This window comes from Eptatretus burgeri, chromosome 11 (genome assembly GCF_056783735.1).
Source record: "Eptatretus burgeri isolate ZD-2024b chromosome 11, Ebu_testis_v1, whole genome shotgun sequence".
Lineage (NCBI taxonomy): Eukaryota > Metazoa > Chordata > Myxini > Myxiniformes > Myxinidae > Eptatretus > Eptatretus burgeri.
Genome location: NC_140971.1, coordinates 63,569,294 through 63,630,381, shown reverse-complemented (window position 1 = coordinate 63,630,381; position 61,088 = coordinate 63,569,294). Strand labels below are relative to the sequence as shown.

Sequence of the window (61,088 nt, the reverse complement as noted above, 5' to 3'; positions counted from 1 at the left end):
AAATGTCTTGATTGGGCCCGATATGTTCTCGTAGATCATGCATTATGTGGCGGAGTTATGCGCTCCACTGAGTGCTTTTCTAGTTCTTGATCTAATGGGTAATTCTGTTCTTCCTGATGATACCTGTATCATGTCTTCAAGGTCATGAAACATTTTAGTTTTTCCAAGTTGAAATTTGAACTCAAGAGCTTTTCTTTTTGTTCTTCATCTTTTTCTTGAAATGACTGATCCTCATAACTTTATCATTTGAAAAACCCAGTTTTTATAATCAAGTTTCCAGTGATACCACTGCACCTCTTGTAACACCATCTATAACACTGCCTACATCTCATTGAATTCCTTCCAACTCTTTTCCCACACATTGAACATCATCTGCTTTCTTTCCTTTTTCCTTCTTCAGCACTCAACATTATCTTCGTTTCACTGATGTTGATGTGTAAACCTTTCTCTATTACACTTTTCCATTTCTGAAACATTTATTTTTTGTTTGCAACAGCCAGTACTGAATCATCAGCATACACTAACGCACATTTCTAACATTTCACATTTCTACCTAACGTATCACAACATTTCATTCTTTGACAACTCCTCCATCACTCTCACAAACAGAAAATGACTTCAAACTGATCCATGGTGTAATCCTACCTTGACTTCAAACATTTCAGTGCATCTCAAGAATGTCTTTACCATAGTTCTTGATTATTTTTGTAATACTTGACAGTTCCCTATCATGTATGAAACTCAGCTTATGATGCAATTTTCCCATAAAGCATGCATTCGGTGTTCACTTGATCTGATACACCAATTTAAGTGGTGTTAATGACAAAACAGAGTGAAGGCAGTGCTTTTTCTCTCATCCCTGTGATTCAGGCAAATGTACATTGATACCTCCGAGTGTCACATGCATGATGCATGTACAAGCTCCTCCATGAGCCTTAGATCACTGGAAAAGGTGGGTGCAGCCATATACTGGAGATTGATCATGAAACATCACAGGAAAACAGCAAAGAAATGTGATCGTTTTCTTGATGTGGAGACAGACAATAAACAGTAGTCAGAATTGGAATTGCAGATAATGTGCAAATTGTTGAAGCCATGCAAATTATATTGAGTTCAATATAAATTGTGGCAATATGTCTTGACAAACTTTGGAAGTTTTTTAAAGCCACCAATAATATAATCTGTATGCATCCAGCCCTTCTCAGGTGCCATGATCATGAGTAGCTCCAGGTAAGGAAAGAAAACGTATTCCTAAGCTTCTCAATTTTGGCTGGACATATCTCTCGGGGCAGCAATTGAGACCTTCTGAAAAGCAGTGCGAACTGGAATAAAGATCTACATTCTCAAGCGATATATTGGCAGGATCATGTTTGGCATGCAATTGACAAGTCACAGATCCCCAAGGCCCTGCTCCACCTGAAAACAATGAGAACCAAGCTTCCAACATTAAAGGAAAGAAAATCCTAAATATTCAAAAGCCCTCATTCAAAGAAAGTGTACCTTCTTCAAGTTGGCTGCATGCCCTGCATATTCTTTAGTTATCAAAATTGGCAGAAGGATATCATTTTGCTGACAAAGTTTCAGGAAAGCAATTTAAGACAGTGGAAACACACAATAGATTCACTTGGAAAGAGGTTGTCGACTCTGTAGCATCACAATGGATATTTTGTTTCTTTTCTTGTTTTCATTAAGCATTTCCTTTTCATCCAACAGATGTTCCTTCAAAAAGAAACAGCTCCCATTTTAATGCAATTTGTCATACATTGAGTCTCCCAGCTCAGCCTGTGGCTTTTGCAATTATATACAACTAACTAGCAGGGGTACCTGGTGTTGCACGGCACTGTTCTCATTGGTTGCGCCCAGTGTTGTTATTATCCTGTTGGCATTTTGAAGAAATCAAATTTTGTTTGTTTTCTCACTTTTGTGGGGGCCTAAAACACTTCCTTTCACATATTAACTAATGGGGTCAGGGATCATTTAATGTTACCTTTGACATAGCTACAAAGGCTTTGGAATCATAGAGTGATCAAAAAAACAATAATCCAAAATTATCCAACTTTTTTTTTTCAAAGTTTTCGATTTTTTTTTGCCTAAAACACTCCCCGGCACTCACTGATGAACTTCTGACAAATTGACAAAGATTTGTTTGGCCATCTCAAAGAAAAATGGTGACAGACAGACAAACATCTCTCTCATTGGAAAGATTAAAACAAACTTAGGGGAGTGGTTGTGCAAGGAAAAAGTGCAAGTTAAAACTCAACAATTCCAATCGTTGATTTTATCCTTTGGTGTGAAAACATTCCTTCTCGATTTACTTTAAAAAAAATTCTTTCAGTGAAGAAAGTTTCAGTATTTCATCAAGTTTTGATGTTTTCAATGGAAAGATTGCTTTTTGCTGGATTCTGGGAAGAGTGGGTTGAGGGCAATACAACACTAACATTGAGGCAATGCTCATCTGCAACAAGCAAAGGAATGGATGAACTGGAGGAGAGAGGAGAGGGAATAAAATATCATAACCTGCAAGAAGTAAACGAGGAGGGTTAGACGAGGGTTAATGAGAGTAGAAAAAAAAAATTAGAAGTAGGGATGGAGGATAACCAATGGGGGTACAGCTAATTTGAAGCACTGAAGGGAGTAGGATTGAACAAACGAGGAAAGGTGGTTGCACAAGCAGAAGATAAGAACCTCGAGTAGAAGTGAGCAGTAAGTCGATTTTCAGACTTTTACATGGATCTTCTTATTTCTTATGCAGTTCAAGGCTGTGGAATACAATCATTGGCTGAGGGTATGGGTGTGCTGCTGATGCAATGCCCTCTGTAGGTTAGGACAGGAATTTGTAATTTGTTCAGGGTGCCTGTGATAGCTCGCTGACTCTACATGAAGGGCACCAAGTAATCTTTAACGTCCACCAACTAATGCTGACAGAGAGGATGCCAAGTTTAACATCCATCCAAGGGATGGCACATATTGATGAACCACCCTGCCTGTGAAACACTGGGATGTTAGTTTATAGCTGGGTTGGGATTCAAATCGAAGCTAGAAAGTTTACAGGTGAGTGTGCATACCTTCCTCTTGGAAGGAGGAAAGAGCAAAGGAGCAAGAGATGGCATACAACAAAAAGGTCACAAATATGTCTGCAATGAAAGAGCAGCAAGTCCTGTCTCTGCTTCTTTGTGGGAGATGACAATGAAATTCCTTCAAACAATTTCTCATCCCGTAAACTCAGCACCCTGGGGTTAAATTCATTAATGGGAGTAGCTATTGTATATAACAGCCTCATTAATATAAATGTTGCATCATTACACTTCTTGCTACAAACAAATTCATTCGGTATTAATTATTATTATTTACCTCTAAGAGCCCAAACCAAAGTCATATTGATGGTTTTCCATGTTCTGGAAGGTGAGAATTTTATCACATGGAAGGCGAAATCAGTGGGTTCCAATTTTAATTGCATGTGAATGATGATTCTGATCTGCTTGAGGTGTTGCAGATGTCTCTCCAGGCCATCAGAAGTGCTGAAAAGCTTTCAACAAAAGAGGCTGTCAAGACCGCTTTCTAACAGCTATTCATTCATTCTGACTTTTGCTCTGTATCCTGCTCCTACTTACCATGCAGTACAATAGCTTTTGCCATATCAGCCATGCACAGCAATATTACATAATAACTGTCCTGGTGCATCCAAAGACAGTTGTCTATCATCTCACTATACCACGAAGAGGTCACCCTCAGCCAGTTCTATTCTAAGCCTTTGGTATTCTTACATGGACAAAGGAAGGACAATCACTTGTTAAATACAGATTTGAGGGAAGGAAGTGGAAGAGGGAGGATGGGAGGGTACAGAAGTTGGAGACATCTCCACAGGCATTTATACTATGGAGTATTACTACAAAAAGGCAGTGTGCAAAGGTCAAGTTTATTCAGACAAGTCAACAATAATTCAGACAATTTCCTCTAGTCGCAAGACCAAAATGGTTTGTGCAAAAACGTCCTTTTTTCCAGCCCTTACAGTGAATGATGTGAATTCAACAAAGAGTTGATACTCTACATTCCCCACCTTGTGGGTGGTATGAGGAATAGATCTGTGTAATATGAAAGCGAAATCTCGAACAGTTTTTGAAATATCGTGAACACAAGCCAAGTTACCAAGATGGTTGCCAATGGCAACATAATTCAGGCAATCACAGCCGTGATCGAATTAGGTTGAGACAAGGTCATGAGGAAGAGATATCTGCAATATGAAAGCTAAATTTTGAACGGTTTTTGAAATATTGCATACACAAAAGTACATGGATGGATGATCGGTCAGTCGGACAAAGCTCATTTTAATGTCCCCCATCTCCGATCTTGTAGGAGGGGTGGGGGACAAAAATATATGTACGAGATCAAATAACACTGAAAAACAAATTTCAAAAAAATTTTTTTACTGGAGATGTGTAAAGTGATTAAGACTAATTTGGGTACGCTGATTTCAAAAATCATAACCGTTTTGCTGTATCACGTCAGGATTTTCAGGAACAGAAATATTCCCATTGCCTAGAAGTCAGGATTTCAATGAAATTTACATATGTCTTTAACATGTCTATTTCGTACAATTGTTGTTAACTTGTGTTATATTTCTTTCTTTCAGATAAAGATGAGTAGGCGTTCCTGTACCAATCATCCTGACAACTTCTGTTATGTCTGTGGTCGGTATACCAAAAAAGATCAACAGCGAAGTATATCTACAGCAGTGAAAATGAAGGCCGCCTACTTTCACTACTTCGGGTGTAAGGTGGGGGACCAAGAACAGAGCTGGGCACCACACATCTGCTGCACAAGCTGTCACACAACCTTGACTCAGTGGTTGGTGGGCAAGCGCGCGAGCATGCCATTTGCGGTGCCCATGATATGGCGTGAGCCGCAGAATCATCATGATGATTGTTATTTCTGCTGCACAAGCATTGCCGGCTTCAACAAGAAGAATAAAGGTCACATCAAGTATGCTGACTGCGTCTCTGCTCGTAAACCTGTGCCTCATGATGACGAGAACCCCGTTCCAACACCTCCAGCTGATCAGAACATAGCTGTAAGCAGTGGTGAAGAGGATGGTGATGATGAACCTTTTGAACCCGACACTCAAGAATCACACCTTCTGAACCAGGGAGACTTAAATGATCTTGTAAGAGATCTCTCGCTGTCAAAGGCGAAGGCATAGCTGCTTGGATCAAGGCTGCAGCAGTGGAATCTACTTGAACCTAACACCAAGATATCCTTGTTCAGAGCACGTCACAGAGACATGGCTGAGTTCTTTGAGATGGAAGACACGATGACATTCTGCAGTGACATCAACGGTCTGTTGAAAGAACTTGGGTGTGATCACGATCCTGCAGACTGGCGCCTCTTCATCGACTCGGGGAAGAACAGCTTGAAGGCTGTTTTGCTCCACAATGGCAACGAGAAACCATCAGTCCCACTGGCTCACGCGTTCGGCATGACAGAGACCTATGAGACTATGCGGCAGCTGCTTGATTCCATCAAGTACAATGACTTCAACTGGCACATCTGCGGAGACTTGAAAGTGGTGGCGCTGTTGTTAGGGCTGCAGTCAGGCTACACGAAATACATGTGCTTCCTTTGTCTCTGGGATAGCAGAGACGACAAGAATCACTGGACGAAGAAAGATTGGGAAGAGCGAAAAGAGCATGTACCTGGTCGACACAACGTGAAGCATGTCGCCCTTGTCGACCCAGCCAAGGTTTTCCTTCCACCACTCCACATAAAGCTCGGCTTGATGAAAAGTTTTGTACGGGCAATGGATCTGAATGGGCGTGGGTTTTTATACCTCAAGGAAAAGTTTGGCAACACCTTGTCGGAGGCCAAGATCAAGGCTGGTGTCTTTGTTGGACCGCAAATCCGACAGATTATGAAGGACGAAACTTTTCCGACAACTCTAAACCCCAAAGAGCTGGCAGCGTGGAGGAGCTTCAAAGCTGTGACGGACAACTTCTTGGGGAACGAGCGCGCGGACAACTATGAAGAAATAGTGCAGCAGCTGCTGGAGTCCTTCAGGAAACTTGGCTCCAGGATGTCCCTGAAAATCCATTTCCTACACCAGCACCTGAACTTCTTCCCTGACAACTTGGGAGCAGTCTCGGACGAGCACGGCGAGCGATTCCACCAAGAGATTTCACTCATGGAGACGCGTTACCAAGGGCGGCACAACCCGAACATGATGGGCGATTTCTGCTGGTTCCTGCATCCTGAAACTGACACAGAGCAGCACAAACGCAAAGCCAAATGCCTAAAGCATTTTTAATTACATTCTAGTGGAGTTTTTCTGTAATTTCTATAATTTTGAAGCATTCATGATGAAATAAATGAATAAATGAATTTTTGTAAATTTCATTGAAATCCTGACTTCTAGGCAATGGGAATATTTCTGTTACTGAAAATCCTGACGTGATACAGCAAAACGGTTATGATTTTTGAAATCAGCGTACCCAAATTAGTCTAAATCACTTTACACATCTCCAGTAAAAAATCTTTGTTGTTCAGTGTAATTTACATTTAGTTGAAAGTTCACTTTTCTTCATGATAATGCTGGAAAATATTATCAAGTAAGGGCATTAAATTAAAAAGAAAAAAGAAAGTAGAATTTAAGCGAATACATCAATGGATATGCCTCTGCCCAGGTTATAAGGCAATGCACTATTGCGTTTGATCTCAATTAAAGGTCCAGAGAGAGAGATAGAGATAGAGATAGAGATAGAGATAGAGATAGAGATAGAGATAGAGATAGAGATAGAGATAGAGATAGAGATAGAGATAGAGAGAGAGAGAGAGAGAGAGAGAGAGAGAGAGAGAGAGAGAGAGAGAGAGAGAGAGAGAGAGAGAGAGAGAGAGAGAGAGAGAGAGAGAGAGAGAGAGAGAGAGAGAGAGAGAGAGAGAGAGAGAGAGAGATAGAGATAGAGATAGAGATAGAGATAGAGATAGAGATAGAGATAGAGATAGAGATAGAGATAGAGAGAGAGAGAGAGAGAGAGAGAGAGAGAGAGAGAGAGAGAGAGGACTAATAAGTAGAATAAAGACATCAGATGCTTCTAACTCAAGTTATGGTCTGCAAAATGATTTTCAAAGGGTGTGTATGTATATATATATATATATATATATATACATACACACACATGTCGAGATCAGGGTCTGCAATCAAGCAATGACTACACCAATCGTCGTAGAGAAGAGCTTTTAATACGCATCAAAAGTGTACACGAGAGTAGAAAGGCACAGAATACCTACAGTATACCAGCTCAGTCAAACTCTGGCCTGCAAGCAGTTTGGTTTACTTTATATATACTTTTCCTGCTCATCTGTTTTCATGATTTCCCCAACTTCCATCAGCTTTATATTTCCTTTCTAAGATATCGTTTTCTTTGAAAGTAACAACACCCCAGCAAATATTCTCTCCTGGCCTGACAAAGCATTTATCTTTTCACAAGCAAGAAGATCTGTTATTGATCAGGCAGATCTTTATCACAATATATATATTATCGTCTCATTCTACTACAAGATGTTCCCTTTTGAACTATACCAAAACAGTGCTGATTTATGATTGGGCTTCTCCGAGCCCAAGGCTCAAAGAATGTTGTTCCAAGGACCAACAAGAAAGCCAGATGTTCAGCTGCACGACAAAGAGACACAGACAGAGAGAGAGACACAGACAGAGAGACAGAGAGAGACAGAGAGAGACAGAGAGAGAGAGAGAGAGAGAGAGAGAGAGAGAGAGAGAGAGAGAGAGAGAGAGAGAGAGAGAGAGAGAGAGAGAGAGAGAGAGAGAGAGAGAGCCGACTTGCTTTGATTACCAACAGTCAAAAACGGTAGCTTACTGAGAGCATCTTAAATGCTTTGGCTTCCTCAATTAAATGCTACATTCAATTTTAAGAAAAGGTAATCCTATTAAAATGGCTGCTTTCAGCTTGGGAGCTGTTCAACAGCTCCACATTTGACCCTCTGTTACTTAGAAACATAGTGGAAAAGGAACACCACAATTATAATAATTTTTAGAGATGGAATCTTGATGGAGCGGTAAGGTGGTAGACGGGAGTCTTTTCCAGAAGTGGCACACTTTTATGAGTAGCTCCAAGTGGGCCATAACGTCACGAAAGCTCCGCCCGCACTTTCTAGCCTCATAGAAAAGCCCCCCCTCTACCATCCTGACCAGCCCACCCCTCTATAGAATAGTGGATGCATTTCAACAATTATAACTTGAATATAGGTTATGAGGAAGCAAAAATTACCTTTCAAAACCAACTCACACAAAAATTATTTCACACACACAAAAAGGTACATATATTTCCAACTAACTATGGTTCTTTATGAACAAGAATATAATTTTTATAAACAAGTCAGAATTAGCAAACAAGAATATAATTTTTATACACAACAAGTAAGAATCTATATATCGTGTTCTTTATGAACCAACAAAAAGAATATCAGCAAACAAGAATATAATTTTTTATAAACAACAAGTAAGAATATAATTTTATAAACTGCAAGCCAGAGTGAAAGAAAATTTTTAAAGAAAAGTCCCAACATTTTCCAACAAGGCAATGTTTAGATAACATTTCTTTCCATCTTCGTCATTGGTACAAGCAATTCGAGACACTCATCCAATGTGAGTGTAAGCAGAGTGTTTACTCCCGAAAGCAATTGTGTCTTTACTTTCATATTTCCCAAAAAAATAATACCACCATCACGGTGTCTCGACTAAATTTTAAACTAGGTTCTTCATTTTCTGGGTTTTCAGAGATGGTTGGTCCAGGGGAACTTCATGCACCACCATTGTGTCACTGTGGTAAATTTTCTCACACACACACACACACACACACACACACACACACACACACACACACACACACACACACACACACACACACACACACACACACACACACACACACACACACCATTACTTTTATGCCATGATGACAATAACACTGAATATCATAAGGCCAACGATCAATATGTGGAATATCCATGTTCCCCCTTCACCAAACACTTCCATTACCCATACCATGATCTGAACCCTTCTTCTTTAAAATAGTCATGGTACTCTGCAGTAACCTTCCTTAGGTGTTCCGCTAGGTCACAGAAATATACCATTTAATGATTTCTGGGATTCTGCAAGATTATTTATTCGTATTCTTATCTCTATCCTTGTCCCAGTTATCCCTTCATATAACAATATGCCTTGTTCCAGGCGTACAATGCCTTTGTCCCCTTCATCCCGTGGCACACGAGATGCATAATTGTATAAAAGGGCCCTATAAGTGTTTTCCCATATACGCCTTCCTAATGCAATTGATCCCAATGTTTACCTTTTTTTTTTTTTCTTCCCTGTGCACCCTGTCACAACCTATTCCTTGTTTCCCCTACCATACATTCTGATCTCTATGACATTCCCAAAATATCCTCACTATCTGTTATTGTCCATATTATCACAATTATACACATGCGAATCAAACACTGCCACATCTGTCATAAACCTCCAGAAACATTCTTTCTCTTTACAATTTCCTGTATCCTTTTGCAATGAGATGCGTGAATCCATGATTGGCTTACCTTTTCTTGACAGCTCCTTGGGTAACCAATAATACCTGAAAAAGTCCAGTCCACTGCATCTTTAGGACGTTCCTCCATTCGAACACCCTGTTGTCAAACTCTTTCACAATATTTATTCGCATCACAAGAGTTAATATTCATTTATACATGTCCATATATTTTACAGACATTCTACCAATAATTATATGTACTGTTTGGCCATGCCCTTAAATTGGTGACCAGGATCCCAGAGCCCTGAGCTCAACTTTCATTTACCACGAAACGAACCCCAGAGGGCTAACTCAGCCTGTCACTCCTTTAAGACTGGCAAAAAAAATGAACATCAGTACATTGGTAATAGGGACACCGCATCAGCAGCACAGTCATGCTCCAACCAGTGATGCAACCAACAGCCCAAAGGCAGTGCACACCACAAACATTTGATAATACATAGCTGCTTCCAAAACTTTCGATTTTACAAATTTTCGATTTTCTCCCACCACTGCAAGTTCTTGAGTGTACCATATTCTCAGCACCTCCTTCTACATCATGTCCTTTTTGTTCGTGCAGCTCAGTTTTATGAGCCAAAACGAGCAAAACACCTTTTGGGTAACCACTTTGTTGTGGGGGCTGGGTATCAGCAGCAAGCACGACCGCTAGAGGGAGCAGTAGAGTTAGTTCCACCGACCGCACCTTTCTTTCCCATTCATAAGTTGGTCGTCATCAGAGAGCGTACATAGCCCCACGGTCTACCATTATGAAAATACAATGCACAGAGAACCTTCCCAGGTACGGTGGCTGCTATGATATGAAAAACGCGTTTTTAAAATACCAACCGATGCTGACGTCAGAAGACAACAAATTCAGATCTCAACGTAAACAAAGATGTGAATTCTGCCTGTCTGAACCGACCCATGGGTTCACACCACTACCTTCACCACAGATGCATGTGCTCACCTGCACCCACCATTTGCTCACCCGCTGACCCAGATGATCCTGATGGTGCAATTATCCCAATCGCCCCTTGGCGTCCTGGTGTTGCAGACTCCTGTCTCCAGCATTGCCATGAGGGCCAATCATGCCATCATGACCACTTGGGCCTGGAGGTCCGATAGGACCTGAACCACCAACAGTTCCACTGCCTCCCGCTTCTCCAGGCGGTCCAGACAACCCAGTGGCTCCCTGGGCACCATCATGAAGCCCATAAGAAGCACATAAGGGCAGAGTCAATAGAATATAAAATAAATGGAAATTTATACACAAGCACCCATACAGGTGCTGCTTAAGGACTGGCCCCCACCAGACACACCCCCCCCCAAAAAAGGGACCCCGTTGGGTCGTTATTGATACTCCCCCCTCGGAGGGAAGGTGAGCTGGAGATGAGAAGCTTCCTTGGACCTTCCTGCCTCGTGCAATCCTTGACAATCCGGCTCGATGGTACTCGCACCTGCAACTCGATACCGCTGCAAGCACCAGGTAGTTAGGTAGCGTTGATTGCCAAATAACTCCCCCACAGGCGCTCGGCACGTATGCTCATCGGAAAGGCCAATGGTGGAAGGTAGCCAGGGAGGATGTCGTTGTTGTAGTTTTTCTTTTCTTCATATGTGCTCAATATATTACTATCGATTTAACTATTCTTGACTAGCACACTTTGCGACATTAAATATCCTCTTATTTCCACAGTTCCCCTACATTGTGCCATCTGTACAGTATACACATATCAGGAATATGCTTTCACCCTCGGCTAGATTGCATACCGCAATTAGCACAGAATCACTTTCCAAGATGTTATTCTCAGTGTACACTACATACCCTGACAGTTATGTCCAGTATCGGACATCTTTCGATGACCACATTTTACTCCAGCAGTGAGTCAACCAACACTGCCTAATCAGATATCATCCATTCATCCATTTGGACCACACTTCTGCAAAGCATTTGGTGCTGCCCAAAATAAAATAAAATAAAGTATTTTCCTCTGTTCCCGGCTGAGTTACGTATGTAATTATGTCCACAGCCACAGTTGCGATTTTAACTCATTCTTCATTCAAACATGTCATGGTAATTGTTTTTAAAATCTGCCAAATTCTCAATTATCTTTTACATGAGCCTAAAGTAAATCCCAACACACACTTCGCACCTCACTTGCATGATTCGCATTTACTCTTTCAAACCGTCAGGGCACACTGTCTATTGTTTGTGGCTCTTGGCGACTCCTGACTCTCAGTATCCCTGGTTCCTGAGGTTGACTCAGCCTGTCATTCCACCCAGGTCAGTGAGATTATTTATTCCAATGTGTGTATCGGTGGAGGGACACTGCATCATTTGCACTGACACGTCCTTGTGACAATTGATACTAATCTGTCGCCACGTACTGCACACAACTGACGACTCGAGTCCCGACCCATGCCAATCCTGACAGCAGCTGTGCCCCTGCACGTTCGAGCAGCAGTTTTGTAGCTTAATGTTCAGGGTGCCTGCAATAACTTGCCAACTCTTCACAAAAAGCATCGTGGGATCTTTAATGTTCACGAACCGATGTTAGCAAACTTTGCAGTGCATGTGAAACACCAGGGTGGCAGTTTTAGAGCTGCGTTGAGATTTGAACCGAGGCTGCACAGCTCAAAGGGCAGCCATACCTCCAGACTCTTCGGAGGTGCAGGGGGCTGTAGGGGGTTGGCACATTGTGGAATTTACTCAGGGTCCAGCACACAATGGTCTTGTCCATTTGCACATGTGTACTTGCAAACTTACAAGGCCAGGATGAACTGCTTTTAAAATTTACACAGCACCCTCGGCACGGCCGATTTCAATGCGGCCCAGATGTTGACCACACTCGTGCTTCACGCTCCATCTCGCACACCGTATAGCCCTCCCTCCTTCGAGGGCTCCACACACGGCTTACTTCGTACATTCAACCACAGATGCCAACCACAATTGATTGTAAAACCGAGATCCTCACAATAATGATGCAACCAACCGTGTTGATAATTTTCCGTGCCTCACTCGGTTAAAAAAAAATATATTTCTTTTCCAAAGCCTCTCCCCGTATTCAGGCAAACTTCACGCAGCCCGACTCTCCCAAGCAAAACTCGCGCACAGCCCGCACTTCACATCAGGGCACCAACACATTCAGCACGATAACCGCTTTTATGGTCAATTTTAATCCAAATAATTTATCCTGACAGATAGAGGCTCATATAAGGACAAGACATGCTCCTCTGTCCGCTTTCATACAAAAAAACTTGATCGCGCCAGGCAGAGGATTAATGCTCCGTGACAAGGCCCGCAATGGCCGCGTGTTCAAAGACCACTAGTCATCTCCCCCAAAAAGCATTTCTGCAGCTTGCCTAATGTCTTTGTCCTGGTTCTTGGATGTCATTGTTTCATTCACCGACGAGTGAAGACACAGCACGCCTCTGGGCACAGCATGTGCACTTCGACACAGCTCGCCCCCACCTTTTATCATACTCCTCCTTCCTTCGCACCTTGGTCCCGCGTCTCTCCCCATCTCCACATCCACAACAAACTGCGTACACACGTTCGACCCACACATTAAAACGTATACAAATTAATTTAAACACATTTCAGAACTATTTGACTCTATATTAAATTACCTTTAATTTCTTTCCAACCGTGATTAAATAATTCCCAATTTAATTGGTGTTGTATGGACTCCTGGACTTGGAGATCACAATCAAGGCTTTATTCGGCACATCTGCCACAAATTCTCCCGTTGACTCGTTTTGGAGTCGTTAAAAAAAAATATCTCAAAGAGGAACACGACCCCCACCTTTACCCTTCAGGCAAGGCGCACACATTCCTCCACTTCACCATGGGGCATCCTTCCCTCTGTGGGTTATCATTCTCACAATGGGGGCATCCTTCCCTCTGTGGGTTATCATTCTCACAATGGGGCATCCTTCCCTCTGTGGGTTATCATTCTCACAATGGGGCATCCTTCCCTCTGTGGGTTATCATTCCCTCCCACCTTCCATTTCCACACATCGTTTTCACGAGCAGCCGAGCTTCGTCCGCTGTTCTTTCAGAACTTCGCTTTAAATTTCCAATTATTATCACATCAGAACTAATCTCAATTCCTGTTCTTTTAATGGATATTTTACCGATTTTGAGTTGGCTGCACTGTAACCTTCCCTTCCGCCTGCGTTTTTCCTCCACCTCCTCACCGGGAAGGCAAAAGTCGTGGTCAGCGACCTCGTACCTTCCAGGTTTGGACACAACCTCGACGGATAAAGGTAACCCTCAGATGGGTTACCTGGTATTCTCTCTTGATTTCCCTGCTGTGTGTACTGCAGTTGCCCGGGTGGGGTAAGGTGTTTTCTCAACTTATTCCTTTAATCTTAACACTTACAAGTTTTCTTTTTTGTTTTTCCAACATTATTTATTTGTCATGCTTCTTCCCTACACATCTTACACGCTTCAAGTTTGGTTCGGGCTTATTCACAAATGCATATCTTAACGAATCTTATTCGAGGAATGCATATGGGTACTTTTATATTCATTCATAGCATGATTCCAATTGATCACATTACCTTGGTCCATAATTTCCGTGACAGCTTTATTTTCCCACTTTCCCTGAATCATTTCTAGAGTATTCTTGGACTGGTCAGTGTTTTGCCTGGGGTGGTCTCGGGTTGGGTTGAGTGTCTTTCACACCTTTCCACGAACCCTCACACTCCCTTGCACACCTTCCACGTCCTCAATCTCCCACAGAAATACCTTGTCTCTTGGAGATTTCTCAGATTACCCTCCCAGGGTTTGAACCTTGCAATCTCCCCTTTAGACACTGTTCTCCAGGGATTTCTTAGATGAGCCTGTAAGCATCACCTGCAACCCCCCTTGCGAACACTTAACCCCCGGGGGTACCCTTCTTTTTGATGCGCACAAAGCTCCCTCTTTTCTCGTTCTTTTAAGATAAGTACAGATCACAAAGAGCAGCGAACCTTTATGTCCCGGTGCGAGAAAAAGAGGCAGTTCTTACCTTATCTTTAAGCCGGCCGGCTGCTGTCCTCTTTTTGTCTCACCAAGCAAGAACTTCCCCTCTTTTGCTCTGTTTTTACCCCTTGCCAACTACGCCAAAATGTCGAGATCAGGGTCTGCAATCAAACAATGACTACACCAATCGTCGTAGAGAAGAGCTTTTAATACGCTTCAAAAGTGTACACGAGAGTAGAAAGGCACACAATACCTACAGTATACCAGCTCAGTCAAACTCTGGCCCGCAAGCAGTTTGGTTTACTTTATATATACTTTTCCTGCTCATCTGTTTTCATGATTTCCCCAACTTCCATCAGCTTTATATTTCCTTTCTAAGATATCGTTTTCTTTGAAAGTAACAACACCCCAGCAAATATTCTCTCCTGGCCTGACAAAGCATTTATCTTTTCACAAGCAAGAAGATCTGTTATTGATCAGGCAGATCTTTATCACAATATATATATTATCGTCTCATTCTACTACAAGATGTTCCCTTTTGAACTATACCAAAACAGTGCTGATTTATGATTGGGCTTCTCCGAGCCCAAGGCTCAAAGAATGTTGTTACAAGGGCCAACAAGAAAGCCAGATGTTCAGCTGCACGACAAAGAGACAGAGACAGAGACAGAGACAGAGACAGAGACAGAGACAGAGACAGAGACAGAGACAGAGACAGAGACAGAGACAGAGACAGAGACAGAGACAGAGACAGAGACAGAGACAGAGAGAGAGAGAGAGAGATATAGCCGACTTGCTTTGATTACCAACAGTCAAAAACGGTAGCTTACTGAGAGCATCTTAAATGCTTTGGCTTCCTCAATTAAATGCTACATTCAATTTTAAGAAAAGGTAATCCTATTAAAATGGCTGCTTTCATCTTGGGAGCTGTTCAACAGCTCCACACACATATATACATATATATATATATTTATATATAGATACATATATATATATATATATATATATATATATATATATATATATATATGGTCATATATATATATATATATATATATATGGTCATATATATATATATATATATATATATGGTCATATATATATATATATATATATGGTCATATATATATATATATATATATGGTCATATATATATATATATATATATATGGTCATATATATATATATATATGGTCATATATATATATATATGGTCATATATATATATATATATATATATATATATATATATATATATATATATATATATATATATATATATATATATATATATGACCTTTCATGACAGAAGGGTAGCTGCAAGAGTGAAGGGGAAAGTATATAAGACGGTAGTGAGACCAGCTATGTTGTATGGTTTGGAGGCGGTGGCGCTGACAAAAAGACAGGAAGCGGAGCTGGAGGTGGCAGAGTTAAAGATGCTGCGATTCTCGTTGGGAGTGACGAGGATGGACAGGATAAGGAATGAGTATATTAGAGGGACAGCGCAGGTAGGACGGTTTGGAGACAAAGCGAGAGAGGTGAGATCGAAATGGTTTGGACATGTGCACAGGAGGGAAGCGGAGTATATCGGGAGAAGGATGCTGAGGATGGAGCCGCCAGGTAGGAGAAGAGGAAGGCCAAATAAGAGGTTCATGGATGCGGTGAGGGCGGTCATGTGGGTGGTTGGAGTGTCGATGGAAGATGTGGAGAATAGAGCGAAATGGAGATGGATGATCCGCTGTGGCGACCCTAACGGGAGCAGCCAAAAGAAGAAGAAGAAGGTATATATGACCTTCATCATTGACTTGCTCAGCCTAAAATGGAATCAGTTCATCTGCACACAACAGTCCCTACATGTGTCAATATGGTTGAAGTCTCTTGAGTGGTTTGTAAGTTATTGCAGTGACACAGATTTCAATGAAAGGGCACTTGACCAAAGGCTTTTATCCTTTCACGGTTCAAAAATTATCGTGCCAACGAAAATCTAATACTTTCAGATAAAGGTCACATGACATTTTGACCCCCAGAATCGAATCTGTTCATCTTTGCGTTATAATACACCTTTGTACCAAGTTTGGTAATATATATATATATATATATATATATATATATATATATATATATATATATATATATATATATATATATATATATATATATATATATATATATATATATATATATATATCTTCAGTGGTTCACAAGTTATTGCGGAAACAAAATCATCACAGCATGGACGGACGGACAGACGGCCAGGCCCAAAACATAATGCTTTCAGCAGCGATATATATATATATATATATATATATATATATATATATATATATATATATATATATATATATATATATATATATATATATATATATATATATATATATATATATATATATATATATATATATATATATATATATATAGGCAAGGACAGAGAGAAACATAAAAGAAACGAGTTAGAAAAGAAGTAAACACAAAAGAGTGAATGGAAAAAAATAATCATAAAGAAGAAAAAGATGAAGATACTGGAATTTTTTTTAAGATTGGGCTGTTTGGTGCTCTCATGTGAACCCACAGCTACCTAAATATACAAGGATTGCAGGTTCAAATCCTAGATTGTATGTTAATTTATCGATTGAATTTGTTTATCGATTATCCTTCTAATGCACGGAAGAAAAGGTAGTTCCCCCAAGTTCTCCCTCTGAATTGCAGATCCACCTTTACTTCTAGCTAATCAGCCAACAACACATTTGGATTTCATGCATGAGTCAACCTTGAAAAACCTTCCCTAACCTTTCTTTGAATCTCAACAATAGACATGTGGAGCAGATGAATTAGTGAAAGCAAATGTCTTCTATTCACTGTATAAGGAACTGAGACAGCTTTCCTCATGCTTTTATGTCATCAGCACTGATTTCCAAAGCAACTCAAAGAGGAGCACTGTTGGACCAATACAAATCCCATACACATGACTTATCTATCATTGAGGCAATCAAGTGGACAGCAACACTGCATATGAAAATAGAAATCAGTCCAGAAAATGTGACTTTTATACTTTGCCGACATTGACGGATGATCACCAACACGAAGTTCATATATAATATGTTTTCTCTGGTGGTATAAAGAGGGTTTTCAGTCTATTTTCAAGATGTGATAGAACACCAACCCTTTAAACTTTGATGATATCCACATGCTGCTTCCTCCAGCATGAATATGTGAAACGCAGACTATGCAGCAGCAGTGCAAATATCATTTTATCCATTTCCAAAAGTTTCTTAACACCACTAACCTTCGAAAGAGTTCCTGTAAAAGCCAGGGAATAGTTTCTAACCTATTAAAAAGTGGATATTTTGTTATCTGAACAATAAAATTTGTACTTTTCTCAAAATATATTGAGACGTTCAAATGTTTTTGTAAAGAGGCCTGAGCAGGAGAAAGGAAAGTGGTGATATACCAAGTTAGTTGATTTTAATTATTACTTACGAAATCTAAAGATTTCGGAAGTATATTGATGACTTCCGTCCTGTGTTTGTGTGTGTGTGTGTGTGTGTGTGTGTGTGTGTGTGTGTGTGTGTGTGTGTGTGTGTGTGTGTGTGTGTGTGTGTGTGTGTGTGTGTGTGTGTGTGTGTGTGTGTGTGTGTGTGTGTGTGTGTGTGTGTGTGTGTGTGCACGATAACTCGATAACGGAAGAAGCCACCAATGTCAAATTACACCAAGTGATTCAGGAGGGTGATGGCTAGCGCTGATTAGATTTTGGTCAAAATCGGTCAAAGGTCAAGGTCACAGTGAGGACAAACATAATTCCGTAAATTCATGTGGAGAAATGGAGTATTTTTGCTTCGGTCGATGTTACGAGTTCGTTTTAACTTCGATTTTAATTTTGTCTTCGGTTTTTGCAATCGCTTTGGACGCTTAAAACTCGGTTGTCGAAATTCTGGTAAAAATCGGATGTTTTGGAGACGTTTTAAGATTGTATAAAAAATATTTCACTCGCCGCGTCACGGCTCGTCACCTGGTGCAGCGCGCTCGAGCAGAAGCGTCGTTGATCACCTAAAGGTTTTCCGTGTGCGCGCTGACGGTGTTTTCGATAAAGATGGTGTTTAAAAGTCATTTTTTTATCCCAATAAAGGTTATCATCGCATGCCTGACTCGCTAAGCCATCGGATTATGTTAAGATTGTTGGTGGATGGCCGAATATTACGGTTTTGTGACTTTAATAAAATAATATTAAATAATTGCGTGGAGAAATGGAGATTTTTGCTTCGGTCGACATTATGATTTTTGATGGTTTGGTACAGAATCATCGTAGAAACTTCTGGTTTGCATCGCTACCTTCTCTAGAGACAGCTTTTATTAGACAAGGTCAGAGGTCAAGTTGACGATTTCGTAAGTACCAGTCTATGACTGCTTGTTACTTACGAAATCTAAATATTTCGTAAGTATATTGATGACTTCCTGTGTGTGTGTGTGTGTGTGTGTGTGTGTGTGTGTGTGTGTGTGTGTGTGTGTGTGTGTGTGTGTGTGTGTGTGTGTGTGTGTGTGTGTGTGTGTGTGTGTGTGTGTGTGTGTGTGTGTGTGTGTGTGTGTGTGTGTGTGTGTGTGTGTGTGTGTAGGCATGATAACTCGAGAACAGAAGAAGCTACCAATGTCAAATTACACCACGTGATTCAGGAGGGTGATGGCTTGTGCTGATTAGATTTTGGTCAAAATCGGTCAAAGGTCAAGGTCACAGTGAGGTCAAACATTCGATTTTTTATGGTTTGGTACAGAATCATCGTAGAAACTTCTGGTTTGCTTCGCTACCTTCTCTAGACACAGCTTTTATTAGACAAGGTCAGAGGTCAAGTTGACGATTTTGAAGTACCAGTCTATGACTGCTTGTTTGTTCATTGATTTCCCCACAGCACTATATCAGACAAAGTAAGTCATCATCAAAGTCAGTTCATGCATGAAAGACTGGCCAAAAATATACCCGGCTGACCCCACAAGATGGGAATAATTGAGATCATTACCACCATAGTTGTTAAAGGGCTGTTAGGATGGCCGAGAGGTACGCACACTCACCTCAAACGTGACGAGCCTGGGTTTGATTCCTGACTCAGTGAGAAACTGTCAGCCCAGTGTTTCACAGTCAGGGCGATTCATCTATGTGTGTGCTGTCCCACGGAAGAACGTTAAATGGAAATCCTGTCTTCCAGCATTCGTTGGTGGATGTTAAAGATCCCATTGTGTCCTTCACGAAGAGTGGGTGAGCTATTGCCGGCACCATGGACAAATTCCTGCCCTAACTTCAGGGTGCCCCACAGAAAACCAGGAAATTTGAGATTTTAAGATTTATTTTGCCATATTTTACCATATCAATAAACTCACATATAATAAAGTGGATCTTTGTTTTACACTACATCTAAGTTTGCTTTTGTTTTGTTTGAAAATAAAGTGTATCTTTGTTTTACACTACATCTAAGTTTGCTTTTGTTTTGTTTTAAATAAACTGTACCAAATTTCCTGGTTTTTTTTGTGGGGCACCCTGTAGTTGAACATCAGGCCTGGCCAGTTCATGAAGACTTGAACCAAGCTTCTCATGGCTGACCCCACAAGAAAAGGTGGGTTACTAGTAGTGGTAGTGGTGGCAGTGGTAGTGGTAGTGGTAGTGGTAGTGATAGTGGTCGTGTTTGTAGTGGTCGTGATAGTGGTAGTGTTTGTAGTGGTCATGTTCATAGTGGTTGTAGTAGTGATTTTAAAAGTGCAGATCGGTCATTTCATTGATTGTATAAAGACTTGTTTTGTTGCTCCACTGGTGCACAGTTCGATTCCTAAGGTTGTTCATGTTATTCACAAGTGTAGAAATAGAGTAATTATCATCTACATTGATTACTGACCAAAACCCAGAAATTAGACACAAAACTCAGATGTGTTTGTTTGATTAATCGTTTGATCTTGGGAAGTTATCAAACTCTTATGTGGGACGTTCAAAAGTTTTTTCAACTGACAAACTCACAATTCTCCAAGAAATACCAACCTTGATATTTTCCAATATGAAACTATATTTTCTCACTGATTATATATTGAAAAATATAAATACCCTGGTGTGTCTTAGACTATTGTATCTCATCCTGAGAACATTTTGAACGATCCTCTTAGAGGCAGAGGACAGAGTCGTTGAAAACTTAAATAAGTATAAATATATAGAAACTCTCAGACAATAAATTTTTGATTCGATGTGTACAATAACAATCATAACCGAGTGCCCAACTGTGTCTGTGGATGTCATCCTGCATTTGGGTTACCGTTTCTAGAATGTTGGGGGCAGGATTTTTTAGGAGGTTGGTGGCAGGATCCGACTCCATAGACGTACCTCCTGTGTTGCTGCCCTTTGCAGGGCAGCTCAACGGATGACAGGAATGGGGCAAAGCCTTCGGGACCCCAACTTCTTGATGATAGGAGAAAAAGCATGGGGTAAACTTCCTGGGCCAGGTTGCGCTAGTGTGTGTCGAGGTGGTGCTGAGGTGTCATTCAACAGACGGAGGTATCCTTGGGTTATCCTGAGGTGGTCCCTTTGGGTGGGTGCCTGGAATTTCCTATCCCTATGAGAGGACAATCACTTGTCTCTATTATCATCAAGGCTCAAGCATTTGAGCATCGTTATTGCAACACTGAGTTTCGGAGACCAGATAGTGGCAAGTTCATGGCGGGTGGTTACACCTACTATTGGTCTGGTTGCCCTGATGGTTACCATGCCCAAGGAGTTGCTGCAGCTGTGTCCAATAAGCTGACTCCAATGATAACTGTGGTAACACCGGTCAACGAACAGATTATGAGAATAAGGATTCATCACTCCTTGGGTGTCGTTTCCCTGGTGATCCCTGGTATATGAAGCGAGTGATCTTACCATGAAGGACACATTCTATGCCACGCTCGAGTCTGTGGTTGATCAGTGCCCCAGGTGAGATACTCTGATAGTCTCTTCGGGATTTCAATGCATCGACTGGAACTCATTGGGATGGTTATGAGACATGTGTTGGTCCCCATGGGTCTGGAACTGTGAACCAGAATAGCACTGAGTTCCTTGGCTTTGCAAGAAGTCATGGACTTAGTGTGACTGGTTCATAGTTTCAGCACCACCAGGCTCATCGCTTGACTTGGTATTCCAACACTGGTGGTGTGGCAAAGGAGATTGACCATGTGCTCATTGATGGTCACTGGAGGATGATCTTGAACTTCAAGGTCGACAGTGTGCTTGGTTCCTCAATACCCACCACAGGCTTGTTATAGCAACTCTGAAGTTGCAGCTTAAATGCGGAAGAATGATAACATCCCAGCCTAGGCTGGATATTGGCAAGTTCAAGGATGAAAGGGTCGCTGAGGAATTTGTGAACAGGCTGAGTGGGGACTTAGGGGAGTCTGGGTGCTTTGTCTTGGGGAATCCTGAAGAGTTCTGGAATGCCTTCAAGACTATCATCCTTGAAGTTGCCAGTAGATGTCTCAGAACTCACCGTAGGGTGAAGAATAATTTTGTCTCTCAAGGGACACTGGATAGCTTTGACCAGACTCACAGGGCCAGGATTAATGGCAGAGCTGAACTATTCTGGGAGTTGAGGCATAAGACTGCAAGTGTGCTAAGGGTGGACAAGGAGGCCTATGTGTAAGGAATCTGTGAAAGGGTTGAAGCATCACCTGTGGTCAAGTGATTCTCATCCTGCTTAGAGAGGAATTTGTGCATTGCATTCCTCCAAGCCCATCCAACGGTTTACTGCAGTTAGATTGGAGGGTGGTGAGGGAGTAAATATATCTATACGAATGAAAGGTAATGTGTGTGTATGTGTATGTGTATGTGTATGTGTATGTGTGTGTATGTGTGTATGTGTGTATGTGTGTATGTGTGTATGTGTGTATGTGTGCATGTGTGTATGTGTGTATGTGTGTATGTGTGTATGTGTGTGTGTGTCTCATCCATAACACCAAACCCATAAAACCTAGCAGCCTGAAACTTTGCATGCATACTAAGAAAACTCCAAGGAAGTGCAAGAGTGAAAATTGGGTGTTTGGGTTTATTAAAACACCCGATTTGAAGATAATTATCGGCCTTATTTAATTATATCCTTCATCAGGAGATCCTCGGCCACCTCACTCTCTGGGTCTTAAGGCATTTCCTTGGTAACCTCACTGGGATCTGAAGCCCCCATGCTTTTTGGCCTACTCAACCATGCCTTGACTTGGAACAGGCCGCAACGATTTCTTCATGACCTGTTTATCATAAGGACAAAACTTGGACAAATTTGACATTTCAGGCATCTCCGGGAGTTGAATGTTTAATATGACGGTTTAGTGATTGCCACTGGCTCGCTGAAAATGTGAAATTATATTTTCCACTAAGTTTCCCCTTTTTGTACGTTCTTCCATTATATGACCCATCAGATCAACATCGATATTGTTGCGGTTCTCGGAACCACATGCTTCCAAGGCAATGGTATCCAACACATCGAGGTCCCAAGACAGTTATTCCATTAATATGTTTAGATAGTCCCTTCCCTCTTGTCTAGTGGGTCAAAGGGAACATGCGTTGCGGGGATCTCATAGCTAGGTTTGCTTACACCACTAAACTTCATTTCTACTCTTCTTTTCTGTTTATCCCTGAGGTAAATCTGAATTTGCGTCCTCGCAGAAGCCAACACGTGCAGCACGTGCCGCGGCCGGGGGAGGTGGGATAGAAAGCCACAACGACACCACACGAGCATCGATAGTGCAGCTGTGAGGAAACTGCGATATCCCCCAACGAACCTCTGCCTCAAGCACGAGATGATCATCTGACGTTTCCAATGATCTGGGATGGGATTGCCGGTTGCATTGAAAAGGCATACGCACGAATATCTCTGAAAGAGGCTGCACGGATGTGGTTTTTCACAACACAGAAGCAAATGACCCAATATCGGCAAGAGCGTGGCTCGAAGCTTGGTGCCAATAACTACATCGTCAAAAGTCAAAAATAGTCAAATGACAACCACAGCACGTTGTGCACGATTCGGCCGGCGCGTACTTTACAACCCATTTCTGCAATGATTATATCGGCATCCTCTTTTCCCTCCATTTCTCCATCTGACACATATCTACATCCTTTTTCATTCCCAAACATCCATATTATTATTATATCAGATCGTTCCCCTCAAATTCTGACACAGATCGGTGTTGGCCCCACGCACGCAATAGCAGAATCGGGCGAACGTGAGCGCTGACCACGTGGGCCATGGTGGATCCGTGCGTGCTGCATGAAGCATGTGTGGATTTATCCTCACACTTTACCGTCGGTCCTCGCTGGCGGCTGCGGGTGTTCCCCACAGACGGCGGACGTTCCCTCTCCTCTCCAGCCAGCGAAGCCGCGATCAGGCAGAAGCATGCTGCGCAGTCCGGATCGCTCGGGCCTCGTGATGCATCACGGAGCAGGCATTGATCAGCGCTAACCGGAGGCACCCGGGAAGGCATGAGGGACCGACGCCACCTTCAGCCGGTCGTCAGGGCACCACCCGGGGTTCTTACAAGGCAATTCATGACGTGGATTTTGGTGTGGGCGATTCATATCATGTCGTGAGGTCGGAACGAGACATTTTCACGGCTTGGGGCCATCTTGCTGGAAGTGGACTGTTGCCGCTTCCGGCCATTGAGGCCGGGCCGCGCGGGGGGCTGGGGCCAATCAGAACGTCCGATTCGGGTGATGACGCATCGCTTTTGGGTGGCCCCACGCCCTGCATCGCTGGTTCTACAAAAAGTGGACCGTGGGGCCGTTCGTTCTCTCTCTCTTCCCTTCATTGTCTCCCACACGTGCTGGACTTCGTCATCGGCTGGACTCCGCCCTCCGGTCGTCATCGCCTGGACTCCGCCCTCCGGTCGTCATCGCCTGGACTCCGCCCTCCTGTCGTCATCGCCTGGACTCCGCCCTCCTGTCGTCATCGCCTGGACTCCGCCCTCCTGTCGTCATCGCCTGGACTCCGCCCTCCTGTCGTCATCGCCTGGACTCCGCCCTCCTGTCGTCATCGCCTGGACTCCGCCCTCCTGTCGTCATCGCCTGGACTCCGCCCTCCTGTCGTCATCGCCTGGACTCCGCCCTCCGGTCGTCATCGCCTGGACTCCGCCCTCCGGTCGTCATCGGCTGGACTCCGCCCTCCTGTCGTCATCGGCTGGACTCCGCCCTCCTGTCGTCATCGCCTGGACTCCGCCCTCCTGTCGTCATCGCCTGGACTCCGCCCTCCTGTCGTCATTGCCTGGACTCCGCCCTCCTGTCGTCATCGCCTGGACTCCGCCCTCCGGTCGTCATCGGCTGGACTCCGCCCTCCTGACGTCATCGCCTGGACTCCGCCCTCCGGTCGTCATCGCCTGGACTCCGCCCTCCTGTCGTCATCGCCTGGACTCCGCCCTCCTGTCGTCATCGCCTGGACTCCGCCCTCCGGTCGTCATCGCCTGGACTCCGCCCTCCTGTCGTCATCGGCTGGACTCCGCCCTCCGGTCGTCATCGGCTGGACTCCGCCCTCCGGTCGTCATCGGCTGGACTCCGCCCTCCTGACGTCATCGCCTGGACTCCGCCCTCCGGTCGTCATCGCCTGGACTCCGCCCTCCTGTCGTCATCGCCTGGACTCCGCCCTCCTGTCGTCATCGCCTGGACTCCGCCTTCCTGTCGTCATCGCCTGGACTCCGCCCTCCTGTCGTCATCGCCTGGACTCCGCCCTCCGGTCGTCATCGGCTGGAGTCCAACCTCCCAACTGCATGAATTGTGACGAAGCAAGAAACGGAAACGACGCGCCAGCTGTCGGGAGGTATCACATCATGGAGCAGCCCCACAAACGTATTGGTGGCACGTTCAGGCAATCAATTGTACAAGGTACCGAGAGGCCGCAGCCTCAACTCCTCTCCTTTCTTGCTTCAATAACTTCTCTTCATTGGGGTGTGTGTGTGTGTGTGTGTGTGTGTGTGTGTGTGTGTGTGTGTGTGTGTGTGTGTGTGTGTGTGTGTGTGTGTGTGTGTGTGTGTGTGTGTGTGTGTGTGTGTGTGTGTGTGTGTGTGTGTGTGTGTGTGTGTGTGTGTGTGTGTGTGTGTGTGTGTGTTGTCCTAGCGCCTGTCCACATAAGTTAAGAGTGCAGAAGATTATAATTATTATTTCGCATTAAGTCTGCTCTGTGTCCTTTGTAGGTTGCTTCTAATATTGCCGCACCTCTCACCGTTCTTTCTATCCCTGCATTGCACACCACAATAAAACTATTAAATGTGCCACATACCATTCCTCACATGATTGTGAATAGATTATTATTAGAAATGTTCCCAGCTCGTTTTTGTCTGTTCCATCAATGATCCAGCATGGTCAGAATCCGAGCTTAGCCAGGACTTTATTCCCAACAACCCATTCCTTTTAGCCGGTACGTCCTTGGCAGTGTCGCTCGGCTGCATCCGTCCCGGTAAAGTGATCCGGTTCGGACAAGGCGTACCGAGGGCGATCCCCGGTAAATAAATCACGTGACTAATTAGGTAACCCGGTTAACCCATAGACGAGAGGACCCTAGGTCACGAGGTTCAGTTATTGGCGTTCACGGTCGGTTAGCGACCTGCGGAATTATCCGTGTGCGACGGCCTACAATTCCGGGGGGTCTGGTGGAAGCCGAGTTAGCCCCCCCCCTCCCCAGTGGTCTTCTCACCCAAACGCCAGCCCGCAACAATATATATATATATATATATATATATATATATATATATATATATATATATATATATGTATATATAATATATGTCCTCCATGTCACATCGACCGAGGTGTGTGATGGAGGGTGGTCTCTCGGGTGGTGCCTCGACCACTGAAAATGTGCAATTTCATTTTTAGACAACATTGCTGTATTTAACTTTCTGTGTGATGTGTTTTCACTTCGACATTCATACATATAAAAAAACTCCACGATACATATATATATATATATATATATATATATATATATATATATATATATATATATATATATATATATATATATATATATATATACTCGTATATATCCTCTCTCTGCAACCTCCCACTCTTGCATCTCCACCCTCTAGGGGTGTGTTCTGACGTTTGGTAAGGCGTCGCTCTAATCCCCCCTTCCTCGCTTTCCCCTTCTCCCTGTCTCCCTCCTTTATTTTGCAGGAAAGTGGCTCCTACCTAAAGAAGGAAATGTACAAGAAGCGAACTTGACAAAAAAACTACTTGCGAAAGCTGCATCCAGAGCAGCCTTCACTCCTCAACAGCAAGAAGCAAGATGAGAAGCAAACGTGGCAGCAATGGCTGCATCCAGAGCAGTTGAAGCTCCTCAACAGCAAGCAGCAAGACGAGAAGCAAATGCAGAAGCAATGGCTGCATTCAGACTGGCTGAAACTCCTCAACAGCAGGAAAGAAGATGAAAGGGAAATCCCGCAACAAAAGCTGCATCTCGAGCATCCATAACTCCTGAAGAGCAAAAAAGAAGACAAGGGGCAAATGCAACTGGAATGGCTGCATCAGGAGCAGCTGAAATGCATCAAGAGAAAGAAAGAAGATGAGAGGCAAATGCAACAAGAATGACTACATCCAAGAAAAAGCCCTGGAGGGGGACAAGAAAAGTCTGCATTCTCCTACAAACCAGCCTTGGATGATGCTTCTGATTCAGTAGTTGCTTTTGGCGCAATGTCGATTATTTGCAGGCACTGTGATGTGATGAAATGGAGAGGAGAAGCGACAGGGATATGCTACAATAGCGGCAAGGTTCGGCTGACCCAAATGAATGCTCCTTTTGAACCTCTTCGTACATTGTTGACAGTCAACACTCCAAATGCAAGTCATTTCCAAAGCAACATCAGAAAATACAACTCATGCTTCAACATGACATATTTCGGCACCAGAAAAGAGATCAGAGAATCTGGCTACATGCCCACATTTAAAGTGCAGGGACATGTTTATCATCAGATTGGCAGTCTCCAGCCACAACGGAATAAAGAGCCAAAATTCCTGCAGATCGACTTCATTGGTGCCAATACAAAGCAGGCTGAACAGTGTTGCAACAATGTCATTCAAACCAAGTTGGAAGTGGTGTTGCAGTTGCAAGATATGCTCCACAAGGAAAACCATTGTGTTCAGAGTCTCAAATGTGCCGTGGAGAAGATGACACCTGAGTACAAAATTGTCATTCATTCAGACAAAACTCCAGCTGGGGAGCATGAGCAATGCTTCAATGCACCCTCCATATCAGAAGTGGCTGTCGTCCTAGCTGATGAACAACTTGGCGATTGAGACATTGTGAGGCAACTCAGAAACGACTCCCTCCAGAGAATTGCTGAGTTTCACCCATCATATGATGCACTTCAGTATCCACTACTTTTCTGGCAGGGTGATGATGGATATGATATTAAACTGCAACAAATAGACCCAGCAACAGGACTGCCAAGTGAAAAGAACATTTCTGCCATGGACTTTTATGCCTACAGGATTATGCTGAGAGCTGGTAATTTCAATCACATCTTGTGTTGCAAAGATCTCTTCCACCAATTTGTTGTGGATATGTATGCCAAAATTTAGGCAGAAAGGCTGAGATTCATTTGAAAGAACCAAAATAGACTCTGAGTCGAAAACTATGTTCACCTCAGGGATGCCATGAACAATGATGGAAATGACGCCAATGTTGGCCAATTGGTCATCTTGCCTTCCAGTTTCACAGGTTGTCCCTGCTACTTGCATGAGCGCACTCAAGGTGCCATGACATATGTGAGAAATGATGGCCATCCTGATCTCTTCATCACCTTCACCTGCAATCCAGCTTGGGAGGAAGTGGTTAATGAACTGATGTCAGGCCAAAAACCACAGCATCGCCATGCTTTGCTGGTAAGAGTATTCCGGCAAAAAAGTGAAGGCATTGATGAATGTCATCACCAATGGAAAGACTTTTGGAGCCATTGGGTGCGACATGTACACAATTGAGTGGCAAAAGCGTGGCCTGCCACATGCCCACATTCTGACTTGGCTCCAAGATGAACTTTATATGCACAGAGTGGATGACTTCATCAGTGCTGAATTTTCAGACCCAGTAATTGATACACTTCTGTTCAGCACTGTCAAAACAGAGATGGTGCATGGTCCTTGTGGAAGCATCAATCCAAACTCACCATGGATGAAAGATAACAAATGCATAAAAAGGTTCCCACGATATCTTCTGAAAGAGACACAGACTGGACAAAATGGATACCCACTATATCGTCGGAGAAAACCAGAAGATGGTGGATTCACAACAACCATCAGGATTCGTGGTTGTGAGATAGAAGTTGCCAATAGGTGGAGTGTTCCATTCTGTCCACTCCTCACATGGCTATTCAATGCACACATCAATGATGAGTACTGCCACTCTGTGAAACCCATCAAACATGTGTGCACGTATGCCAACAAAGGATCTGACATGGCTGTATTTGGCCTGACAATGGATGGGACTGTGCACGATGAGATTCGGCAATACGAAATGGGAAGATACGTCAGCAGCAATGAAGCCATCTGGAGGATCCTGAACTTCTCAATTCATGAGCGACATCCCACTGTGGTTCATCTCGGTGTGCACCTTGAGAATGGCCAGAGAGTGTACCTCACTGAGGAGAATGTATGTGAGCACGCCCAAGTCCCACAAGATACAACTCTCACTGCTTTCTTCAATCTCTGCCAAGATGATGAATTCGCTAAGACACTGTTGTATCATCAAATACCCAAGTACTACACATGGAATGTTGGCAGCAAGAAGAAGTTTGCTTTCTGCAGAGCAGGACAAACTGTACCAGACATCAAAGCCAGTGATGCACCTGGCCCTGTGTACACTGTCCATCCTAATAGTTTTGAATGCTTTTACGTGAGACTGCTTCTGCATGAGGTCAAAGGTCCAACATCTTTTGAGGACTTGTGAACAGTGGATGCCACAATCTGTGAAACTTACAAACAGGCTTGCCAGCTCAGAGGACTCCTGGAGGATGGCACACACACTGGAACAGCACATTGGAGGAGGCAGCTGCAACTCGAACACCATGGATGCTGTGAAATCTATTTGCCATCATGTTGCAGACATGTGCTATGTCAAATCTTAATAAGCCTCCCTCTCAACCAACGGTAAGCTGCCGTTGCGACAACTCTCCTCCCCTGCATGTTCTGCAAGTGGTTTAAACATTGGCTCTGCCAAATCGGCTCAAGCCTGTTCAGCAACATTCCCAATGTCAAAATGCTGCAAGTCCAACTCAATTTCGTAAGAGTCAGTCAGCCCAAGCATGGTCTCGACAGGACCATTAACATCACCATTGAGGCGAACAGAAACCTTTGGTTCTATCTTCTCTCCCTTTATGGCTTGTCCCAAATATTCAGCTGCTCCTGTAACGTTCCATCCATCATTTCCCCAGTCAGTTGTGGCTCCCATAAGCCTTTATCAGCTAACACCAGCTCTTGTTTTGTTACACGAGTTTCCAACTTTTGCTCCAAACTGCCATCCTGATGCTGACAAAATCCCAATTACTCCACCTGCTGTTGCTTTATGGAATCCACCCAGATGGGATAGCCCTCCAGGTCAAATCCTGCTATTTCATTTCTTTGTTCATCAATTTTGTCCATTCATTTCCTTGATTTCATTCCTTTGTATGCCTGGTGTTGGCTTAATGGTGAGGGTGGTGGGCTTGGGATCCAAGGATCCTGAGTTCAAATCCCCCTTTGCTGTTGTATTAATACCAGGTGGGGTTGACTCGGCCTGTCATCCTTCCGAGGTTGGCAAAATGAGTGCCAGCATGCTGGTATACTGTGTCGGAGTGGCGACCTGTCCAGGATTGTGCCCAATAGCCAAGGAGACTGCTGAGGCAGCACCAACACTGCACAGAGTTTGGTCCCAATGGATGGATGGATTCCTTTGTTATTTCATTCATTTGTTCATTCATTCATCTTTCATTCGTTCAATCATTTCCCTCACTCCATAATTCCGTGCCCCCAGTTCCTGTGTTATTTCCTTCTTAATTTTGTTCACTTGTTCATTCATCCCCTTCATGTCATTCTCTATTCCATTAATTTTTCCCTTCGATTCTTTCCCTTGTTCCTTCATTTTTTTTTCATCAATCTGTCCTTATAATGCCTTTGACTGAGCTTTCACCTCCTCGACCAGCCCGGTCTCTTCCTCAGCCTTTACCCCACTGCACATTGCTTGTACATCGGCCCTGGACCCAAGGTGTATTGCTTTCATGTCCTGAACCAGTTTTTGCATCTTTCCAATCATTCGTTGCATATCACTCTTCTGTTGGTTTTGTGCTACCTTTACATCACCTCTCAATAGGACCATCATCTGATTGAACCTTGTCATAAACTGCTGCATTGTCATTTGCTTTAGTGAGGCCAATCCGCTACTATTCGATGTGAATTCTTAGAGACTCCCAACGTCCTCCATGAGAGGAACCCGGTGGTGGGGCCCCAGCTCGAGACGTGAGAAACCTTAACCCTATGTCTATCAAACAGCTCCACCTTCGGCATACTTTATTCATCCTTACTACGTAACATGAACATCACCATCTCGTACCAATCTGCCATTTCGTGCCTATCCGCCATTTTGCGCTCACGTTTAATCTCCCCAAACAAAATTTATTTATTACACTTTGTACCTCGATTCTTACAACCACCTCTCTCTCTCTCTCAATGGTGGAGGCGATCGTTTAACAATTTAGATTCCCAATTCTTTTTCTTTTTTTTAAGCCTAGTTCGCTCTGGGAGCAAATGTCATGGTCCCATACTCCTGACACTCCTGACTTGTCAGAGCCATGGTTCGAATCCCACGACCTGACAGTTGTCGTGTCCCGATGGATTCAAGAATCCCTTCCCAATGCCAAATGGTGTGGTTGGGAGGGGTTGGCTCGAAAAATCCTGCTCCGGACACCAGTTGTCACGTTCAGGGTCCGAGTTAAAACCCTATCTGGACGAAAGTTCTCCATGTTTGTCACACACACAGTGGCTAGTCTTTGCCATAAAGACATGTCACTCTTTCAAAGTTTCCATTGGCCTCTTGGTGGCCTCTCTGATCAATCTCCTCCTTGCTTGGTTATCCAGTTTGGAAGGACAGTCTGATCTAGACATGGTCCTGATAGTACCATACGCCTTCCACTTCTTAATGATTAACTTCACTGTGCTCCACGGGTTAACACAGAAGTAGATGATAAATGGGGTTTCTGGGACTTTCATTCAAATGAATGGGGGAAAGGGAAAAACTTTCTAATTCAAGCCCCAAAATCCCAAAATAGGAGACTGATTTTCTCCCCCCCCCCCCTATCCCCTTCCCTCCCATAAAAGCAAATGTAAAATTGAGACAATGAAAGATTGAAACTTACTGATTAAAGCACTTCTTCCCTTTCATATTTTCATTCCACTCAAAGAGCGAACCAACAAATATTTGTCCATGTTCTACTTCAGGGAATAACTTAATTTTTTTTATAACATTCAGTTCCATCGAGTATATTCACTTTAACTCTTCAAGCACGAAAGAAAGGGAAGTTCATGATCCCTCCTTTGGTTCTTTAAAATGGGGAAGTGCCTTTAAGAGCACAGTCATGCTGTGAAAATGAGGAAGTATTCCAATGACCCACCACCCCCCTCATCCCTCTCCCCTCCCCGTCTGTATGTGGGGAAGGGTGGTGGGTGGGATGAGAGGGGTGTTGGGTCAAGAGTGGGGGTGCACAGGGGGGTGGGGCTTGGGTGGGTGGGGCTTGTGTGGGTGGAGCTTGTGTGGGTGGGTGGGTGGGGCTTGGGTGGGTGGAGCTTGTGTGGGTGGGTGGGGCTTGTGTGGGTGGAGCAATTTTTTTAATTCAATAAACATGTGTATTGGAACTAATAAACTAATCACTAATTATGTGGATATGATGGATGTGGATGTGGATTATGTGGGCGGAGTCAAAAAGGGGCAGAGTTAAAAAGGGGTGGAATCAAAAAAAATTCAATTTATCTGTCTTTTGTAATTCCTGTGAATAAAATGAACCTAAAATCTCTTCCCCCTTTAAATTACATAATTTGTAAGTCCAAGGAACTGTACCGATGACATCAACAATTTTATAAAGTTCATTTGTCCATCACTTGGTGTAACCTTTTTCAAAATGAGATTTCCACCTGTATATTCTTACTATATCACCAACTTTGAACTTAGGCTTTCTGACATTAATCTCTTTCATATTTTAATTTTGTAAATGTTTCTGATGGCTTCGTTTTCGTTGTGGTATGAATCATGTCGGTGTACTATCTACAATATCCTGAGTTAAAGATAACTATTGTTGAGAACCGAGTTGAGTGAATTTTTTATATAGTCTCTCTTTTAAAGTGTGATTGAATCGCTCAATAACAACTGCTTTTCTTTCATTAAAGGTGCTGTATAATGTAATGCTGTTATTTTAAAGAAAATTCATAAATGTTTTGTTGTAGAACTCTGTACCCTCATCAGTCAACAATTTTTTAGGTTTTCTCTTGCTTTTATTGAATATCTGTTGGAAAGCTAACATAAGAGTATTACCTGTTTTGTTTTTCAAAGGGACAACCCACGCATATCTACTCATCAAATCAATCACAGTTAAAGCATACTTGTACCCCTTATCATTATTGAGTTCAATTAAATCAGCAGACCAGATATAATCAACTTCCTTGGAATAAACCTTCCTTCTATGAAACTGTGTGATGATTGGTTTCGGTAATTCATCAGCTAATTGCTCTTCAATCTTAATGACATCATTAGAGCCTATAAGTTTTTTGAATTTCCAAGTCCAAGTTTCAATTTAGCACTGATCATCTTCTTCACGATGAACCAATCAACTTTTTCTCTCAAGGTTGGATTTTGTATCAGAGACAAATTGTACAAAATTTCTCAATCGCCTTCATGTTTTTCTTCCAACGTTGTGCTATTTCCATAATCAATATCGTGCCTCATGCATACTTAATCAACCCTATTGAGAGTTTTTCTCCACGGTTTAGGATTGTCAGCCTCATCTAATATTTTATTCAAGTCCTCTTAATGATGACGTCATTAAAAGGAATATGACGTCATTGTGATGTCTCAGGTTTGCGATAAATTTTCTGTACTAATGCCCGGCTTGATTCCCGCAAACAAAATTCAAACAGCTTGCCTAGTTTCCGAGATAATGGTATAGGCGATTTCCATTAGCGGCGATATTATGACGTCAACGTTTTTCTTGGAAGAATTCCAAAAATCGAAGATGGCTACTGCCTGCGTGTGGGCTTTCTGCATATACATGGCAAGTTTCACGAAGATCCGATGAAAACTCTGGGTTGTGAAACAAAAAAATAGGAATGACGTCATAAAAATTGATATGACGTCATAGTGATGTATCATGTGCGGAAATTAATCTCTGCTCATGCCCTCTTCAATTCCCGCAAACAGAATTCAAAAAGCTTGCCTAGTTTCGGAGATAATTTTTAGGCGATTTCCATTAGCGGAGATATTTTGACGTCATAACTTTTTCAACCTCTCCTTCATTCCTTGCCTAAAAAATCCAACTATTACAGCGCTTCTTCTCTCCATTCTCTGAATTTGCCTTCATTGCATCCATCAAGAATTGTGTTAAATCGCATCTCTGACCTAAAACTTTTAAAAACCACAGTTTGCCATGGATGTTCGCTTTCCATCAACCATTCTTGTTTTCCAACTTCAGTGCCAACTCACCCCCCTCACCCCTCACTCTCACTCTCAAAGCAACCATCCCACTCTTCTCCCTCCAAGCGTCGCTCTCACCTCTTTCGAAAATTCCCCTCTCACCTTTCTCCCACCTTTCATTCCTCTCACTCATCCGTCTCAAAGTTGCTCCCCCTCTCATCCACCAAGCTGCCTCCCTCCACTGCTCTCTCATCGCCATCTCTTCACACCACCTCCTCAAATCCTCAACTGCCTTCTTCCTTGTCTCTTGTCCCCCCTCTCCCCCAGCACCACAGAGCCTTTTCTCCTCCTCATTCGGCCCCCTCCCCTCGCTATTCTGCAATACCCCACACTCTTTCAACAACCCTTCTTACCTCCCCCCCTCATCCCTTGTCCTACCCTCCCCCTCCCCTCCACCTCCTGCACCCAAAGCCTTCTCCCCTACCTCTTAATTAAAAGTGTGGACCTCAAATATCCGGGGCCTTCGCTCAAACCTTTCAGATCTTTCCATACAGGTTGCCACTGACAAACCAGACATTATCTGCCTAACAGAAACTTTCCTCTCCAAAGACGTGTCTGACTCCCAAGTATCTCTCCCTGGTTACTCCCTCTTACGGTATGACAGACCTGAGCCTCGTCCTGGTGGAGGTGTTGCTCTCTTCATCAAAGACTCTATTCCTCACTCTCCATGCACTGCTCTCACTCCCCTACACCCCCAGGAATACCTCTGGCTTAGGCTTCCCCTCCACTCCCACCTCATGTTTATATGTGTACTGTACCGTCCACCGAACAGTGATGACTCCATCTACACCTCACTATCCGAAAACATGGACCATCTTCTATCTTCTCATCCAAACTCTCTCTTCCTCTTATGTGGTGACTTCAATTGTCATCACGCCAGTTGGCTAGGTGTGGGTACCTCTCTCACCTGTCATGGTACCTCAGCAAAAGCTTTCTGCGACTCATTGGGACTGACTCAATCGGTCAACTTCCCGACCCGGATCTCAACCAATGGTACTCCATCTCTTCTGGATCTGATTTTGACAAATTTCCCTGACAATATCTGCTGCTCTTCCTTCGCTCCAATTGGTTCTTCTGACCACGTCCTTGTTAAAGTGGACATCTCTCTGGCTGTTATCAGAGAACCACCTCACCGCCGTCGAGTCTGGCATTTCACTCAAGCCGACTGGCAGGGTCTCCGAGCAGCCATCAAACTTACTGACTGGTCTCCTACCACGACTTTCTCAAACATCAACTCATCCTGGGAATTCTTTCAAAGAAACTTGCTCTCCCTCATGCACAGATTTATCCCCTCTCATGTTCAGTTGTCCTACCCTTCCTCCCGCCCTTGGTTTACTGAAGCTTGTGGCAAGGCAGTTGTCCTGAAACAACTTGGCTTTGCCTCATGGAAAGCAAACCCAACTGAGGGCAATCTCAGTTCTTTCCACAAAGCTCGGAACAAGTGTGTATCTACCCTCAGGAGAGCCAGAAAACAACATCTTTCTCATCTCAAGTCTGAACTCTCAAACCTCTCTCCCTCCTCAAAATCCTGGTGGCATTTAATCAAATCTGTTTCTGGTGTATGTTCCCCCTCCATCCCCTCCCTCACCTCAAATGGCCGCACTGCTGAGTCCACACGTGATAAAGCTGAATCTCTAAACTCGGTGTTTGCAGCTAAATCTTGTGTCCTAAACCCATCACTATCTCTACCCACTTTACCCAGTCGCACCCAACTGTCCTTGGACTCTGTATCTTTTTCTTCTGACAAGGTGGAGAGCTTGCTTTCAAACCTCGAGTCAGATTCTGCAACCGGTCCAGATGGCATCAGCCCACGTGTCCTCAAAGCCTGCTCTTCTGCTCTTGCTCACCCTCTCTCTGTTCTATTCACCCTCTCATTTGCCCAAGGTCATCTGCCATCTGCTTGGAAATCTGCTAACATCACTGCCCTGCATAAAAAACGGTGCAAAAACAGATCCCTGTAACTACAGACCAATCAGCCTTCTCCCAATCATCAGCAAGGTTATGGAATCCATCATCGCTTCAGACATGAAATCCTTCCTCTTCTCCAATGGCTTGATTTCCAATCATCAATTTGGTTTCAGACAAGGTCACTCTACCCTGGATATGCTGCTTCTGCTCTCCCATCAATGGATCGAGGTCCTCAATGCCAGACAGGAAATCCGAGCCGTATCCCTGGACATATCATGTGCTTTTGACACAGTCTGGCACCCTGCACTACTCACCAAACTCTCTTCCCATGGTATTCAAGGCCATCTCCACTCATGCCTCGCAGACTTCCTCTCCTGTCGCAGTCAACGTGTGGCCCTAAATGGAGTTCTTTCATCCCCTCTTCCTGTGCAGGCTGGAGTTCCTCAAGGTAGCGTTCTGGGCCCTGTTCTTTTTCTGGTTTTCATCAATGATCTCTCGGACTCTCTGGAAAATCCTCTATTTCTCTTTGCCGTACCATCTGTCATCCCTCAGACCGGAAAACAGCAGCTTCTTCGCTCACTGCAGATCTGGATAAAATCACAAACTGGTCCAACACGTGGAACATGTCTTTCAATCCAGACAAATCTCACACTCTCACTATGTCTCTTCGAAAGGACTGTTTAGAAAACCCCCCCATCCACTTTCTCAACAATCCTCTGGAAGAAGTCTTTTCGTTCAAGCTTCTGGGTCTCACTATCTGCCATGACCTTTCCTGGGAAAGTCACATTTCCAACCTCGCCTCAAAAGCCAGTCGCCGACTGGGAATCCTCCGTCGTGCAAAGTCCTTCTTCAGCCCTCTTGAGCTCCTGACCACTTACAAATCATTTGTCCGTAGCCTGATGGAGTACTGCTCTCCCCTCTGGGCTGGTGCTCCTGCCTCCCACCTTTCTCGGCTTCACGCTGTCGAAACCAGGGCATTTAAGATCATCGGCATCTCCCGCAATGAAGCTGAGTCTTTGGGCCTCTCACTCAATCACCGCAGGTTGGTCGGTGGTCTTTCTGTCTTCTACCGACTCCTCTCCAGCCTTGCCCCCCCCCTGCTCTCTCTGTGATTTGTCCCCACCACATTTCCACAGGGCACTCAAGGTCCGGCAACAACCCCCTTCTGGTAAAACTACCAAAATCACGAATCACTGCTCATCTTCACTCTTTCATTCCTCTTTTTTCCCACCTTTGGAATAAACTCCCTTACTCTATTCTTTCCCATTCTTCCCTCCAGGCTTTCAAAACAGCTGTTCACCACCACCTCTTATCTTCCCCCATCCAAATCCTCGATCTTTTCTACCCCCGATAATCCACCCAAGCCCACTTCCTTCAATTCCCCTGCTTTCCTTCCTGAAAGTCCCTGAAATGTCCATCTTCTCTTCGCCATGTTCCCCGTCCCATGCCCACATAACCACTTAATTCCACATCCGGAGTTCAACACGTATACAGGATCATTGATCTGGAAGTTGCAGTACACAGATGTTTGGTCGTGATTACGTTTCTGTTGATACTTGTTATTCTTGACATGGACCATTACGTCCGGATTCACTGAAAACCGTGTTGTCAATTCACGACCCATCAGAAGCTTGGCAAGTGAGCAACAGGTGGTTTGATGTGGTCTGGTGCGGTAGTTGAACAACATACAAGCTAGACAAGATTGAATGGAACCCGTCTTGACATGGCTAAGACCATTATTGATTATCTGAACAGTACGTTCAGATCAAATCAGGAATGGGAGTATGCGCCGGAGCAGTGCATCGCTGCGTCCACTTTCCGCCGGTACTCCAGGGACCTCCATCAGGCCATCCCCCAGGAATATGCCTGGACTATCGTAATCTCCTTGAGATGCTGATCAACCTGCTGCAACCACAAGGCACGTGGTCAACCCATTGGCCTCCTCCACTCATGAGGCTACTTCGCTGAGAGAATCTGGTGAGCAGGATCAGCGTCAGAAAAATGAGCCACATGTCCATACAGCCGCAGTTGACGCTCACGGACTATGCAGGTAACAAATCTCATCTGAGTCTCTCTCAGCAACCGCTCGTTGGACACAAAGTCAGACCAGCGATAGCCAATGATTCTCCGAAGAGACCTGGTACCAAAGGAATTAAGTCTCCGTCTCAGATCCCTGGTCAGAATCCAATTCTCACATCCATAGAGCAAGGCTGGAAGGACTAAGGACCTGAAGACTCAGACTTTCAAACAGGTACCGACAGCGCCACACCTCATGATCCAGTGAATCCATGACTGCCAAGCCAAAACCAGACATCTGTTGACCTCTGGCTCACAGCCAGCAAAGATATGAATATCACTGCCAAGGTAATTGGATCTCTCCGCGACCTCAACATCCTCACCAAAAACAGGTACAGACAGGATCGCAGCATCCAATATGTCATTGAAAACCTGGATCTTACTTTTGACCCAGGAAACCCAAAATCGCAGCAGCTCCAACTCCTCATTCAGCAGCTCGAGGGCCCCCAAAAGGATATCTAGAGTCTCCGCAAAGATTACTGCATCATCCGCGAAATCAAGGTCATAGATCTTGACATTCCAAAATGATGCACCGCAGCTTGATCTCTCTGACATCCTCCACAGAATCCAGTCCACACAAGTGCTGAAAAGGGTAGGGGCCAGTACATACCCCTGATGAACTCCAGTAACAACTGGAAATAAGTCAGAGATGGTACCACCACATCTCAATGCACTCAGTACCAGAGTATAGTTCAGACATCAGATCGATCAGTTTTGGTGGCACCCCACGAAGACCAAGAATCCTCCAGAGGGCATCCCGATTCACTGAATCAAACTCTTCACTGAGGTCAATATAGGCTGCAAGCAGCCCCTGCCGAAACTCTCGGCTGCGTTTGGTGAGAACCCAAAGAGAGAGGATACGGTCAATCATTGACCTCTTTGGTGTAAAGTCTGACTGCTCTGGATGCTGGTGCGAAAGCAAATGGTGGCGAACCCTATTGAAAATTACCTGAGCAAAGACCTTGCCTGGCACTGAGAGGAGCGTCACGCCGCAGTAGTTGTTGCAGTCTTGGCGATCACCATTCTCTTTCCAGAGAGGGACAACAAGCCCCCTCTTCCAGTCAGTTGGGATGATGCCTGTGTTCCAGGCAGAGCACAGAAATGCATGCAACGACACAAGTGCAGCATTTCCACCAGCCTTGAGTAGTTCAGCATGGATGCCACAGATCCCTGGAGCTTTACCCATTTCAACCGGTTCACCGTAGCCTGTGTTTCCACAAACGAAGGTGAACCACAGTTGATTGGAGGGTCAGCAATAGGGATTGTAACACCCCTGACGTCCAACTCATCAGCAGGTGGATCAGCCTGGTAAAGCTGCTCAAGGTAACTAGCCTAGCAGGCTTTCACTTCGGACTCCTCTGTCAAGAGCCCACCACCCTCCACTCAAACTGAATTATACCAAGGGATGGGCTTGGAGGAACGCAATGCATGAATTTCCCCTGAAAGCAGGATGAGAAACACTTGACCACAGGTGATGCTCTACCCCCTCACAGATTCCTCGCACAGAGGTCTCCTCATCCACCCTGATTGCACTACAGTTTTCCACCTCAGCTCCCTGAACAGCTCAGCTCTGCCATTCAGCCTGACCTTGCGACTCGGGGAAATGGTATCCAGTGTCCATTGAGACAAAATTCTTCTTCGCCCTTCGGTAAGTTCCAAGACATCTACCGGCAACATCAAGGACGGTGGTCTTGAAGGCACTCCACAACTCTTCAGGATCCCACAAAGCACCCAGGTCACCCAAATCACACAGTCTGTTTGCAAACTCCTCAGTTACCCTCTCAACCTTGAGCTTGCCAACGTCCAGCCAAGGCTGAGATGGTACCATTATCCTGGATTTAAGGTGCAACTTAGGAGTTGCTACAACAAGCTGGTGGTTAGTATTGAGGAACTGAGCAAACCGGTGGACCCTGCAGTTATGGATCATCCTTCAGCGATCATCAATGAGGACATGGTCAATCTCCTTTGCCACACCGCCAGCATTGGAATACCAAGTCCAGCGATGAGCTTGTGGGCGCTGAAACCATGAACCAGCCACCCTAAGTCCATGACTTTTGCAAAGTCAAGGAAATTAGTGATATTCTGGTTCACAGTTCCAGACCCATGGGAATCAATACACGTCTCATAGCCATCCCTGTCAGTTCCAGTCAATGCATCGAAATCCCCCAAGACTAGAAGTGTATCTCACCTGGGGCACTGATCAACCTCAGACTCGAGCAATGCATAGAATGCGTCCTTCAGGGTGAGATCACTCGCCTCAGTCGAACCAGAGACAGAGACCAGGGAAACGGCACCCAAGGAGTGACGAATCCTTAGTCTCATAATACGCTCGTTGACCGGTGTTACCTCAATTATCATTTGGGTCAGCTTATTGGACACAGCTACTGCAACTACTTGGGCATGTTAACTATCAGAGCGACCAGACCAATAGTAGGTGTAACCACCCGCCATGATCTCGCCGCAATCTGGTCTCCGAACTTCAGAGATTGCTGCAGTACCGATATCCAAACGCTTGAGCTCAGATGATAACAGAGACAGGTGATCATCCTCTCTTAGGGACAGGAAATTTCAGGCACCCACCCAAAGGGACCACCTCAGGTTGACCCAAGGAGACCGCCGTATGGTGGACGACACCTCAGCACCACACCAATACACTCTTCCACATTCTGACCCAGGAATGTTACTCCGTTGTTTCCCTACTAGCATCAAAGAGTGGGGGTCCCAAAGTCTTTGCCCCAATCCCGTCATCTGATGAGCTGCCCTGTGAAGGGAAGCTGCACAGGAGGTACTCCCACATAGTGGGTTTTCAGATGTTTTTATAATTCTGGAATGTTTTGCGGAATGAAGGGTGTTACGGTGGCCGGAGTGCAAATCCTGCCACCAACCTCCTAATAAGAAGTAACCCAACTGCAGGTGTACGTCCGCAGACACAGTCGTGCACTAGATATGTATGGCGCTTGGCTCACAAGGAGCTCCTCCGCCCTTTGACTGCTTTTGTTTTTCATCCTGCTGGGTGTCTATATCATAAACCCTCCTCACCAAGAAACTTGGTGGGGGACACGGTTTAGTCGCCAACAACCCGGCCATTGAACAGTTTAGTACAGGTTTACATGGTACCTGTAGCAAGTCACAGATCTAGTCTGACCTGACAATCACAGATTTAGCACATTCAGCTTGATCATTACTGGCAGGTTTGTTGAGAGCAGATGTGTCGTGCTTAATTCCATTCATTTTAGAAATGTTCCGAAACTCTGATTTGGTAAATGACGATCCATTATCTGATACAATGGAGTTTGGAATACCATGTTGCATGAACATGGTACCCAGAGTTTCAATTTTTACACCAGAGGATGGGGATGGCACCACGAGAGCTTCAATCCATTTGAAGTGGGCATCAACTACGATAAGGAAAAGCTTCCCTTGAAATGGACCAGCATGGTTGATGTGTCGTCTGGACCATGGCTTTGATGGTCACGACAACATGGCCAATGGACACTGTGGCGGTGTCTTGGCAAGGGCTTGACAAGTGTATCAATGGCGTACTCTGGACTCAAAGTCACTGTCCAAACCAGACCACTAAACATGGGCTCGGGCAACATCCTTCATGGTGACTATGCCTGGATGAGCATTATGGAGTTCACTGATAATTTTCCCGTGGATTTTCGGCGGAATTGTCACTCAGCTACCCCAAAGCAGGCAGTCTGCATCAATAGAGAGCCATCCTTCCAGATGAAGTACAGTTTCTCCCCTTCTGGTAGTGATGCACAATCACCTGACATAACACAGTGTTTACTTTTTGACAAATCTGGATTGCTATTGGTAGCACAAGCAATCTGCTGTGTGGTTTCAGGTGCCTCATTATGAATGATGTTGGCCACGAGATGAATAATATCACCAGACTGTGGAGGTTCTGGAGGTTCTGGAGGAGCCTGGTGTTGGCGCAGTGGTTAGGGCAGTGGCTTGGGATCCAAGAGGTCCTGAGTTCAAGCCCCGTTGAGCCACTGAATTAATACACCAGGGGGTTGACTCAGCCTGTCATCCTTCCGAGGTCGGCGAAATGAGTACCAGTATACTGGGCCGGTGTATACCCCGGTTAAAAGAGGTGTACCATATCCCTGTGTCGTAAGACGTGACCAGGGTTGCGTCAGGAAGGGCATCCGGCGTAAAACATGTGCCAAATCACTATGCGGATCATAATGGATGATCCGCTGTGGCGACCCCTATCGGGAGCAGCCGAAAGAAGAAGAAGAAGAAGACTGGAGGTTCTGGAATGGTTATGGGAAGTGGCAAGCGACTGAGAGCGTCAGCACAGTAGTCAGTACATTTCCTTATCCGGGTGATAAACCAATGAATAGTCCTAACCAGCAAGGATCAATGCCCAATGTTGTACCACAACCTGATGATGTGGGGAGAATGACTTGGTTTCTCCCAGGAGACCTAACAAGGGTTTGTGATCAGTCTCAATGGTAATATGTCTTCCAAAGAAACATTGGTGCATCTTTAAGGTGCCTCAGACACGCGCTAATGCCTGTCGTTCTACTTGATCATAGCAACGTTCAGTGTCAGATTTGGTTCGTAATGCATACGCAACAGGCTGGAGATTACTGGTTCCATTTGTTTGCAACAATGCACACCCAATGCCATGTGAAGAGCTATTACAACTGATAATACATTCCTTGTATGGGTCGTAATGGACAAGTAACGGCGAGGAGGACAGCATGGTTTTATTGGCCTTGAACGCTGTTGTTCGGGCAGCTTCCCATTTTCAGACAACACATTTCCTGTGGAAAAGACACAGAGGCTTGACGGTTGTGCTCAGTTGAGGCAGGAAATTACCAAAGTACGTCAATGTACCCAGGAAAGCACGATGTTCTGAAATGTTTTGTGGCATTGCTGCATTCACAATTGCTTCAACTTTGCTCGGAGATGGCAAAATGCCTTGACAGGTGATTTGATGACTCAGGTATTCAAATTCACGTGCCATCATGGTACACTTCTCATGCCTTAGGAGTAACCGAGCTTGTGACAGTCGATTGAGGACTTTTTTTTAGGTTCTCAATGTGTTCATGTTGTGACTTGCCAGTCTCTAGTATGTTGTCCTGGAATACGACTGTCTTTGGTACAGATTTCAATCATGTCTCTATCTTGCGTTGGAAGATTGGTACAGCAGAGCGTATGCCAAATCGGTATCTGTTATACATGTAGAGTGTTCGGTGAGTGTTGATGCATGTATAGGGCTTGGAATCATCATCCAGTTCCATTTGAGCATAGGCATTGGTCAAGTCAAGTTTAGTGAATGTCTGGCCACCCATGATCGTGGTAAACAGATCCTCTGCTTTGGGCAAATCGTAGCCATCCAGCTTTGAATGGTGGTTGATTGTCTTTTGTAGTCCCCACAAATGCCACTGCTCCATCTGCTTTGAGTATTGCAGTGATAGGTGCAGCTCAGTCGGAGTACTCGACTGGTGAGATGATGCCCTCACTCTGCAGGCGGTAAGGCTCACATTCGATCATTGATCACATCATGTAGGGCACACGTCTAGCCTTATGGAACAATGGCTGAGCATCTGCAGAAACATGAAACCTCACTTCATAACCTGCAAAGGTACCAACACCATCACTGACTAGGCAGGGTACTTGTTGAGCATGGTGTCGGATCCAGCATCAGAGTTGGAGACTATATCACTCCAATGAAGTCTGATTATTCGTAAACAATCTTGGCCTAAGAGGGTTGGTCCTCCACGCACTATCAGTAGTGGTTGGACATGAGTGCTGTTTCCATTTCCTATAGTTACGTTAGCTGAGCCAACTACAGGAACCACCTCCTTGGTGTATGTTCTCAAGTCAGTAGCTACAGGCCAGAGTGTAGGAGCCTTTCCTGGAGGCTAGATGGAGGTGAACTTGTTCTCGCTCATAATTGATCTGGAAGTGCCGGTATCAACTTCCATCCTCACCGGGATGTTATCGATTGTTACATCAACTATAAGTGGAGCATAGGATCTCTTTGTTCCAACAGAAAAACCTCATAAAGTTCCTCACTTGACTCTGGGCTGCAAGCTGTGCTCTGACATATCATCCGCTGCATCAGGGTTCACCCCAATGTGATAAGCAGGAGACAAGTTCTTCGTCTTGGATCACGAACGACACTTCAAGTGTCCCCGCTTACCACAGTTGTCACAGGTTTAATTCCTGTACTGACATTGGAAAGCTTGATGATTACCATCACAACGCCAAAAAGTTACTCCAACCTTCTGGGTTGATTCAGAAATGTCAGGAGGTGGAGGTGAATTTGGTGTCTTGCTAAAACACTTTTGCTTGCAGCCAAAGGTTACCTTGTTAACCAATGGGTCATGCTGGATAACTTTTGACTTGTTAGAGATCACACGCAGGCTCTCGGCAGTTTGCATACACGCAGTGGCTATTTCCATGACTTTAGCCAAATTGGGGTCAGATTCAGTCAGGAGTTTCCACAGGATTGAGTCATCATTGATGCCGATTATAATGAGATCACATAATATCTCTGAGTTTATCTGTAAACTCACAATGTTTCGTGAGTTGGCGTAAATCAGCCAGAACTTGGATGCTGTCTGACCATCTTGACGATAGTGGGTATAAAATATATCTTACCCGGTTTCGGGTGATAATCTCTTTTCACGAGATCGATGAGCTCTTCATACGATTTGTCAGAAGGTTTGGCTGGGGCAAGAAGATCTTTGATGAAGCTGTATGTCAGGGTGCTGCATATGGTCAGCAATACAGCTCGCCACCTTTCAGCATCCTCATCGGTGGCCATTTTGTTTGCTACGAAGTACTGCTTCAGACGATCAGTATAGTCATCCCAAGCATTCCTCACTGCATATTCTTGCAATGTGAAGATGCCCAAAGACATCCCATCATCGTCGCCACTGTAATGCACTCAATGGACAGGGACGAAGACGCTGAAGTGGGAACAACAGGTTTGACGCGGACACAGGCACAACACAGCACAGCACAGCATCGGAACATGGGTGAGTCACATGACTCTACATAACCATGCCCCGGTGCACCCATGTATACATGCATTTTCATAAACCACTGATACATCTCAATCTCCCCCCTCCCATTAAGTGTGAAAATGCATTAAAGATGAACACAAAAGTAAAGAATCACTATATTGTGAATAATACAAAGATCATAAATATATGAGTATTCACTACAAATCAAGGTGGATAAGTTGCCTTTGGAACTCTGGATGATCATTGAGGAACAAAGCCAACAGGCAGCGTGGCTGGTGGTGCTGCAACAGCATTATTGGGGTCAGCTTCAAGCAGTGGTGCAGTTCCAACGTCGCTCTTCACAGGTTCAAGTAGTGGCAAGACATCATTTGTGAAGATGACTGGATCACAAGACCGATACCAGACATGATCAAGGTGCCTCTGGATGACTCAATTGTCCTCGAGTTTGATATTGTAGGACAGTGGGCTCTCGCTTTTATGAAACCTTCAAGGTAGCCAAGCCTTTCCACGACCAAATTTTTTTTCACAAACACCGGGTCCCTGATGTTTATAGAGTGCTGTACTCCATGTTTGTCATGACGAAGTCTATGTTTCCACTGATTTTGATACACGACCAACACCAGGTCTGGTCTGAGACAATCCAGTCATGAACGCAAACGTCGTTTCATCAGAAGCTCAGCTGGTGTCACCCCTGTTGTAGTGTGGGGAGTGATGCCGTGAGCGAAAAGCAAACGTGATAGTCTGGTCTGAAGGCTTCGACCATGTATCTTATTTAGACCAGACTTGACGAAACTCATGGAGCTTTCAGAGAATCCATGATAAGCTTGATGGTGTGGGCTCACAAACTTGGGATTTATCCTGTTTAGGTGGATGAATTCAGTGAATTCAGAGCTTGAGAAACAGGTTCCATTGTCAGTGACTATCAAGCGTGGCAAACCATGAGTGGCAAAGCACTGCGGCAGCCTCTCTATGGTAGTGTGTGAGGTTGCTGTATGTGTTACATAGCCATCGATCCATTTAGTGTGAGCATCTGTAACAACAAGGATCATATGGCCTTCAATGGGTCCAGCATAGTCAAGATGAATCCTCTGCCATCGTTCAGTGGGCCATTCCCAGGGTTGCAGTGCTGCCTTTGCAGGGGCATTTCGACTGCTTTGGTATGGGTAACAATGTTTCACACACTGTTCGGTGTCAGAGTCAAGGTGAGGCTACCAGACATAGTTCTGTGCCAGCGATTTCATTCTTACAATGCCTGGATGCCAACCGTGAAGCAGATCCAAAATCTTTGTGCGCAAGTTTGGGGGAATGACTACTCGCCATCCCCACAGCAAACAGCCATTCTCGACACTTAGTTCATTCTACCTGGCCTTGTATAAAAACAATTCAGAGTCAGCATCACGTAGAAGGCCCCACCCATGCCCAGTAGCATGAATGACCTTGGAAAGAAGTGGGTCATACCTGGTGTAGGTTCATATCTGGTTGGCTTCAATTGGGTTGTCATTCAAAAATTCCATCAGAGATATCACGCTGCCAGGTGCAGGGGGTTAAACACTGTGTCCGGAAGTGGCAGGTGACTCACAACATCTGCATTTGAAATTGCGGAGCCAGGTCTGTACGTATTGTCATAATCATAAGCCGAGAGTGAAAGTGACCAGTGCATGATCCGAGGTGGTAAGACCTCTGAGGTAGCTTTTGTTGGACCAAACAAACAAATCAGTGGTTTGTGGTCCATGTAAATCATGAAATGTCGATTGAAGGTGAACTGGTGAAATTTCTCAACTCCAAATACAATGTCAAGTCCTTCTTTGTCCAGCTGATTGTAGTTCTTCTCAGCAGGGGACAGTGTACAAGATGCGAATGTGATTGGTCTTTGTGTGATCTGGCATGATGTGTGACAAAAAGGAACCAACCCCGTACTGGCTCGCATCACACAACAGGACCATGTTTTTGTCTGGGTCATAGTGCACAAGCACATTTGAAGACTGCAGCATGTCTGTTGATGGTGAGATATTCTTTGGAATCCTCATCCAGAAGGACTTGTAGGTAGATCGATCTCATGTCGAGCTTGGTCAAGGACTGTCTCCACTCCGTTTTGCATACAAGCCATCGATCCTTGGTATGGGATATTTGTCCAAGGTGGAACATTTGTTGATCAACATTTTGTAATCCCCACAAGTCGTATCGATTTGTCTGCCTTCCCAACAGGAACAACTGGTGCAGCTCAATTTGAGTACTGAACAGACTCAATAATACCTAATTTCTCCAGTTTGGCTAATTCTGCATCAACTTTCTCTTGCAATGCGAGATGGACTGGGCATGCTTTGCAGAAAATTGGCTTGACATCTTTCTCATCGTTAAGGTTGGCAGTGAAGCCCTTCAATGTCCCGAGTTCATCTTTGAAGACGACCGGGGTGTCTCACAAGGAGGTGCTGTAATACGGTTGGTGGCTGGGGAGCCAGCTGTCAGTGGATGTGTTCCCAATTGAGTTTGACGACGTCGAGCCAGTTTCGTCCAAGAAGTGTGGGTCCATCCCCGGGGACAACCAAAAGTTGTAATTGGTGAGTGTTGTTGCCGTAGGTTACTGTGCCATCACATGACCCACGGGCTTGTGTCGACTCACCAGTATATGCAGTGAGTCGGATCTGGGACCAACAGAGGCTGGGTTGTTCAGAATTCCCCCACAGGTTAAGGAAGGCTGCTTCACTCATGAGTTAGATGGCAGCACCCATGTCTACCTCCATTTCCATGGTCCGTCCATCTATATCTACTATTACCAGTGTAGGAGTAGACTGTCTGCCGACTTTGTGTGGAAAAACTCATATGACTGAACACTGTGGCTGTTAGGGCTTTCTCCATCAGTCATGTCTTCCTGATTTTTTGTCTCTGTCTCTCAGTCAAGTCATGGCTCTGAGTCAAGGAAGTGGGTTTGCATTTCTCTCTCCTTGCCCTCCGTTTTTGAGACAAGCACGCAGAGGCGATATGACCCACCTTGTAGCAGTAGTTGCAAGCAGAATTATTTAAATGGCATGTAGTGGAAGAATGCTCACCATTGTAGCGGAAACAGTATTTTCCAGCACCAGCCACCAAACCATTTGCAGACGTTTTGGCGTCAGATTTTCTGGTTGGATGTTGTTCCACGTGATTGACAGATGACAGGTCAGCTCCAGGCTCAGAAGCGATGGAGAGAGCAATATCTACAGCATTTTTGTCTACACACATAGCGACGTCCTTAGAAATGGAAAATGTTAGAATCCGTTCAGCAAGTAGGCACCAGTGAATTTGATCTTGCTCCACTCCCACTATGAGAAAGTCCCTTAGCATGTCATGGAATGTAGCATCAAACTGGTAATGCTGGGCAAGGTGTTTCAGGTGAGCTATGAATGCTGAAATGGACTGTGTCGAGGTTTGGCGACACATATGAAAATTGAATCGACTCACAATAACTGAGGGTGTGGCTTCACAGTGCTCCTTCATAGCTGCCACAAGCTCGGCAGGTGTTAAATCCATAGTGGTCCTGGGAATGACAAGATTCTTCAGAATAGTAAAGGTTTTGCTGCCATATACTGACATCAGGATTGCTTTCTTCTTGGCATCATCCTCTATGTTGTTAGCATGGTTGTAATACTGGCGATGCTCAATGTATGCCTCCCAGCTTCCTTCGCGCAGGTTGACCTCGTCAATATGGCAGTAGGACATGGTGATCAAGTCATGTATGCAGTGAAATAACGAGTTGGTAGGCCAACAGCTAACTGCAATAGCTCAACTTCCTTTCCATGCACTCACCAGAATCTCATCCTCATCACCATGTAATGTATTAAGCAGAGAAAGCAGTTTGAATGCACCATCTGCCTTTTATTGTGCACCACACCCAGAAACCCAAGAACCATGAGTAGGCCCAGCTTCGTCGATGCCCAGCTGTGTTCCCGCCTTCCGATTACCACACTTCCGGTTAATCGACACATGAATAAATTAAAATAATTAGTTACCAGAAGTGTTTTATTGAAATAATGCACCACTTTAATCATTAATCAAATTCGTTACCAAAAGTGTTTTATGAAATAAAATACCACTTTTATAATGAAAAAAAGTAGTTACCAGAAGTGGTTTGTGAAAAAATACACTGCTTCAATAATGAAATTAATTACTCACCAGAGGTGTTTTTGAAATAATACACCACTTTAAGAATGAAAATAATTAGTTACCAGAAGTGGTTTGTGAAATAATATCCTGCTTCACTAATGAAATGAATTACTTACCAGAAGTGTTTTTGAAATAATACACCACTTTAATCATTAATCAAATTCGTTACCAAAAGTGTTTTATGAAATAAAATACCACTTTTATAAAGAAAAAAAGTAGTTACCAGAAGTGGTTTGTGAAAAAATATACTGCTTTAATAATGAAATGAATACTTACCAGAAGTGTTTTTGAAATAATACACCACTTTAAGAATGAAAATAATTAGTTTCCAGAAGTGTTTTTTTTAAAATAATGCACCAATTTAACCATTAATCAAATTTGTTACCAAAAGTGTTATTATGAAATAAAATACCACTTTTACAATGAAAAAATGTAGTTACCAGAAGTGGTTTGTGAAAAAAAATATACTGCTTCAATAATGAAATGAATTACTTACCAGAGTGTTTTTGAAATAATACATCACTTTAAGAATGAAAATAATAAGTTACCAGAAGTGTTTTTTAAAATAATGCACCACTTTAACCATTAATCAAATTTGTTACCAAAAGTGTTTTTATGAAATAATATACCACTTTTATAATGAAAATAATTAGTTACCAGAAGTGGTTTGTGAAATAATATCCTGCTTCAATAATGAAATGAATTACTTACCAGAAGTGTTTTTGAAATAATACACCACTTTAAGAATGAAAATAATTAGTTACCAGAAGTGTTTTTTTAAATAATGAACCACTCTAATCATTAATCAAATTTGTTACCAAAAGTGTTTTTATGAAATAATATACCACTTATATAATGAAAATAATTCGTTACCAGAAGTGGTTTGTGAAATAATATCCTGCTTCAATCATGAAATTAATTACTTACCAGAAGTGTTTTTGAAATAATACACCACTTTAAGAATGAAAATAATTAGTTACCAGAAGTGGTTTTTGAAATAATACACAGCTTTAATAATGAACGTTGGTACAGTATTTTTGGCCTATACATACTGTGTCGTTGCAAGGCCTGTGATACCTATCCTTTCGATATTTGATAAACATTTCAACAATCGCTTTGTTTGTGTTTCACACTGAACAAAAATGCAAAGGAAGGGCATGCTTGGCAGTTGTGAATATGACAGGTTCGACAATGTGTTAAGTCTGACCTGTTAAAATAAAAATGGCGGATGTCGGAGTCAGTCCTTGTACACCATAATGACGTCACATACATAATGACGTAGCATGACAGATGAACAGAAAACTGCTGCTTCTTTAATATATAAATTAAACAACTTCAGACAGAGTGCTCTGGGAAGCATTTTGAGTGCTCTGGTAAGTGATATCACTTCCCCAATCTCAGTGTTTGTGCTCAAGGCAAGTCTGATGTTGTCTCATGTATCTGTCTGCATGTGTGCGTGATTTGTGTCAACTCATCCTCGAGCTTTAGAGCCTTTAAAAAGAAAAAGAAAATCACAAGGAAAGCCACAGACATCAAAATAGCACCACATTCTTCTTGGTTGCAATTTATGTTTGATAATACAGTTTTCTTTTTTAACAGTACCAAAATAATTGTGTTTGTAAATTTAATTGATATTGTTGAAATTTTGCAATCTCAACAGCACAGATTTAGTTTCACAACTTAAGCGAAAATATTGATGGAAGAAAGTTGCCTCTCAAAGAGTTTACAGTTCCAGAAAGGTTAAATCTGTCAGTTTTTTATTTATTTATTTATGCTGCATAGTTAGAAGTTTCATTTGCTATGAGCTATTGCTTTAATTTCTCCACACAAGTCTCAGAAAATAAAAATGCTCCATCACCAATATTAGATGTTTTTTAATGAAATATGTTGACTTTGTTGTCTATTGTGAGTTATTTCCTGTTGTTATTGTGAGTTATTTAAGTTTTATAACACACTATGAATATATTATGTGCACAATGCTCAGAGGCAAGTTGTTCTGGAAAGCTCCCTATTAGGATAAATTGGTGGTTTCACTCTCAAAAGCTTTTGCCTGTTGGCATAAAAACGTGTATTAAATAAATAAATTGGAAGTCTGATAATATCATGCACAGACACTTTTATTGGCTTCAAAGCATTTTATGTGTGAATATTTACGTCCATTGCATATATGCACGGCACTTTAGCAACCTTTTGAGCTCTAAACTCTACGCATTGCTTTTGACACTGAATCTTTTCCATTGTTATTCAAAATCAATATGTACACCAACTAACTAACCAAAACACTTACTGAACTATCTTTTCGACAAATTACTATAAATTTTTGACATCTATCTTTTACAAAAAATAAAGCTAATCCACTGACTTAATGACTAAACTTTTCAAGTGCTCATCCTTTGCAGTGATTTTTTTTTCCTGGTCTCTTCATACTACAGAGGAAGACTGCTTAGTTGTCCATTTATGAGTTTGATTACTCGTACAGTCAAATGAAACTGAAGGCTGCTGTTTCAGGTGAGATTCCAGCAAGGTTGCTGGAAAGAGGGGGGGGTGAGGAGCAGGTGCAGCATCCTTGGTACATTTTTAAGCAAAGATAATTTTAAGTTAGCTGGCTAATCCATGATCACGTGAGCATAAACATTCTTTTGATACTTGTTGGCAGTTAGATTATACCATTCTCATATGGATACTCCTCAGAGCAGCAGTGCTTTTCTTTCTACCAGCAACTGGGTATATTTCGGGGGGGGGTCTCTTTCCCATCCCACTGAACCTGATGCCAACCCATGGAGTTTGTTTGTGCTCTATCCTCTAAATGCTAAGTGTCAAATGCCTAAACAACATATACCCTTTTCATAGTCTTTGGTATGAATCAGCTTGGGTTATGGGCCAGATATGGCCACTGTGCACCCCCCCCCCACCTCCCAGCAAACCCATGTTTTTCTGAATCCCCTGGATATACTGAACACTAATATGAATGTTAACATTGAAAATTTTGGGATGCACTACCTGTTTTGACCTTTTGAATAGGGGTACCCTAAAATTATACTTTTATCGATTTGCGTCGAATTTAATTTATGGAAGGAATCAAAATGGCATGCAGAAGGCTCAAATCATATCTAATATCGATGTATGATACATCAAATTGAAGATAATTGCATTCTGATCATCTGTATATGTCTAACAATGTTGTACATTAAATCTAAATGAAATTGTATACATTTTAATATATATTCCCTATTTTTCGAATAAACACAAAATCAACACTCCGTATTCCTCAATGAATATATTTGACATTATATGAATTTTATTGGAGGTACAGACTATTTAATGATAGTGAGAAACGGTTTTAATTACCTTATATTTCTTGAAATACGAGACATACAGGAATGGTGTCGGTGTTGGAATGGGCCGTATCCTGAACGGAAAGCGAGTCGTCACAGTCGATATTTGTTTACATATTATTTAAGATTTATTTCCAAAACATTCATGTTGAATGTTCAACTGAAGATAACAGGTGAGTTAAGATGTATTTTCTTTCTCATGGTATGACTACTGATAACTTTTAATTAATGGTAATTAAGTTAATTAAGTAAGGTAATTAAGTTATATATTCCAGTCCAAATCAGAAATATTTAAGAATGTGATACAACATTGCAATAATTAACACCGAATGAAAATATGAAGTTTCAAGTCCTGTTTCCTTCTATTTTCAGGTTCGTACTGGCTGTGCACAACATAGTCAACTGATGTCTGACCAGCAAGCAGCAGAAGGCGGCCATGAGCGAGAAGACCCACCTCCCAAGCGTCAGAAAGATGATAGTCATGGAGGCTCGAAGTCCCGATTGGAGCCCGAATGCATTGTGCACATCCCTGGGTTACAATATGGCCCTATGGTGCTATTATCCACAACCAAGGATTCTACAGCCCGACTAGCAAGGTTGAAGGAGATCCGAGACAAGAGACTGGCGCAACCACATGGATCAGTCCAACATATGACAAGTACCTGTGACCTAATACCAGATCTCTTACTGAGTGTCATGGATATCACAGAGAATGCTATCAACGACTTACCATGAACTTCAGTCACCTCTCCACTCCTTCAGATCCATCTACTCCATCATGCTCCAAGTTAAGTCGGAGGGATTCATCAGGGGACAAGGGACTATTTTCATCTAATTGCATCTTCTGTAACTCAAAGGGGAGACGAAAGGTCAAGATCAAAGGGACACACACCACTGAAGGCTTAAGCCAGTTTGAGTGTGATGGATGGCGAACAGTTCTTGAAGTAGCTGAAAACAAATGTGATGAGAAATTGCTCACACGGATAAGAGGTCATGATTTGTTTGCGACAGAAGCGAAGTATCACAAATCCTGCCGGGTTATCTACACACAGAATCCAGAGAAATGGAGGAGTACCAGCACAGAGAACAAAGAGAGACAAACAAACATGGTACAAGCACACAGTCAGGCCTTTGCAGAGGTTCAGAAAGTCATAGAAAGAGATATCATCAGAGGCAAACACATGATCAAACTGTCAAAGCTTTCCAGCATTTATATCGGCAGCCTACAGCATACGGATTTTGCCAATCCCAACTTCCGTGGGGAAAACCTTAAAGCTAAGTTTTGAGAAAAATGAGAAGTACAAGGACTCATTGGTGTTCTGTAGATTACAACGCACAGGAAACTTCCAACGCACAGGAAAATCAGCGTACGCCCGGTCACACCTTGACGTTTTAGCCAGCGTATGGCAAGGTATCAAAATGTATGTAAAACGCTGGCGTACGCTGAACTATTGATGTTTTTTCCAGTTTTGGATGTATTCATAACGAGTTGGACGTATGCATAATGTATTAGTAACATACACAGAACGTTTCGATAACAAATAGATAACTTATACCAACGAATGCTGAGCGTGTTGTCGGCGTTCACAATCTATGCCCAACGATAGTCGAACTTATGCATAGCGCGCGGCAGCGTATCACCGACGATCATGTGGCATAGCCTATTAAAAGGCTGCGGCTCGACGATTCAAATCATAACCGCACTAGACATCGAAGTGTCAAGCCGCTGTCACACCTTGACGTTTTAGCCAGCGTATGCCGACGTATGAAAAATTTGCCGAATACGCTGGCACACGTCAAATACGTTATGGGTAAGTTTTGTATACGTTAAGAGCACGCTGGCATACGTCGTAGTACGCCGAGACGTTGACAAATTTTCAGCATGTTGAAAATTTTTCGACGTATCCAGCGTATGACGCACACGTTCTGCATACACTGACATAAGATGTAGGCACGTTACGCGATCGTTGACACACGTCGACACACGTTACTTGTAAGTTACTCATAAGTCGAAACATGTCGAGGTAATGTTTAGCGTACCCGAAACTTATTTCTAACCTATGAGAAACGTGCTTTGAACCTATGTGTAACATATCTCCAACGCACATTGACGTATGTAGATGTATTTGATGTCTTCCGCACGACCACAGAGCTTACTGAACATGTTACTAACTTACAGCTACTGTATAATGGCGTATTGGCAGCGTTTATGGGAATTGGTATATCAACATGGGGTTCACACAGGAGGAACCCGTCAGTGTTCCAGACTCCATGATTTTTTTTTTTTTCGGCATGACGGTGATGTTGACACTTCGATTTATAGTGCGGTTATGATTTAAGTCATTGAGCGGCAGCCTATTAATTATATTATATTATATTATAACCGCACTATAAATCGAAGTGTGAACATCACCGTCATGCCGAAGAAAAGAAAAAAAAAATGGAGTCTGGAACAATGACGCTAAACATTACCTCGACATGTTTCCACTTATGAGTAACTTACAAGTAACGTGTGTTGACATGTGTCAATGATCGTATAACGTGCCTACAACTTATGGCCAGCATATGCGGAACGTGTGAGTCATACGCTGGCATACGTCGAAAAATTTCAAGCATGTTAAAATTTGTCGACAGCTCGGCATACTACGATGTATGCCAGTGTACTACGACGTATGCCAGCGTACTACGACATATACCAAACTTACCCATAATGTATTCGAAGTGTGCCAGCGTTTTAGACAAATTTTTCATACGTCGGCATACGCTGGCTAAATCGTCAAGGTGTGACAGGGCCTTTACACTCCTTTACAGTCCCCAATCCCCCTTTGTTTGCTGCTGGCCTCGTTTTAAACTTTGGATCGCGTTCGTGTTTTTCCCAATCACCATTTTTAATTGCCCCTGTCCTTTCTTTATTTCCATCATCCCCTGTCCGAGTTAATATACTTCTTTCTTAACCGCCGTTATTTTACCTTATTTTATTCCTTACCCATCTTCATACTAGTCCAAACACCTTCCAGTTTCTTCTTCACCCCGTTCATCTCCTCACATACTGTCCTGATCTCATTTGTGAAAGTCCGGTCCATGTTTTGCATCACTCCCTTTGCCTCTGCCAGCCACGCCTTCATTTCCTCCTTGATGCTATTGCCCATCACTTGCATATTCCCATTTATTTCATCCCTCATTGCTTGCATATCACTGCTCATTTGGTTTTGTCCTCCTTGCATATCATTCCGTATACAACTCTGTTGTTCCATCATCTGTTTCATCATTTCCAACATTTGATTCATCTCAAATGGCTTTAGCGAAGCCGATCTAAAATGATCGGGTGTGGATTCCATGGGGATATCCTCCGTGAGGGGAATTTGATGGTGGGAGTACTCAAACATCGTTGTTGTCCCGGTTGCCCCCAACGTTTCCTGTGGGTATGGCTGCAGGGAATGATCTCTCTCAAAGCTGTTGTCCTGAGCACTGGATTTCTCTAACATTGTTGTTTCAAAACCCACCTGAATCAGCTTGTCTTGGTCCACCATGGTCCGAACAAATAATAAAGTAAAATTTATATCCGAACCTGCTCTTAATTTCGGGGGTGTGTGAAGCACACCCCGGGTTCGAATCCCACTCCAGACAACAAAGTGTCCAGGGTTTGTCTCACTCCTGACACCAAAGTGTTGTGGACCTGGGGCCAGGGCGAGAAAACCACAAGGGGGGGTGGGTTCCCACTACCTCGAAGACTACCTCGAGTTCCCACCACACTCTGAAATCGCAGGCCATCGCACACAGATAACTCCATGACACGGCGGGTCGCTAATTGACTATGAACGCCAATAACCCAACCACATGACTTAGGGTCCTCCATCTAATGGAAACTGGTTACTGAAAATGGTCACGTGATCTAATTACTGGGGGATACGCCCTCAATATGCCGAGTTCAAACCGCATCACCTAAAGCCTTAGTTATTTTATGACTTGGTTTATGGAACCGCCGATGGTATATTTGCCGAAATGAAATATAAATATAAAACACATTTTTAGCCTTTTTAGGTCATCTCTTCGAGCATGACCTAATAATGTGGGTGCCGATGTCCTTCGATCCGTCCGTCCGTCCGTTCACAATGAAGTTGAAGTGGGAGATCTGGTCATTAGTGATCCTGATAGAGGTCGATGAGACGTACACGATGGTATGACTTTCAAGGTCACCGAAGGTCAAGGTCAAGGTCACGAGGCCTTTGAAGCTGCGAAAATTATGATTTTCAAATTCTATCTCCTCCGCCATTTCTCAAGCGATCTTGAATTTGATTGTGGCATATGAATCTATGGGACAATATATAAACTTTGTCAGGCCGGATTTTCGATATTCGCTTTCGTTTTCATGTCACGTGACTTCAAATTTGGCAAAAAATGCGAAAATGACGATTTTCAAAATCTATCTCCTCCTACATTTCTCAATCAATCTTGAATTTGATTGTGGCATATGAATCTATGGGACAATATCTAAATTTGGTCAAGCCGGATTTTCGATATTCGCTTTCGTTTTCGTGTCACGTGACTTCAAAGTTGGCAAAAAATGTGAAACTGATTTTCAAAATCTAACTCCTACATTTCTCAAGCAATCTTGAATTTGATTGTGGCATATGAATCTATGGGACAATATCTAAATTTGGTCAGGACGGATTTTCGAATTTCGCTTTCATTTTCGCGTCACGTGACTTCAAAGTTTGCAAAAACTGCCCTACCTTCCAGGAGGCCATTTATTTTCTCGCGGAGATGACCGTCACTCCCGCACGGGTGTATTTTATATTTATACATTTTCCGCCGAAGGTGCAAAAGTTTCAAAACCAGAAATGTAAACGTCGGCATTTATTTTCAAAATATAATTTCGTGCATACGCACCAAAATGCCAAGTCACTTTTAACCGAGCTGCTGCACAGTAGTCTTCGGTCATGGCGTCTGAGCAGTGGCCAGCGTGGTTCAGATTGACTGTTATTTCTGGGGTGAAAGTGATTGTTTGTTGTGTTTTTTTCTTATTATTTTTTCTATACCTGGTCGAGGCTCGTGTGAGAGCTAACACACAACGCACATCATGGGGGACATGAGACAAGAGAGGAAGGAGTGGGAAGGACAAAACAGTGGGGAACAGAGACATTAGAAGATCTGTGGAAGGGAGAGGTATGGGATGGCGAACATGGGGAAGCGAAGATGGACATTACAGGGACTTTCAGGGAGGAAAGCAGGGAATTTGAAGGAGGTGGGCTTGGGTGGATTATCGGGGGTAGAAAAGATCGAGGATTTGGATGGGGGATGATAAGAGGTGGTGGTGAACAGCTGTTTTGAAGGCCTGGAGGGAAGAAGGGAAGGAATAGAGTGAGGGAGTTTATTCCAAAGGCGGGAAAATAGAGGAATGAAAGAGTGAAGGTGAGCAGCGATTCGTGATTTTGGTAGTTTTACCAGAAGGGGGTTGTTGGCGGACCTTGAGCGCCCTGTGGAAATGTAGTGAGGACAAATCGTAGAGAGAGCTGGGGGGGGAGGCTGGAGAGGAGATGGTAGAAGACAGAAAGACAACTGACCAACCTGCGGTGAATGAGTGAGAGGCCCAAAGACTCATCCTCATTGCGGGAGATGCCAATGATCCGAAATGCCTTAGTTTCTACAGCGTGAAGCCGAGAAACGTGGGAGGCAGGAGCACCAGCCCAGAGTGGAGAGCAGTACTCCATCAGGCTGTGGACAAAAGCTTTGTAAGTGGTCAGGAGCTCAGGTGGGCCGAGGAAGGATTTTGCACGACGGAGGATTCCCAATCGGCGACTGGCTTTGGAGGCGAGGTTTGGAATGTGGCTTTCCCAGGAAAGGTCATGGCAGATAGTGAGACCCAGAAGCTTGAAAGAAAGGACTTCTTCCAGAAGATTGTTGAGAAAGTGGATGGGGAGATTTTCTAAACGGTCCTTTCGAAGAGACATTGTGAGAGTGTGAGATTTGTCTGGATTGAAAGACATGTTCCACGTGTTGGACCAGTTTTTGATTTTATCCAGATCTGCAGTGAGTGAAGAAGCTGCTGCTTGCCGGTCTGAGGGATGACCAATGGTACGGCAGAGGGTGGAGTCATCAGCAGATATAGAGGATTTTCCAGAGAGTCGGAGAGATCATTGATGAAAACCAGAAAAAAAACAGGGCCCTAACGCTACCTTGAGGAACTCCAGCCTGGACAGGAAGAGGGGATGAAAGAACTCCATTTAGGGCCACACGGTGACTGCGACAGGAGAGGAAGTCTACGAGCCATGAGTTGTTAAGAAGTATGCCAGCGGTATAAATTCGAGTGACTGTATTGGTGATTTAATCACGCAACATCTTGACGACGAATATTCTGGCCAAACTATTGCACCAATTCAGTGCAGCAGCAGGGATGATTCGGACGCGACTCTCGATCGTGCCGATTTTGTTTCCATCAAAAGTTTTACACCGCTGTTCGTATTGAAAGATTTTGGTGCCAAGTACGTCAAAGTTTCCCTGCGAGATGCTGATATTCAGCCTTCAATGGACCAGAAATCAGCCTTTGATGTGCTCATGGGGATGGGGAGATGGTACGATCAGATGCCCACTGAAAACTAAACTGGTTATGGCTCTGATTGACCGTTTTGAGCATGTTTACTCCGAGTAGACACCTTTTTTTTAAATCATATCCAGCACTATGCACTGGTGTGCACGCCCACATCTACGACTTGGACAGTAATTTTCTCAGCATTGTTTCCATTTGTTTGATGATCCAACAGGTTCCTATAAAGAAAAACATGCCAGACTATGTTTTAAAAACAAGTTTTAATCCTTCTTTATTGTTTTTCACATCAGATGATACAGTGAACAATGGCTTCCTGCATTTGAATGGTTTTCCATCTTCAATGTTTTCTTAGATCCTCCTGGTTCAGGATTTATATTAATCCCCCCCCCCCGACCTCCCCTTGTCTTTTACATGGAACATCCGAAAAAAAAATCATAAAAATATATAATTTCTAAAAATTGAAATTATATTTATATTTATATTTCGACCTACCGACCCTACATTTTAACTGAAGAACTGCGTAAACCAAGTTATAAAATAACTAAGGCCTAACCGGATCAGATGCAGCCGTGTGTAACTGCCAAGGACATATATTTTTTTTTTCCTGCACACAGTAAATATACATATACATCTACATATACATACACATACACATACACATACACATACACATACACAAGTTGGGCATGCTTGCCAAAGCTGGGCACATCCTACGTACATGCAGACATAATAGATATAAACATTATATATTTGATGAATTTTGGGTGGCGAAATCTATATATTTGATAAAGTGAATTGTGCTTGCATTCTAAAAGCAGCTAAGTAAATCAACAGTGAGTGTTCAGACTAAGATCTTTATTTAGCAGTTAACAGCGATCGTAATTTTTAATGTAAATGCGTCAAAACCTGTTTCATTTTCTTGGGTTGCTCAGCACTGCTTTGAGACAGAGTTTATGAGTCTACGTCTAAGTTAAAGTCAAACGTTTTAAGTGTTGAACTTGTGAGCCGAAGTGGAAAACAAATATTGATTTTCATGTTTTTATAGCTGTTCCCTTGTTGCACTTCATTAACTACCCAGCCAATTCGAGTTATCATAATGTTAAATAGGCATATTTTTGTTACGTTGATTCAATTTCGATTCCTTATGATTCATATAATAGGTTGCTCGAGAAATAGCGATTCTACATCTCATGTTGGTTGAAATTCCCGAGTGGACGATAAACACAGTGTGACCACTCCTTGGCTTTTTTCACAAGATCTTGGCTATTCGTTGTTCACCTTGGTGTCTTGCTTTTCGATAGTTTTTCTTGGCGTATAGGTTTTCTATTATCATCGCTTTTCCGAAAGCTTGTGAATTCTTGGCTTTTTTCGTTGGCTCACCTTGGCATTTATGCAAATGAGGAGTGGTCACACTGGATAAATGCAGTACAATACCAAAAGGGCACTTGGTAGAGTGCATACCTCTGCCATGCAATGCCCGAACCACAATAATATGTCGGGTGCAATGCATTTTTGAAATATCATGCTATATATAGTTTTTGGCCTTATCTTTCAATGGTGAAGAATCACTTTAAAAATTAAATAGTTCTCGTATACAGATCCTTCACCAAAATCGAATCAATTCGTCCTTGCCACACACCCAACCTGTCCACCAAGTTTTGTCTGAATCAGTCCACAATTTTCAGGTATCCTGTGAGATATCAGTTTTGCCCCATCTCTCAATGGTGAAGAATCATTTAAAAATTATCAGATCTGGATCCGGATTCAGATCTTCACCAAAATCGAATCAATTCTTCCTTGTCACACACACCCAACTTATGCCTGGTGTTGGCTTCCTGTTTAGGGTTGTGTGCTTGGGATTCTTGAG

The 61,088-nt window shown here is 43.4% G+C and overlaps 1 protein-coding gene and 1 long non-coding RNA gene across 2 annotated transcripts; one reads left to right on the top strand and one right to left on the bottom strand.

Moving 5' to 3' along the window:
• Positions 1 to 8,842: 8,842 nt before the first annotated feature.
• Positions 8,843 to 24,475, bottom strand: LOC147017235 (uncharacterized). Its single transcript, XR_015049406.1, has 2 exons — positions 23,830 to 24,475; positions 8,843 to 13,108 (listed from the first exon to the last, which is right to left on the bottom strand). It is a non-coding gene; the product is annotated as an uncharacterized LOC147017235 (long non-coding RNA).
• A 2,578-nt stretch (positions 24,476 to 27,053) lies between these two features.
• LOC147017234 (uncharacterized) lies at positions 27,054 to 29,488 on the top strand. The gene has a single exon (XM_085847928.1). The coding sequence runs from the start codon at positions 28,431 to 28,433 to the stop codon at positions 29,454 to 29,456; it is 1,026 nt and encodes a 341-aa protein (XP_085704054.1). The 5' UTR covers positions 27,054 to 28,430; the 3' UTR covers positions 29,457 to 29,488.
• Positions 29,489 to 61,088: the final 31,600 nt, after the last annotated feature.

Coding starts and splice junctions, on each gene's coding strand:
- LOC147017234 (XM_085847928.1), top strand. CDS start 28,431: ATGAATGTCATCACCAATGGAAAGACTTTTGGAGCCATTGGGTGCGAC.